Here is a 72,089-nt window from a genome sequence, read left to right on the forward strand (position 1 = left end):
TCAATGCGAAAATGAACATGAGCTGGCAGTGTGCACTCGCAGCCCAGAAAGCCAACCGTATCCCGGGCTGCATCAAAAGGAGCGTGACCAGCAGGTCAAAGGAGGTGACCCTGCCCCTCTGCTCTTGTGAGACCTCACCTGGAGTACTGTGTGTAGTTCTGGTGTCCTCAACATAAAAAGGACATGGAACTGTTGGAACAAGTCCAGAGGAGGGCCACGAGGATGATCAGGGGACTGGAGCACCTCCTGTATGAAGACAGGCTGAGAAAGTTGGGGCTGTTCAGCCTGGAGAAGAGAAGGCTGCGTGGAGACCTCATAGCAGCCTTCCAGCATCTGAAAGGGGGCTATAGGGATGCTGGGGAGGGACTCTTTGTCAGGGACTGTAGTGACAGGACAAGGGGTAACAGGTTCAATCTTAAACAGGGGAAGTTTAGATTGGATATAAGGAGTAAGTTCTTTCCTGTTAGGGTGGTGAGATACTGGAATGGGTTGCTCAGGGAGGTTGTGAGTGCTCCATCCCTGGCGGTGCTCAAGTCCAGGCTGGACAGTGCCTTGGGTGGAATGGTTGAGTGTGAGGTGTCCCTGCCCATGGCCGGGGGGTTGGAACTAGATGATCTTGAGGTCCTTTCCAACCCGAACTATTCTATGATTCTATGATTCTATAGTGTATATCTGAGACTCTACTTTGTCTGTGTGAGCAGTATTCAGGTAGATGAAGAATCCATAAAGTCAAAGAATAAAATTCAGTCTGAGATAGAATACATTGGCAATCCTCTGTGCATGAGAAGCAGATAGAGTCATGACAGTTACACACATACTAGAAATGCAATGGATTTAGGTAAACCTAAAGACATGAGAATAGCAGAGTTTTGTTCATTAAGCTCAATATCCTGATATTGCCCATATAGGAATTTACACTGTTTCATTTGAAGCAATTTAATATCATGTTATAAATCATTAACTACTTCATACAGGAATAATATCTGTTAAGATTTACAGACTGAACTCTATCGAGCTGTCAGAATAAAGCATTCATTCTTAGAAGGATGTTTTGCTATTAATCTATCGATCTTGAGCACCATGCTTTGAGGTACACAGAAATGACTTTTTAACAGTAAACAGAAAAACCACGTAACAGCTTTGATACAAAGTAAAGAAGGAGCAATACTGAAACCAGATGAAACCCTGTGGTTGCATTTAGAAATGTGAATATAATCTCCCAGAATACTAAAACTGTCAAGGCAAACAACATTTCGTAGTTGAATCGCACTGCTGGATCTTTAACTACTAAATAGCTGGACCTCATTTCAGTGAAATGCCGTTCAATTTTCACCAGGCATTGGAATTCTATTTCAGCAAGAAGATGTTTTTTCTTTTTTTATTTTTGTACACTAACATTTTGGTCCATTGAAAGAAGGCAAACACCAAAAGGGATTTGATTTCGGAAGAAAACAATCCTGTGTTTGAGAGTGGAAAGTCACCTTTTTATAGTTCTGACTAAATGTGGTATCTGATTATTCAAAGAGAGTGCAGGATCACTTACTGGATGATGAAGCCAATTCTTACCTCAGAGATATGGAATAAATCTACTCTTGTCTGCCTGGGTAATCTAGGCACCTGTGATTTCTCACCACTGTGACACTGGCAGTAGTGTTTGTTGTCTTTTTTTTCCCTAGAATTCATCAACTACAAAATAATTCTTATTTTGTCCTCAAATCACGCATTCCTAGTCTGTCTTCAAATCACTAGATTTTTTTTGGCATCAGTGAAAGTGAGCATTCATGGAAATTTAATTTTAAAATATGAATCTGAATAGAAATATATAAGGAATAAAACCAGATGAGATTATTCCAATCAATTATAGCTTAGCAATGCAAGACAATGTAAATTTATATATCAAAGCTTCATAACAAATAATTTAAGGACAGAAAAACATGTTTACTGACATTCTTAGGAAAAAATAGAAAAATTGAAAAAGTTCATTATAAATTGTTTATTTAGCTTCAAATGAAAACCTAAAAAAATCTGCTGCTATCTCTGACACTTGTTCTTTCACACATAACAGAAAGATCCTTATTAGTTACCATGCACAATTCTATATATACTTTGTGTGCGAGAGAGAGAAGATTTTTGGCTCATTTGGTGCAAAAAGGCGTTCGGCTACAGTTAACTTCCCTCGCTGATATTTTGTAACTTTTGATTATGCCACAACAGTACTATTTCTTGCTCACATGAACATGAACTTTTGGGGTACGGTACAGAGATTCCCAAAGAATCCCTGATGGACCTATGATTCTACGGCTGGAAGCAGAGCTCATTTGCTCAGGCAAAGCACAGTGCCACCTGAACAGCATTACCTGCGACCTGCTGCCCTGCGCTGGCTAGTACAGAACTAAGGTGTGTGACCTGCCATTGTCACCCTTCCATGGGATATGGATATCCCCTCCACTGGCTTGACAACACTTTGGTGCAAAGGAGTTTTTTTAAAAGGGCATGACTACGTAATTTAAATTTTAAATAATTTAACAAAGCCATCGTTACATAAAGTGTCTTTATTTTTAGCAAATTCAAACTATCATCACAGAAATGTTAAATTCATTTAAAAAAATAAACTAATGCCATAATTCTGATATTTTGGTTCCCTAATAGTTAAATTCCATTGGAGCTGCTTCTGATTTTCAAGGGTATATTAACAAAAGGAATCAGTCTATAGCCATACTTCACAATCTCTCTCACACATCTTTTTACCTTTAAAAATATTTGTATTTTTTTTTACAAATGAATTCCACTTGATGTTGAAGGGAATAAAAGTTTCCAATACATCTTATTCCCCCAGATTTATTTTGTTTCTGGCAAATGTAGACCAATGCTCAGAACTGACCTGGAATTGCAAGCATTTCTAACTTGAAAAGAATGCCTACATTTCTATATGAGTCTGTGTAATAGGAAAACATGAATTTTGTATCCTAGTTCAGTAAAGCACTCCAGCATCTGCCTAAAATTAAACTTAAACATATGAATCCTAGCATAAGTAAAGATATCACCTGAGTAGAACTGACAAATCAATGGGTCTAAGCTGGTCTATAACACTTTTGCCTGACAAGAATTTGGTTAGTGATCTTTGATACTTATAATGACCCTACAAAGTTATAGACTTTTATTCATTGCATCAATTTCCTCAGTTTTCCTATCATTAATTTCTTTTGTGAGCTCAAGACAGTCATTAAGCATCAACTAGTAAAGGTATCTAATAAGATCTATAAAACTGCCTTAGCAAGCTGGACATCCTTAAAGATGCTTTTAGTTTTATTCTTTTTTACACTTTGAAAATCTGACCCAACAAGTCTGACACCTCTTAAGCTAAAAGTTATTATTATACTCATATCTAAGTAATGCTCACCCATTGATCATTAACAACATTAACCTCTACAAAATTTTCATGAGGTTGACCACAGAATATTTAAAAAAAGGCAGCAATAGATGTGGCAGGACTATTTTAAACAAATTGTCTTTCTGTTAGCACTGCTACAGTTAGAGTTTAGAATCATTGCATACTTTAGTTTGGAAGGGATTTGAGGAGTTCAGTGTCACCTCAGAGAGCAACTAGCTTCAGCATAAGAATAATTTTCAAGATATTTTGGGACTTGTTTGTTCTTGATTCACTGAGGATTATGTATAGCTATAGTAGATAACTATTCCACAATATCTAGTAGATATAGGGGTGACTGTATCATTGCTTCTTGTATATGCACATAGCTCTTATTTTGTAAACTAACCCTTGGGTCCCTTGTTACTCTTCCTAGTAGTATTCTACAATGTCTAGCCTTAGAGAAAATGCACCTCCCTTTTGCAGCATATAATCCTCAAATTGTATTCATATTATTTCCCTTTCTCTAATGTATTGCAAACTCACTTCAAATGCTGCTCTCTGTGGTTTTGTCTCTCTTTGATTATTAGGTCAAGGGTATTTTTTCACCTGATGCCTTTGTATATTTTCCAAGACAAATCTCATTTTGCCATTCTTCGTGCCCATTATTCTAATATCTCCACTGGTCTGTTCCAAAACTTACTGAAGTCAATGGGAACCTTGGATCTGTATCTAGGTTCCTTCGTACTATCTGTCTTTCATCACCTTTTGCAACTCCACCCTCTTATTCATTTTAGAGGACTTTCATTAGTTGGTGGCTTACTTCTTTTAGACCATTAATAAAAATATTATATAAAACCATACTGAATAAAGATTCCTGAAGCACCTCACTAAGAAAAGACCTTCCCACAAATCTATATTTTAATGTTTTGTCTTCTCCTTTTGTTTATAGTCCTTCAACCACTTTTCATACTACAAGATAGGGCTCATACCACAAGCAATTTAAATTAATTCAGCATTTTCTATCAAATTGTTTCCATATCCTGGGCCAAGCTCTTCCCTAGTTCTTCATGCACACACCTACTGATGTCAGAGGGATTATATACATGCAATGGATGAAAGAATCTGGTCCTTCTCCTCTCCCCTCTTCTCCACCCCTCCCCCCCCCCCCCCATGTTTTCCTTTCAATTATAGATTTTGAGTTTTATGATAATCTGGAATTTGAATATCGGTATATTTGTTCTGCTTATTGTCTGTGAGCATATAGCAAACTGTTATCCAAGCAGATAGAATAATCTGATTAAGACAACAGAAAATATTTTCTTCTTCTCTAAAATGTGGGCTTAATTTATGATAAAAAACATGATAGATGTTGTAGTCCCCTTTTTATATGCAAACACAATTATATACATATATATATATGTATAAGTTTCTTAAAAATTCACTGTTCTAGAATCTAATTAATTTTATGGCAATAATCTTTCTTGAAGCTGAATTGATCTTTTAGGAAACTTATGCTGATATTCAATTTAATTGAAATTTGGAACTTTCTGAAGTACTGGAATGCTGTTGGATTTTTTCCCTTAACTTCTTGTATGAGTTGGAACAACTTCATTGTCAGTACATGGATCTGACATACTGCAGAAGATGCATCTTGAAATATTTTAAGTGACAATCTGAGGAATGGAATCTGAGTCAGAAATCATAAAAATTACCATAAAATCAGCCAACAAAATGCCTTTTAAATTAACATCCTATCTGGATACTTAAATAGTATCCCCAATTGCTATTAACAAAACCTCTCTAAAACCAGATCTAGCTGGAATAGCTGAGGAGCCTGTTGGTAAAGTTCCTAGGTCACTGATTAAATCCAGTACAGATCAGTAAAGACTGAAATTTATGTCTGGAAACAAACATGGAACATTTTGTTTGGTTCAGACTAGTATCTAGTACAAAGGTGACAATATGATTAAAAAAGACAGACATATTTTGAACTGTTGTTACTCTTGGGATGATCTCAACAGAACACATAACAGACAGGGGACTTTCTTATGATCACAACAAAGAAGTCACAAGTTACAGAATGAAAAATATTAGCAAATAATCTTGCCCAGCTGTAGTCTGCTGTTTCCATGCTATGCTCATCAACGCATATCAGTTGAATTAGGTAAATAAAATCGCCATCTGTGGGTCTTCAAAGGTACCTGACTCTCTTCCTGAACTATATCAGGAAATGATTTTATGCAAAATGCTTCATTATGAACCTTAAATTTGAGTGCAAATCACATGCTTAAATTGAGCCAACTAAGTCCAATCTGTAAAAGAAGTTTTGGATATGTATACTCAGATGAGCAACCTTAACCCCTTTGTTTAAATGCTTAGTTGCTGTGCTGAAGTTTCTGTCATGTTCCCCAGATGAGGCTAGCTCAGAGGAGCAGATAGGTGCAATGCCATTTAGGCTGCAGAGAATGATTCTCTGTCTTAGTCCCATGAAGATGCTGGTTTGCTTAGTTTGGCAGAGGCTACTTGACACAATCACTGGTTCCCGCCATAGAAAGGTGTAGCCAGGTCCAGACAAGTCCAAGCAAAGGAGAGCATCCAGGATCTACACCTATGTCAGACAAAAGTGATAGGAGTCTGCCAGTCCCATGCTGTAGCAGAGGTCATTTACTAGCACCTGCAAAGTATTCTGAGTAAGAAACTGCTTCATGCCCCAGTCCACTTTTCACCCATATGTGGCTAGGGAAGGAGAAGGCAAGCAAACTCCTGTGCCTTCGTGAGTTTAGTATTCACTAATTTGGCATGGAAAAAACTGTGATTCTTGTCACCACAGCCTGAATAGTTGTATTTTATGATACCAAACCATCCAACAAGTGTCAGAACAAAAAGAGACAGAAGAAAAGCATTCTTCTTTCCTAGATATCCTACCCATAAGGATCCTTATGTTCAGAAGGTAGGTAAGCAACATCTCTGCCACCATCTCAAACTCCTTCAGTTTTAAGGTGCTCACTCATCTGACGGGATGGCATCTAAATTTTGCTAAAACTTAAATACAAGCTTGTTTTACATCTTTCCAGACTGTACCACTCGTAGAATGACCAGGAAGTCATGATGTGCCAAGTTAATCCCCCCAACCAGAAGTGGAAAGCAAGGGTTAGACAGAGGGAAAAATGTGCTTAGACCTTTACTCTTTCAGGGCTTTGCAATGAGCACCATGCCCCTTGGAACAACAAAATAAATCATGATTTGTTTAGAATGACTAATCTGCTACTGCCATGGGATCTCAGAGGAAAAGAATTCAGGATTAAATGCATTTGTCACCCGAAAGATGCATTCTGGAGGGTACAAAATAAAGAACAGTATAGGAAAATGTATCTGTTGTGCTTTTGATCTTCAAGATTTCAGACTGTATACAAAGCAGAGTAGTAGGGGCAAAATACATATATTACAATTGGAGTATATCTAACCCCTATGAAGTCACTGAAGGCCATGCTGTCTTTTATTTTACTAATGGACTTACTTTTTGTGCATGTATCCATTAGTGTTAAAGTCAGGGATCTAAATGGTGAAAGGTTTAAGATCTGGTGGATGAAGATGGCCTAGAAGGATTGCAGAGGCCAGCACATGATTGCTATTCTAGACTCTTCTCCAGTATCAACTAAGATTTCTTTTCTTGGAGCTATTGGGGATTGCCTGTCCACGTCTCCCATGTACAGGTCCAATCTCAATGTTACATTGAAATATGTCTGGAAAAGCAATAGCTATTTGGAAAGAGGTAGAGTATGCAGCATGGTGTCACCAGTCACCAGCTGCAAGAAAAACATACATGCAAGAATGTGTTCCTTCTGGTTTATTAGAACTCAATTAATTCTTGGAGCAAGCTAATACCATGAACCAGCATGGGGTTGCTTGGTTACATCCTGGGCATGATGTGCTGTGGTATGGAATACTTCTTTGGCTAGTTTGGGTCAGGTGTCCTGTCTCTGCTTCCTCCCAGCCTCCCCTCCTCCCTGGCAGAGCATGAGGCTCAGAAAGTCCTTGGCCAGACCAAATATTTGAGCAGCAACTGAAAACATCGGTGTTATCAGCACTGTTCCCAGGTCAAAAATCAAAAACACAACGTTGTACCAGCTACTAAGAAGGAGAAAAACAACTGCTACTGCTGAAACCAGGACAGTGTTTGGAGAAAGGGGAGAGAGAGGGAGAGAGAGAGAGAAAGGAGAGAAATTAAAAAAAGAGAAAGAAATACAGAGAGAAACAGCTTCTGAAGCAGGTATGAGATAAATATACCAAAAACTTAGACATGAAACAGACACTGATCAGGTACATAGCAGGGTGCCTGTTTAATATTCTCTTTGTGCCTATTGCTTGTACAAATAGAAAGCATCGGCTTCACACACAGCCTTCACTTTACCTGCTCTGATATTGAACAGACCTACTTTCCTACAGGAGACAAGAAGCAGTGGAAGTACAGGTGCTGAGTAATAATAGCCACAGGAAAAATCTGGACACACAAAATAAAACCTGTGAAACTTGCCTCTGTTCAACTCACAACTAGGAAAAAAATAAAGAAAATCCTTTATGTTTTACATCACATGCAAGAATCCATTTATGTGCACATGTATTTACACAAGACTATATATACGTATATATGTATGGATGTATGAAAAAAAAAAAAAAGAGAGAAAAAGGAGTAATGCAGGTTGCAGCTTATGTCATTTCACTAATTTGTCTGGATTTCAGTACCAGCTTGATTCTTTTCTCCATTGACATCTTCTTGATACCAACACTCTAGCAATATGTTACCTTTATAACTGATAGTTTGAAATGAAGTTTCTAAAACCACCTACATTATATCAGTTAGTTGACCTGTGACTGTGGAGAAAAGAAACCAGAACTATGTATTTCAAGTAATGCCCAACACATGGCAAACATCAAGTGAGGAATGCAAGGCCTATGCTAGTGAAGAATGCAATAAATATAGGCCAGATCGTAAACACTGCTATAATAAGACAATTGAGGAAGAAGATTTGGAAAGATAAAATTGTTTTTTGTACCTTTGCTTGAGCAGCTTCTCCAGGAAACCATTGGACAAATAAGTTGAAACCCATCACCTCCACGTTCAGTTCAACATAAGCTTTTGAGCTCTGCATTCTTGACTTTGAAAAAGGGAGAACTATTCTCTCCACAGCATGCATTAATCTGCAGAACTCTGGCTTGTGTTATGCAGGAAATAAGAGTTAGATGATTACAGTGCTACCTTTGGTTTTGAAAATCTCTTAACTTTGAAATGACTTGAGCCAGCAGCTATATGGCGCTTAGTTATCAACTGGGGTTAAACCACAACAGCTTCATATCATTTAAACATTAGTCCACTTCTTATTTTGCTTCAGCCATCAACCCTGCTTAGTAAGTCTACTGGTGTGGGCTAAATGGGGATACTATCCTGCCTTTTCACGGTTTTATTTTTTTCTGTCCAAGGCTAATAATTCAAAGGTTATAGCCAAAGTAATTATCATTGTGCTGGAATGAGAATTATATCATTTGGCCCTTGGATGGTAAGATCTTCATGGTAATGTTGTCTTATCCTTTATTTTGTTTTATTGCCAGTTTTCTTGTATACTAATACAAAAATGTTAATAAAACTGATTCAAATCCTCTTTCACTGGCCATAGGGAATGTTGCACCAACTCAAGTGTTCACCCTTTTTGCAGTTTTGCTGATGGATAAATGAATTTGAAGGCATCCCAGATCAGTTTTAAGATAGTTGAACACGTATTGCATGACTACATATGAAATTACATTTACTTAGAAGGGTTTGTGATTGTTTTAAGACATGTTAGAAGAAGGCTTTATATCAAAAAGGGCGCTGCATTTATCAAAATGCTAACAAGAGTTTTCTTGCCAATCTGGCAATATGAGCATTGAGAATTTCATCTCCAATGCTCCCACACATTTTTAGAGAATCAATAATATTATTAGTGGTCTCCATTAACAATTCCACAGTATAGTAGCTGCTGACAAGCACTGAGGTTTTCAGTGAAGGTCCTGATATATTTAACCCTATACACAAGAATTTCTTCTATATTAATTAGAGGTTTCTAGTGACAAGATTAAGAGATTGGATAACCAGACTCTGTTTCAGCTTTCCACCTCGTAACTGATTCTCTGTATATGTTAAATGACAGCACTGTAAACTGCCTGTAATAAAACTTACATAGCATGTGCACATAGAGTGAGGGTTAATTTTAATCTTTATAAAATGCTTTGAGATTCTCAGATGAAGAGCAGTCACAATGCCTGGAAAATATCAAACCTTTAAAACCTATTTAAAAATAATCAAAGAAATAGACAAGATATGCTGCACACAGAAAACACTTCCATATTTATTTCTGGTTTTACATATGCAACCTTTTGCTTCCAAGGACAAAACATTCACTATAGGTAACATCACGGAAGCCCCAGTGACCTGGTAGATTAGAGGTCCACTCTGTTATGTGTACCCAGCACCCAGAAAAAGCGTGAAATAACTGTGCAGTCAGGTAGCAATGGCTTTCAAATTATATCTAATTAAATATATAGAACAAGTGAAAATACACATTCAATGTGACATTTCTTGGCTTCTTTCAGATCACGTGTGTGTTATTTTGCAAATATATCCCATTCTATTGATTGAGGGAGTTTTCTAGGACTTGCAGTATTTCAAAATCTGCAGAGTCCTAAGCCTCTTCAATATTTAGGCAAAGCTCATGATTTCTGAGCTGCAGGTTCAGCCTCTCCCCTGCCTGTGGGAAGCATGGATGGACAGCAGAAACCTATATTCCCAATCCTTAGGGTTTTCACCAAAGCTCCAGGATGAAAAAGTTTGGGTGAGGACTCACGACACCTCATATCAGTGGAAAATGAGAACTTATGTCACCTCACTAGGAACTTCTGTCACTAGCACTTCAAGAAGGGACATGAATCATCTCTTGGTTTTAAGCTGGGGTGAAGAGACAGGTGGAAGTATCTGTCTCTTCTCTTTGAGACTAAATGATTAAACAGAGTTAGGGGAGAATTCAGCAAGAAATTTAGACACCCTATTTCAATTCTCTACACATAGGCATACATAACAGGAGCCAAGTGCCTAAGCTCCTTAAGTGGTCAATGAAGATACAGTTAATACAGTTGAAGGAGCACAGAGAGTGATTCAGCTTACTATGGGCTAGAGACAGACTCAGTTGCTTAAACGCAAGTTCTGGTGCCTTTTCAAATGCTGTAGGGCACCTGACATACCTGTTCCCATATCATGTGAGAACTCAACCATCTGGACTGGCAGCTGGGTGGCAGCAAGTAGGGTACCCACAAAAGCATGCATGCTTTGATATGTGTATAGCAGGTACATGGATGAAGCAGATAGAATCACCGCCACCTTTTAATTCACAAAGTTGAGGGAAACTGCTTAAAAGCTACTCTTAAGAATTTTTAATCATATAAAATGGATATGAAGTTTTACGTAACACTCAGTGAAAATTGCACCCATTCAGCTCTTGCGCCTGCTGTGCCTGCTGGTACAGATGTTTTAGAGTTCCACTATGCCCAATAAATCCTAACTGCTATGCCATTCAATATTTAAGGAGTGAGATTCAACAGCAGTCCATTTCTCTTACAATGACTGACTCAGCAAGGGGAAGTTTGAGCTGGATTTGCACAACAAATAACGAAATGGCAATGGACTGTCAGAAAGCAGAGTTTTTAGAAAGCCATTCCAGTTGTCTTACAGCTTTGACACATGGACTGTGGAAATATGCTTCCTGTTCCAGTTATATAAAACTGTCATTTGCACATAATCTCTCCACAGTTTGGCATTTAAAAAGCATAAAAAATTGGGCAGACAACAATACTATCCTACTCAGACAGAGGTACCTTGCTGAGTGCAGAATGGCTTAATAATTTCTGGCCATACATACATAATATGTAAGTAAAATTGATTTTCAGGAGAACAATCTGTATTGAAAAGAAATTGAGCACATGATGTTTTGTTTCTCTGAAATGCTATATTCTTCCAATTTTTTTCCACCATTCACTGACACATATGGAATATGTGAGTTTATAGTCTCCCTATCAGAAAGTTGCCTTGTGGTCCTTTTAGCCATAAGCATGTTTAATCTTGTTTTTGTAACCTACTGAGATCCTGACCTTCATTATATTGACTTTTACCCAGATTCTGAATAGCATGGGCATCAAAATACAGGGTAAATATACTCTGACTCAAATACACTCATGCACTGTCTGACCATTGTGGAACAGGATTGAAATCTGGGCAGAAAATAATAAATGGTCACTCAATAGCTGCAATTATAGCAAGTGCAGAAGAACACGTAACATCAGCAAAGTTTATTTTTGGAAATACAGGAAAGCTTCATACTCAGCTGCTTGCTGTTTAGTAGGGACCCAAAGTACAGCTGCTCAGTTAAATTTTCACAGTCCTGTGGGTTGTCCTTATTCCATGGACACCTCATAATTTCTAGCTATCAGAATACACTGCACCTCACTAAAGCCATAAATTATTAATATTTTCAGAGCCTTTGCATTTACAATATTTTATCTCAAGTCATAAGTGACAAAATCATATGGTTGTTGGACAAATTTTGATAATACACGAGCTAAATTTGACTAAAGGAACTGAGAAATAAGTTATTCTAAAACGTAGAATCAGATGTCCTGTAAGGATGGGATTTCAGTAGAATAGAATAGTTAGGGTTGGAAAGGACCTCAAGATCATCTAGTTCCAACCACCCTGCCATGGGCAGGGACACCTCACACTAAACCATGCCACCCAAGGCTTCGTCCAACCTGGCCTTGAACATTGCCAGGGATGGAGCATTCACAACCTCCCTCGGCAACCTATTCCAGTGCCTCACCACCCTAACAGGAAAGAACTTCCTCCTTATATCCAATCTAAACTTCCCCTGTTTAAGTTTTAACCCGTTACCCCTTGTCCTGTCACTACAGTCCCTGACGAAGAGTCCCTCCCAAGCATCCCTATAGGGCCCCTAAAATGTGCCTGTTTGCAGGCTTCCACCGCAAAATAGTTGTTGGTTGCCCAAAAGATGAAGACTACAAGCAAAGAACACAAACGAAGGCAGAGGTGGAGGGAAAAGATCTTCCAGAGCATGCAGTTCTCAGAATGAAAGGGAACTTCACACTGCCAGAGGTAGCAGAATGTTTTGGTGAAATAATATATGTAGAGTTACAAAAAGAAGCAGCTCAGAAGCTTTTGGAACAATACAAAGAAGAGAGTAAGAAGTCTCTTCCACCAGAAAAGAAACAGAACACTGGCTCAAAGAAGAACAAGAAAAGCAATAAAAATCAGTTTAATAGGGGTCAGAGAGGACATGGAAGATCCAACATGCAAGGCAACTTCAGAGGAGGAGTCCCTGGCAATCATGGTGGATACAATCGGAGGGGAGTCAACATGCCTTAGTGAGGTGGTGGAGGTGGCGGTGGTGGTGGTGGCAGCAGCAGTGCAATTGGCTACCCGTATCCTCATGGCCCTGTCTTTCCAAGAAGAGGTGGCTACTCAAAGAGGGGAAACAGAGGTGGAATGCCCAACAGGGGAAACTACAGCCAGAACTTCAGAGGAAGGGGAAATAATTGTGGCTACAAAAACCAATCTCAGGGCTACAACCAGTGGCAGCAGGGTCAATTCTGGGGTCAGAAGACATCGAGTCAGCATTATCACCAAGGATATTATTGAATACCCAAATAAATGAACTGATACATATTTCTCCAAAACCTTCACAAAAAGTCGACTGTTTTCTTTAGTAAGCTAACTTTTTTAACATTCCACAAGAGGAAGTGCCCGCAGGTTCCTTTTTTAGAAGCTTTGTGGGTTGATTTTTTTCTTTTCTTTTTTGCACATTTTTAATTGCAGTTTTAACGTGATTCGTAAGACAACCTTGGCATTGTGCACAATAAGAGAACGTGTCAGTATTTCAGGGTTCTACATTTTATCTGTAAAATGTGACTTTTTTTTACCACAACAGAAGTAGAACGTTGCTTTGTACCTGGTGTCTTTTTATTAAAGAATTTTCTTCTTTTTCCCCATCCCCCAATTTCTAAGAAACAGTCATGAGTCATGTCACAATACAATAGAAATGGCACAGAGGCTCCTCACTAGCTCTCCGCACACCGTGAGATTATGTAAAGCTCCGAATTACACTCCACCATCTCTACAAAGCTGCTGGGTGGGGAGGGGTGGAGCAGGAGGTCAAAGTTTCCGGCAACAACTAGGACTTTTTTGTCAGTAACTTTGCAGGCTGAACTCTGCTGAGGGAGAAAACATCCATTTAAGACAAATTCAACTCTCATAGGTTTCTCCAGGACAAGGCTACTTTTTCACTTGCTTTAGTTCTGAAGACATCGCTTTCAGACCAGGAGGTTTTAATGCATGTTGTAACTATAGGAACTTGCAAGAAGCACAAAAAAATATGTTTCATCTCCAGATGAGGGAATATATCCTAATTAGTTATGTCTGCTCTGGTGTCTGGCTACCAGCTGACAGACTCGACAGCTGATCTCTCTGAACCAATCCAAATTAGAAAAAGATTTGGGTTAGGGTCACTTTTTGAGTGGGCAAAGGTTGGGGATGGTTGTTATTTAGATTGAACTAGTTCATTCATCTCTAATTACCCATATGTCAATACAATAGAATCTCTTAACATAATATGCCGTGAGCTAAAAACTGTCTGGTTTCCTTCTACCTGCACATTTTCATGGACTGCTGCCAGAAGAGGAAGGCAATATGTCTTGGGACAAAGAGGAAGTTCTGGACACTTCTGGAAGAGCTCCAGAATGCACTATGAGAACCAACACTTTGGATGTAAAACCTTCAAGCTTTGTGCACTTCAGGTCAGGCTCAGACAGTTAACCAGAAGCTTATTTGTATGCCTGTGAGCAATAGAGTCTACATGAGGATTTAGGATTTTTATACTTCAGACCTGCTGTCACTATCCCTGTGCTGATTTAACTTCCAGTATGTATTTGAAAAACTCAGAGACTGCTATAAAATGCAATAAAATCAGTTTAAAACCTCCTATCAGATCCAAAAGAAACTGGTTTAACTGTTTATCACACAAATTCAGGACAAAAAAGACTCAGGTGACTGCACAATTAGTAATCACTATTTAATGAGAACATCCAGTTTTGCTTATCTCATCTTTATCTTCAAAATTCAACATTGTAACTTCATTATTAATTTTGCGTAGAGTCTTCTGAACAAATCTGTGTGATTCATAAATTAAAAGAAACACATCTGAGAGTCAATCTAATGGAATCATTGGAGAAAATTCTGCACTGGGTATAGAGCTCCTGAGCCCCCACATCTTCACCTAAATGCGCAGAATCTTGAAAGTGAGAACTGATCATCTTCCTTAAGTTAGAATTCTGTTGCCAAGATAAAGCACAACTTGTTTTTCAGAATAACTATTTTACCATCATCCTAATTTCACTAGCATTAACAAGAAAAATTAGTTTCTTTACATGATAGATGTTTTCTCACTACTTTTCTTTCCTGCTTGGAGAACTGAGTGTGTGTGAATATTTGTGGGACCAGTATGGATGATGCTTACAGCAAAGCAGGGTACATGTATTGAGCGGGTAAATTAAACAGTGTGTGCCATCAGCCCTTTTGTAAACAGCTCCTGGGCACTGCTGGGAAGTGCGCATGAGTAAAGGATGATTCCCCAGAGGCAGGGTGGTTGCAGTTCTCTGAAGCCTCCAAATGCTGAAGGTCTTTAACAGTTTTTTTGTGCTGCTTACCTCAGAGCCAGAAAACAGTCTGTGGTTTTAACTTGTATGGATATGGTGAGAGAGTCCTGAGAAGGGCCTCTAAAATCTATACATGCTTTGCAGCTCTATTAGGAATAAAAGGCAGAATAAATTAGTATTTATGGACTCATATCACATGAAAAGAGCAAAGCATTTTCCAGCAAAGCATTTCCACTTTTACATTGACTGACTCAATCCCCTGAGCTCATAGAGAAAACACAACCAGGAAGTACAAATCAGTATATTATACATGACATATATAAAAGCCTAGAAATGATCCTTCATATAAGATTTTTCCCTTTTCACAGGTGGATGACTGGGCAGTATTGTTTCGCTACCTTCCCTTAGCTCCTCACATCTGTCCTCTGACATGCTTTCCAACACTTCTCTTCCCTCCTCTGACCCACTCCCCTTTCTGTGTCCCACAACATATGTGTAGGATGTGCATAAAGTTAGCTGTTAATTATAAAAATCTTGTCCACACATTTTAAGAGAAGTATGCCCCATTACACTGCTGACTACTTACTGTCCAAAACATAATCTTATTATCTTCCTTCTTGTGTTGCTGAAGGTAACAGGCGTCGCCAATCTAAATTCCAAGCATGTAGATGTTCTGGATTATCATCTGGCAAACATTACAAACTTCTCCCTTCATGATTATTTTCTATCTGTTTTATGGCCTTAGACTGCAAACTAGTTCCACTGATTATAAATTACAGGATGGTGAGAGATCTGATGAAAAAATTCACCTTTAAATGGCCCAGAATTTTATGTCTGTGAGAAAACACATATTTTTCATTGCTAACAGATGCAGCTCAGACCGCAGCCGAACAACCACACATAGCACACAGATACACACCTATGTCACACACATTGCATGTGCACATGAACACATACCCTGTACTATTACAAATTCAGCTTTCAATTTATCACCATAAAAAATAAAATCCAAATAAATAGTGAACAGTCCAGAAACTGCAATGCTTTGCTGTGCGGCTGTCTGGCATTTTGAAGTGGCAAAAATCAAGTGCCATGACAGCAAAATGGGTCACAATAATGAATGACATTTGCAGATTTTGTTTTGCCAGAACTCCTAAATACACTGCTACTAGCACTATGGTACTCCTTAAGACCCACTTCAGCTGCTGGAAATGTTACTGAAAAGAATATCAACTTCTGTTTTTGACTGGAAACTAATACTCAGGTTCTATATTTAGATGCCATTTCACAGTTAAATTTTTCAATGTCTACATATGAAAAATGGGGAATAATGATGTTGACCTTTGTAGAGCACTTTGAAGTCCAAGGGAAAAAAAGCTACAAGAAAAGCTGGCATTATTATTACTTTTCTCTTACTATATGTGGAGGAAAAAAGAATGAAAGTTGATATAACAGAAACAAAGAAGTAGATGTGTTTTGACAACTTTGTATAGGCTCACATTATCTCAGTGGAGGGTGGTATTTACATGGAATGCTTTGCCAATTTGCAAGAACAGATACCACAAAATCTTAAAAACAAGAGTTTATTCTTCACACCACTGGCATGTTTAAAGTCTGAATTCAAAGGGGGATTGTAGACCAGTTAACATCCTATTTTTATTTAGTAGTTTTATCCAGCTGTTGCAGACATGTAGATAGAGTTTGGCTTCTGGAGTCCGCCTATATGCATGTCAAGATTTGAGACCTGATTTTCCTGTTTTAAATTGGGCGGCCATCCTGGAAACCATAATAAGATGCAGCACAGTTGACAAACTTTCTCATGGAAAGTCAAATAAAATGCTGTAGAAATTGCTATAAGCAGAGAAGTGGTAAAAGCTTTCAGTGTCTCCCAAAAGCCCTTGAAGGTTGTTCATTTTCTACCTTTCTGTGTTTTTTTTTTTTATTATTATTTATTTATTTATTTATTTAATGTTATTTCATAAGCTTGGTTTCATCTCACTAACCGTTCCAAATGAAAACCTGGCTCTTTGTCCAAGTTAGTTGCCCGTATTCCCTTTATCACAAGCAGTCAGTGACAGGCACATCTAGAGTACTACTTAGACCTACCTGTCAGATATATATTTCTTTGGATGGATTAAACTGCCCTCTGAAAAACCTCTTTTCTTTCCATTGGCTAATAAGGATGACAAAAAGGCAAGCTCAAGCTAGGTGCCTATGTACTTGATGCTATAGTTTGGGGAGAAAAATTCCACTCCCAGTTGCACATAATAATATCAAGATCTTCACAGAAAGCATAGATAAGCAATGTCTTGGCCCCCCAGCCAGGAAACTCAAATCAAAGTGATGGACATACCAGAGAAGTGAGGATATACCAGGAATGGCAATAGTTATGGAAATAACAGAACACAATTACTCATTTTAGGAATCCATCTGGTTAGGTGTGTTGTTTCATTTAAATGATGTGTAAACGCACTCACTTAATGGCCCTCATTTATACATTTATAAATGTCATGTGAGCACTACAACACACACGGTTTTAATTTTAAAACCTAAAGCACAAGTAGCAGACCTCACCTTTGCTGGATGCTGTCGGGTGTCAAAATCGAAAAGTTCAGCTTGTGCCCCTTCCAAGGAAATATAATACATACGCATCTGTGCACCCCGAGGTCTGCACACAGCTGCACAATGTTTTATGAGATGTTGCAGTGGCTTCTGCTAGACTTCCTGACGTAAAACTACAAACAATCAAACCCTCCTTCCCCCACATCTCATTCTCCCAAGCAAATGCCTGAGAAAAGAGATTTTTTTAAGCCAAATATGTCCTTCAAACACTTTTGCTCTCAAGAGCATAAGTTATCTATCTCAGTATTTACAGAAGTGCATTATCTTGGGTATTTTAGCTTTGAGTAGAAGTCAAACTTCTTAGCTTTGGTTCAAAATAAAAGTTTCTCTCAATAAAGTCTAAATCAACCTTAGGAGGCAGAAATAAGTATGCTCCACTAAGCAGAAAAGCATGAGCTGACATTTAAAATCTGCACACCGCTTTCTCAGCCACCCAAGAGAGAAAAGATTCTACATTAATAGAAGAAAAATGAAACCCTGAAAACTAATATCTGTGGATTTACACCAGGACAACTGCAACACAACACAACACGCTGGTACTCTCCTTATACTCTAGCTTTTTCACTCAGCTTGCCTAATTTTCTAGCTAGATCCAGGTCAATATAATGCAACAGAATAGAATGCCACCTTTTTTTTGTTTTGCCAAAAAAATGTGAATGTGATAAAAAAAATATTTTTTTAATTGGTATTGATTCTGGAAAATGGTTTGTTTTGGTTTTGAGCTCTAAAGACTTTAACTTGACATTTTCAGAACAAAAGAGTTTGATTCAAAGTGATGTTTCATTTTCATAAGTGGGTTTAATTTCACTAGGAAAGAACAAAGGCATGAGTAAAACACTAAATTAAATTAAATATTTGTAACTTTGCATACAGCTCACAAAAAAGTGGCAAAGAATTCTTTCTAATGAAGTCAACACAAAGTGACTTGAAATTATTTTTTAAAAACTACCAAAAATATGAAAAAAGGTGAGGCAATCTCTCAACTACCTCATACCTGATTCCGAATAAAAACAAGTATATACCTTGTGTGCAAAAGCTACTTTAGCATTTATTTTCCTGTTTCCAGAAAATTAACATGAAGCTGTCAGTACAATATGTTCAACATCCTAGAGCAGGGTGCATCATGTTTGAAACTAGTCACCATCAGGACTGCTTTGAGCCCTCTGTCAGATTGACATGGCCACATTCTTCAAAACAAATGCAGTAATACATTTCTTGTACTTGTTATATAGGGAATCGATAAGGAACTCCTTTTATCATGGTCACAGCTTCAGCATTCAGAAGCACCAAATGATCAGTCTTTCAGCTGTTTCACAGTGCCAGGGTCTGTGTTAGTCTGAGATTTCAAAAAAAAAACCTTGGATGGAAAGTCTGAAAATTCTAAGACAGCTGCATGGGAACAAAGTAGCTAATTCCATCAGCCATCCCTGAACATTCAAGCCTGAGTGCTCTTACACAGTCATTTGCACTTTAAATCAGTGGTATCTAGAGCAATAAACTTCTAGATGGAAATCCTTTGCTGGTGGCCTTTCTCTTGGAAAATGGTGGGGGTGTGGAGGGTGGCAGTACTGTGAATGACATTCCCTTAGTAAAACTTCACTTAGCACGCTTTCGGCATAAAACCCAATGCATGCACAAAGTCATGGTGGCGTCCTGCTATATGAATATATTCAACAGTCTGAGTTTAAGGGATATATGATCACTCTTTTCAAGTGTTACCCTGGAAACAATTTGTCTCTTGGCAGACGTTGCATACTTACACAGGAAACTAAATTTAAATCCTTAGGCATAACATCTTGGTCATGCCTGCCCTTTTGTTTGAACTCCTTTAATAAAACTCTTGCCCTCACACTTGGCTGTACTAAATCCAAATATGATCTTTGCTTCCTCCTCGTTATTAGTTCAGAGGGAACGCTCTAGTAGTTGTGTGCAGGGTTATCCATTACTTAAAAGGAAAACGTGCCAACTTGGAGCTCTGTTCATTGACTTACATGATGTTTACCCAAAGATTTTCATGCGACTGACTTATAATGGCCATGTAATTTGCCTCTTCTGAAGAGCTTTACAGAACTGGTATTCATCATCAACTCAGGCTTTTCAGCATACAACAGGTGAGTCAGTTCATAGGTGGATTGGGAATAAACAACAGAACAAGGTGGAGTATTTAAAAAAAGAGTGAGTTAAGAAAACAGAACTGGTGCAATCAATCAAAAAAATGATCTTAAATGAGTAGTTTCAGAAGGGTTTGATGACAAATGAATGGAAATCTTATGTACACAACATAGCCTCATACCTGGCTTAAGGAATATAGTGCAACTGGAAATTTTGGAAAGAAGTACCTGCCCACCTGCCTGCTTTCTTGGCCAGCAAGAGCAGCACTTTCCACATGGATGAGAGACCAAGGCAGCTCTCCATCTTCACACACAAACACAGGTGTACTCAAACAGGACAGGGGAGAGGAAATCGTCCTGTTATTCCACAGTGCACCTAAGCTTGGATTCACACTGCCAACTCTAACAACCATCATTTCTCAGACTCCTACACAGTGACAGGGCTGGTGCACAGCTCAGGAGCCTACACTGTCCTTTAGTGATGGCAGACTGCCAAAATTTGTGTCCCAGTGGGCATGCTCAACATCTCGCAGGTCTTCTGGGGGAGCTAAGACCTCCTGCATTAATAAGGGGGTTTGAGGATATTTTTTTCCTTGACTTTTGCCTTTCTTTTCTTTTTTTTTTTAATTGATACTGAAATGATCTCAGCGGGCCTGAAAGCATGTGTAAAGGGAGACAAAGTCGGATACAAGTCTCAGAAGGATGGCATAAGGATTTAACAATACCTCTCAGACTTAAATCCACTGATGAGGTAGATGCTGGCAGAGGACTGTGAGGAATTATGCAGCTTTCCCTCCCTCTTCTTTTTCTTCATAAAACAGCCTGTAAGTCAGGGAGTGCCTGAGACATGAGCAATGTTTTTGTTGGGAATGGATGAGTTTTAGAAGTGGGGGGAAAAACAATTTTCAAAATTTGCTTTTCATCACTGTGCAACACCTTGAAAATATTTTGGCAAAAAAAGCCAGGTGTGCAGTTCCAGGATTCTATCAGAGATTCAGTTTCTTTGGCGGGTAGAATAGAAAATGCTACCAGCATATTGGAGGAAATATGAATAGCTCTAGTCAAACACTGTAACCAGGAAAAAGAGAGTGCATGTGAAAATTTTTGTGTATCATCTAAGCAATCATTAGGCATGAATTAAGGAAAGTTAACCTTTCTTTTACAAATTCATCACAAATTAGGGCTCTGTTGCGCTGGGAACTTTTGAAAGATGTCAGGAAGCAGTTGCTGTATTTCAGTACTTAATGCAAGTAAACGGGAAGTACAAAGGATGAAAGAAAAGAATTGCACACTCATTTTGTATGTCATGAGCTGGAAAATGATGTCTTGCAGAAGGTCTCACAAAAAGATTGTGATAATGAGGAATTGTATGCAAAGCTCTCAAATCCCATTCTAATGCTACTAAGACAAGCATTTTCTTCTGAGAAGTATGCTTTAGCTTCCTCATTCACACAAGTACTACTCCACTAATGTCAAAGGAATTATTTTTGTTGAATTATGCAAATAAGAATAAAAGTCAAACTTAGCCAAAAGCATAGTCACTTAACCAGGATCACAAATATGCTCCAGTGGCTCTATGTTACTTCAGTGATACAAGGCAGCCACAAAACTAGTTTAACTAATGTGAGGCTTCTGTGTGTTACCAGAGAAGTACAGAGCAGCTGGTACATCTATAGGAAATTTATATTGCAATGTTTTAGCATTTCGACCCTCTCGCCTTTCTGACTTTCTCATCAAAGATTAGTGCCGATTCCAGATGCAGTGAAAATACATGGAAAATAAATTACTGGAAAAAAAAGAAAAACTAAGCATTTCATAGCAGTAACCCAAACAGGTTGTAACTTCTGTTTCTTAACTTAGTATGCAAGAACATCTCTACTGCTGTGGTTTTAAACTCACTACAATCATATTTCTCTGTAAGTAAGAGATAGCAATGTTGAGTTCTTATTAACATCACACCATGTTCCACAACTCTGAAACCAGGAGTTTCTAAGCAGAAATACATGATGTCTAGAGCAGGCTAAGAACTCCTTAACTGACCATAGATATTGAAACAACATCCAAAGATTTCAAATCCCCTGTCTCTCATGTGTACCAGACTCAGGTAGCTTCATTGTACACAATTATCACTGCTTAAAAATCATATGTATCTATAAAACATGCTTGGATAATAGCTTCACACTGTCCTGTTATGGTCCAAATGATCTGCAGTGAAATGGGTTGAAAATCCTTTTGAAAAGTTAAAATATCAGAAATTACAAATAAAGTAAGAAAACATGCATTTTCTTCACATATACTTTTCACATACTCAGATCAATAAAAAATTCTTTATATCCATTTCAAAAATAAGGGAAAAGTCTTAAAATTCTGTGTCTGAGATTGTTTTCCCATATCAGTCTATGTAATACTGTAGTAAAGCTTTAGACTGAAATCTGAAACAGTTGGAAAAGGGCAGAAAGAATTTCCTTAAACAAACTTAAACAAGATAGAATTTCCTAGCAGTGAGAATGATTAAATATTGGAATGACTTACTCACACTGGCCTATCTGTAAGAAAAGGCAGTAGATGGCTCACAGCCGGTGTTCAAAGAGGGAAGATCTGGCTGAACATTGTGGTATGTATTTTTCTGGCATGGGAATCTCTGAATCTGAAGTCTTCTCTTCATCTCTTACCTTTTATGCCATGAACATAGCTGCAATGTTTGCTGTTCTATGATAAGATAATGAGGCAGAACACACCGTCAGAGAGTTCAAGGATTATAATAAATTAGGGGAAGTCAGTGACAAACTGAGTAGCAGACATTCAGAGGTAATTTGATAAATACGAGGGCAGGGTCAACAGAAAACTTCTGAAGTACAGTGCAGAGAAGTGCAAAGTCCTGCACCTGAGACAGAAAAAGTCCACGCACTAACAGGCTAGGAGCTTGTGGGATGTAGCCCTAGTGGAAAAGTTGGGAACTAGACTAAATATGAACCTACAGAGTACTCTTGTCATGAATAATGTGAGCTTAGCTATATTTAGGAGTCAAGTGGTTAAGAGATCTAGGGAGGTCACTGTCCCCTTCCATTTGGCATCAGCGAGGCCCCACTTGTGTCCCATTTTGAGCTCCCCAGTACCTGTTTGAGGCCGGAGGATGGAGCTCGGATTTAAATATTACATGGAACAATTCTTAGGGGAATAGATGCTTGGATTGAAGATAGAGATATTTAATGTTTTGGAATAAACATGAGGTCCAGATGAAACAGTTCTCATTTGTCTCTTCTGTCCTTAATTTCAATGTAATCTAAAATAATCAGCTCTATGAAGTCAGTTCATTTCACTGATGGTTTTGGCAGAGTTCCTCTCCCACCGTGTTGCCAGAAAACATGGCAGAGTAAAATGACTATTGGGCTGTCACAGCTTTAGGCCTTATGACTCTAAGGGATGAATGCCAAGGCAATCATGCCGGGGAAGTTGCACACTTTGCAAGCTCTGCAGCATTTCGTGCCCTCGTTAAAGGGAAAACTCATGAGGTCAGAGAAGAAGAAAGACACGGAAGGAAAGAGCTAGAAAGCAATTAATCCCACCATTTAATCTGTACTGGCCTACTACTGCCTGTATTTCATTTGAGCAGATGCTATCTGAGCAGATAATCTAAAGACAGCAGTACAAACTGAGAAATTAAACAATTGCAGCACGATAAATCCTCCTTAGCAGAAATGTGATGAGGGATTCTGCAGACTAGCCCACTCCACCTAGCTCTACACCTTGACTTGTCTTGCCTTATCTTTTTTAATATTATCTTATTTTGTCTTTCTTTTTTTTATCTTATCAAGAAGCTCCTGTCTGAACCAGCTGAGAATAACTCAATCCTAATTTTTCCACCAGGTTTTCCAGCCTGTATTAAATTTACCACTCATGGATAAATACTCTGTTATCCTTCTGCAACAAATTAATTGCAGGCTGTTACAGAAGGAGTGATGTGGGTACAAATTCTGCGAGTCTCTGATATATAAAATTCAATATAGCTTTGCTGTTGCAATAATACTGTGCCGATATACTTGGCAAAAAATATAGAATATGTGTACACCATGCAGGAAACTTTCAGGTCAGTATTGACAGTTGCATATTATGTATTTTTCAAAAAACTTGCAAAAAGACATAGAAAGGATTGTTCTGAAGTATTTCTGCTACCCTGTGTACTTTATAAACTGCTTCGGGTTCAACATATGGTGCATTTTTCTAAAGTAATTGTAAATAACTGCTTCTGATTGCTTTCAGAACTGCACCCAGCTCATCACTGTAATCCTACCATAAAATGTATGTCAGTCATTAAAACATGAACCAAAAATCTACAGACATGTGAGTGTCATGTTCTGTTAACCTGGTTTGGCTTTCTACACATATGGTGGATGAAGGAGTGGAACAGTTATGGTATAATTAAGATTCAGTCCTGCAAATAGCTGCATAAGCTTAACGATCACTCTTTTGGGGGATGACTATACTGAGGTCTGCACTATGACTGCAATTCATACCAGTTGTTGAAGCTGATTTATCTTTAAATTAGCTCGTTAGGTACTGCTAAGAGAGCAATTATCCCAGTACAGAACACAGTATGGGTAAGTTCCATGAATCTTTACCCAGCCCACTGTGGGTTTTGTATCTTGCACTGAATCCCACAATTCTATCTACATTTCTAGTAGTGTCCAAGCTAGTTTACTTAGAAATGCCTTGTGGCTATACGTATAAATTGCAGGCACAGTACAGAAAAATCCTCAGGAGGTGAGATCTATTTAACACAATTAGTCTTCTGCAATAGTACCATAAAAATGTTTTTACACATGGATATGGACCTCTCTTGGGACAAACAGATCCCAGCAACTGGTATAGTTGAGACGCAGAAGTACATGACTTCTTGTACTGGAGGGAGCTCTGTGCTATTTCAGAAACTGTGGTTAGTCTCCGCTTAGCTTAAAGCTGTATGTTGTGAATCTGGAGCCTTGGTTGAAGTCAGCAGGAACTGCATGTGTGTAAAGGAAGAATTTGGCCCATTAGGACCTAATATGGCACATCAAAGGAAGATAGAGCTGGCATCTTTTGGAGAACATTCTGATATTCACATGCAAATGCACACTGTGGGTGGCATTGAGCTGGGTATGAATTGATTGGAGCATAGACAAGAACCAGAGCAACTGCAGCTAAGAGGAGGTCTACAGACCACCCCCAGGATGCTGTAAGACCAGCGGTTTCCTTCAGAAGAAGGAAGGAGGCTAGGGTAAATGGAGACTACAGAGCATTACAGGCTCTTGTAACAGAAAGTAATTTACTGTTACCAATGGGAACTGTGGCTAGGGAGAGGGGCTGGGTGCAATTTTTTGTTCATACTTGGAACTAGCTCCTGAGAACTTACTGAGAAAAAAATTAGTTGAGCAAACTTGGTAAAGTGGTGAAAACGTGCAGCTCAGGGATGATAGCGACTCAGATTCTAGTCTATCCAATTTAGCAGAGTTTTTTTTTTTCCTGTCATTTGAAGATCATATCTTGTCGTTATGAAGAAATGCTCACAGTGTTGTCTGATGTTATAGCTTATTCTCTTTTTATAATGCACTGGTGTATGTGCACATGCATGCTAGGCTATCTGATGGTGTGTATTTGTTCTAGGACTGGTTGTTCTTATGGTCACAGCTAGCACGTTAAAGATACATATCTGAATCTAATATGCTATATTTAAAACCTTTTGATACACTCCTTTCTACACTCTAAGGCTGTGTTCTGGTTTCTTCTTTCCTAATGTGTGTGGGCTATTTCATGCCCCTCATTACTCCTCAGATTCATCATGCCAGACCACTCTCACACTGGCAGCAGCAGCAGCATGTGCACTTTGGTGATTCATAACACAGGGCTCCTTGGGGAAGAGTGTGTTTCACTGGCAGTAAAAGGAGTTGTTGTGCAGGTGGAAACTTGTTTAAACAAATCTGAACTGAAGTTATGTTATAATGGAAGTTGGTAGGTTAGCATAAACTCTGAGTGTCCAGAAAACCTATATTATTTTATGCATCAGAAACTTACCTGGGCTCTTCATTTCAGAGATTTCCATTGACTGAAAGGAAAAAGAAAGTACTGTTGGGGTAAATCTGAAATGAAAATCAAATAGTATTGTATATTTTATTGCAGGTGATGTGCATAGGGGAAAAGACAGAGTCGTTGTCAGCATGGTTAATAAATAAATTTATTGTGTTTTCACAGCTCACTAGTCTTTCTTTTTATTTCCAGCTTCCTGAAAACAAATTTCAAATATAAAAATGTCTCACAAAACCTGTAATTTTTCAAAATACCGAGGGTGTAAGGGGGAGAAAAATTAATGTACTGGCAGATAAATATCAGAAGCTGCTGACTAAATATTCTTCTTTGAGTAATCTACTCCCCAGATAATGCTATTATCTATAAACTATAAATGTGATTTTCTATTCAGACAGTTGAATGGAAAGGTTCAGAGTGTAAGTTTGGTTCAGACAATTATCCAGAATTCTGACTGTTTATTGAAATTATCTGAACCTATCAAATCTCCAGTTTGAACTGGCAGTCTCCTGAAAACCAGCAATTCATGTGGGATTTCTGGCACTTACCTTTCAGGTGCTGGCCAGAAACATCATTTTGTAGTGTTACAGTTTCAGACTTTGATGGCAATTACAACTGTCGAAATAAAAACTTTCTGTCTACTTGTTAGAGGATTTCAGAAATATTTGGTTGCAGTTTGGTTCCGAAAGCGTGAAAAGGTTGAGGAGAAGGTTTTTAATTTCCTTTTTTCTTTTCTTTGCCCTGATTCCTCTTTTGAATCAATTCTTTATCATCTTAGATGAAATGTCACAGTAGTGAAACAATTAAAATTTTGTTAGATCTGGTAGTTCTTGTGCTTCTTCAGAACATCAAACCTATAAAGCAACTGTTACAGTAGTTTATTTCTTTGTCGTCAGCTCAGTCTGTTGAAAATTAAAACATTTTCCACATCTCAATGTGTGGCATATCTAACTATGAAAGGCCTCACCATCTGTTTTAAGGCCTATAGAACTTAGCAGGGAATGTGAACACCATTGTAAGAAACTTCCAGTGTTTGTTTTTTTTTCATTTCATATACAAACTAACTTCATATAATCTCAATACAGAGCATTTTCTATATTTTTTAGAAACATAAACTGCTTTAGATTGAAAAGCAGATTTCACACCCTATCTTCATAGGCTCCAGGAAAAATCTGACTAGGGTATCTTTTTTTTTTTTTACAGTACACAGGCAAAAGTCTGTGCTGTAAAGCAAGGTTGAGGTTTCTCTCATACAATTTCAACTGTTTAAGATAGATATTCAGCTGAAGTTAAGCATCTGTGTTCCCTCTGCTGACTACCGACAGATCCCACTCAGCCCTACCTATGTTGAAAGAGAATTGCAGTCTGAACCCTCAGGTTTGGTCCGTTTGAGTGGAGGAAAATTGTAGTTGCATTGTGCTGCTACGAGGTTTTCTCTGCTTGCAGTAGTGGATTCTACCGTTTGAAGCTCAAAAGGTTTATCACAGTCTTTAATGTTGAATCTGCACAGTCAGAAAAACTTTAGAAATAAACTCATTTAACTGATACAACTTCTGTTCAGTTGCAGGATTATGCCTATAAGTACAGGAAGATGTTTATTACAGTAGACCTACTTTCTCACTCAAATGAGTGCCAAGATAACTTGTGGATTTATCAATGGCTAATTACATCTTAATGTTGCTATCCGAGAAAGGAGATCCTTCTGGGTCTCTCTAAATAAACAAAGTCATACTTCTTTCAAAAACGCTATTTCAGTGTTATTGAATTAAAGTCTACTGAAAGCTCTTGAGTTCATAGGTGCAGTGTCTTCAAGCATATATGTTTTTATGTAAAACTTTGGGTTTAATTCAAACTTTCTTTATAGTTTTTCTTGATTTATTACAGTTAGCATCTGTTCTAATATTACTGGGAAAATGTCTGTACCACCCGAAATTTGTCTCAATTTAGGTATCTTTCTTATAGAGCCTGGAGTTTCTTCTCCAGTTAAATTGTCAGGTAAAAGTTTGCATCCTGCTTAAAAATATTCACTGTCAGTCCCTTGACTTTAATTTAATATTTTTTAAAGTTCTGACACAATGTTCTGTTAACTTTCACAACTCTGCCGCAAACCTGGCTGATGAATATTCTGGCTTAAGAAACCAATTGTAAAACTTAAATCTTTAAACAATTACTGAAGACTTGGGGTTAGAGTGATTCCACATCAGTTAAACTAATTACTTTTAAGACATAACACCAGACTTGGCTAATTGATAGTAAGAATTTCTACAGTAACATACAATTTTTCCTAGACAGAAGAGAATTCTTTATCTTTTACCTCTGACTGCACGTTTGCTTGTGATCTTCTACAAAGCGACTCACCTATAGTCTAACCACTGAGAGTTATTTGGCACTCTCAAAAACCCCAAAGTTTTCTTTCTGCCTCTGGTGCTCTACTGACTTGAAATTAAACCTCTTTCCTTAAAGCACAACTCAGGTTTGAAAGCACTGACTCCCAAAAGAAGCTGCATAAATATTCCAAAGATTAGGAGTCATTTGTAAAATAAAGATAATATAAGCAGCTCATAAACAATATACCTATAATGCTTTTAGCTTAACAGTTCATCACCTAGTGATTATATACGATAAAAGTATTGTCCCCCAAAAAATCACATTAGGGGCTGTTTTCTAAGAATATTGACAGCAATGGTGAATGTTCCTAATATCAAAAGGATAATAATGAGTGTCTTACCCTCAAGATGTAGGGTATGCAACTGTGCAAATATGAAAAATTTATCACATGTTGCAATATATTAATATGTCTGAGAGCAGGATATAGAATTATAGAATAGTTCAGGTTGGAAAGGACCTCAAGATCATCTAGTTCCAACCCCCTGGCCATGGGCAGGGACACCTCACACTAAACCATCCCACACAAGGCTTCATCCAACCTGGCCTTGAACACCGCCAGGGATGAAGCACTCACAACCTCCCTGGGCAACTCATTGCAGTGTCTCAACACCCTAACAGGAAAGAATTTCCTCCTTATATCCAATCTAAACTTCCCCAGTTTAAGTTAAGTTTTAACCTGTTACCCCTTGTCCTGTCACTACAGTCCCTGATGAAGAGTCCCTCCCCAGCATCCCTATAGCCCCCTTTCAGATACTGGAAGGCTGCTATTAGGTCTCCATGCAGCCTTCTCTTCTCCAGGCTGAAAAGCCCCAACTTCCTCAGCCTATCTTCATACAGGAGGTGCCCCGGTCCCCTGATCATCCTCGTGGCCCTCCTCTGGACTTGCTCCAGCAGTTCCATGTCCTTTTTATGTTGAGGACACCAGAACTGCACACAATACTCCAGGTGAGGTCTCACAAGAGTAGAGTAGAGGGGCAGGATCACCTCCTTCAACCTGCTGGTCATACGCCTTTTGATGCAGCCCAGGATACGGTTGGCTTTCTGGTTGTAGACAGCACCTAGTAAGACATATAGCACAAAAGATATATAGTCCTTAGCATAGCTACACTTTCTAGAGGTCTCGTGGGCCTGCTGAGGTATTCTCTTCCAAAAATAGGAAATTCAACAATCCTGAAATACTGTTTCTTCCTGTAATTCCTTAGCAATAAGCAGTTTTTTCTCTAAAATCATTTTTGAAAACTTGCATTCTGGGCACCAGCCCATTGACCTTTCTTTCCTTTACTGACCTGTTAAACCTACAATTTAAGGAATACACAGTGTAAAACCCTACTATTTTTAGCTCCGTGATATGTGGAAAATAACTTCTCTACATTCTGGTTTTTTGGTTGCTTTTTGTTTGGCTAGGTTTTTTAATGAGTGCTGTCAACATCCTATCAAAATCATAATCCCTTGTCTCAGGCCAAAAATTAAAAATCCATTTGTTTTCTTGTTGCAGACATGAATATGTCTCTGCAAGTGGAATGATACAGTAGCTGGTCAATATTCTGTCAGTCCTTAGTGAGGAGAACATCAATAGAAGCTTTTCAGAACTGGTAGTGGTTAAAAGCGTAAGTGTTTCAAGATCTGGCAATCAGGAGATTTCCTAACTAAAATCTGAGTATAGGATTCAGAATTTGTTTTAAGATTGTTCAATATTGAGGCATTGTTTTAATTTTCCACACATGTAAAATTTGGCAGGAAGTAGTGAACGTGCTTTGTTTGACATCTGTTGACCTCATTTAATAATTGTTATTAATTCTTCTATTGCAAATTCATTAGAATCACATTACTTTCACAAGACCATATGGGTGCCCTCTGGTGGCCTCACTCTTTGCTGATAATCTCTGGTCACAAAAAAAAAAAAAAAAAGTAATTCTTTCTTGTCCTATTCACACAAATAAACTTTGATATTACCTATAGCTCCAACCAGAGATTAGACAATTTCTGAATCAAGGATACTAGAGTCAACCTGATGATGAGGGAAGAGTGTTTGCTATAAGATGGTTCTTAAGGAATAATTATTTAGATGCTTAATCAAACTGAAAGTCAAATTTTAAAGTTTGTGAGATCGTGAAAAATGGAAAACTAGCTTGGCTTCCATTAAGACTAGAAATCTTGAGAACAGCCTTGTCCCTTGATATCCTGCTATTTCTGTTTTGAAGCCAAAACCAGGAATTGCAGGTGAGGAAAGGGGAAAAAAAAAAAAAAAAAATACAAAACTGGAAAAATTAAAAATGCAGAAGGTTTTGAAACTGGAGGAAAAGTCAGGTTTTGTTTTATTCAAATCAAGTTTCATTTTCATCTCATGTGCATTTCTCCATCCATAAAAGCATTCTGTTACTAAGACATGCATTTTTCATGTGACATGATTGCACACAGACTCATCAGACAGTTATTTATATTTCCAAATAACATTTAAACTGATCCAAAATGCAGTATACATCCAAAGTGTAAGCTAAGTTAGGGAACTAAGCTGTTGGATATTCAGGAGTGTGATGTTGGTCAAAACAATCAAGTTTTGTTGGTTTGTTTTGGTGTGTTTTTTTTTAAAGATGAATTAGGATAAACACATTCCTTTCTTCCCTGGGGACAAAAGCAAGTGCTGATTTATCAACTATCCCAGGGATGGAGTTGAATTAATTTTTTTTTTACAGAATTACTATCTGAAAAACAGATGAGACAGGGCAAGAGAAGATGAGATAAGAGACAAGGAGAGGAGACATCACTGGGAAATAAATAGGGAGATAAGTGATCAGCCATCACAGAGCCTGAAGCACCTTCGCAACTTACCTAAGACAACCAGAGCTCTTGAAACTGGGCAAAACACTTCACCTGTGATGAGAGTTTGCATAATCAAGGTGAATAAGTGTGCTTAACTATATGGACTTTAAGGGAAATTAAATGCTAACTCTCCTGGCATCTCATCTTTTCTTCTCATATGTTGTCTCAGGGCAATGAGATGACTGAGCTTTGAAGACCCATCTCTGTATCTGACAAGGAAATACACTTTCTACAGCTGTAAAAAGGACAGAGATTTAGTTTACCTATTCCAGCTTCAGTATCTCATGGTTATAGTGCTGATAATTCCTGTCCAAACCCTAACATGTCAGCTGTCAGGAGCATTGTCATGCTGTTTTTTCTATTTTATATTAGACATTATTGATGTAATGGAAATATTACCCTTTGCTGGTATGAAAACCATCAAAGGCAACTTTAGGAATTACTTTATAATCTTATTTCAGTGTTGCGCTTATTTAGACCTTCTGCATTACTTGATTCTTCTTCCAATGTTTTTGCAATAAAAGTCTGTGGATTTATCTTACATTTTTAATTTGTTACTTATTACTACAGTGTTTGCAAGTCACCCATCCCAAACGGAAAGGTTCTCACTGGAATTCATGAAGCCTGTGAGTCTTCTAGTAGCATTAAACCCCTGATTGAGGTCAGACATTGGGAATCAGGGATAATGTGGGCTTTAGGAATAAAGAAAGGCGCCCACATGGTTCCAGCCTTCTTGGTGGAAAAACTGTCTTTAAGAAGAAGACATTGGGACTTTCTCTAAATCTGTCATCCAGGCCTGTGACAGCTTCATTCCAGACCCCTGATGTTAATTAATGGGTGTTCATGGACTTCAGTTTAATCTTTATGTAGCTGGAAAACAGTTAAAAATTACAATCAAAGACTAATCCAACTCTGGATCTGACTGACTTTGTAAAATTAAACTGAGGCACTCACGCTATCTCTGACCTCAGGAAGGTGGCAGCTTTAAGCTGTGCCAGCTGGGAATTTTGCCTTATTCAGTTTCAGATGAAGGCTTTAATGAGGTTTCAAACATACAGATCACTGACACCTTTCCTCCTTATCCCCTCAGAGGAAAGGATGCAATTTCCTCAGAGGCTAGAGAAGAGCGAACCTTATTTTTCAATTTATCACTCTGACTACTCTGTTTTACAGAGAGATGATTCAGAACCTCCAAGCAACAACAATATTAGTTACATTTAGTGTAAATAAAGCTAACGTTATTAGTATTTTCAACTGTGCTGCTTCATTTTGGTACAATGTATGTTGGTGGTAGCACCAGTGGGAATGACATTTAAGGCTGCATGTCAACATACTACTAATCAGCCTAACCAGTTTTGTTTATTCACTAAAAGGAGAAGAATCAGAATGGATTCCATTAGTTTTCTGCCTTTGAGTTCTGAAAAAGCTGGAGAAAATGATTTGCACTCAGACGAGAAAGAGAGAACCACTTGGAGCCATTTCTCCTTCTGGGTCATGGGTGAATCTCAACTCTGTGTCAAAACAGGAGATGTCCAGATGACCAAGCATCAGGAGCTTTCTTGTGGCCATAGCTATAGGAAGACACCTTTTAGAGTCACTAATGCCATCTCCATATTCTGCTTTGTGTGAACTCTGGCAATGTAGAAGGCATTTGTTCATACCACATTTTGGAGCTGGGTTGTTAGCACTTTCTCAATTACTTTTACTACTTTGAGTTATTATTCACCTTCAGTTTTTAAGACTTTTCTTCTTTTATTCTGCATTCTCACCCTTTTTCTTCATATGCTTCTTTTCACCACAGTTTCTTGACAGTAAAAAAAAATAAAAGTGTAAATGAGAGAAAATTATTTTTCTTGTGTTAAGAAGGAGAAAACAGCTGGAAACATTTTAACAAAAGACAAAAACCGTGTAAGGCATTTAGAAGCAAATACATTTTGTTTCTTGCAAATTTGCTCAGTATTTTTGTGCAAATCTACCTAGTGCTTATTTTAATTGTTTACATATAAATATGCATTCTAATCATAGAATCATAGAATCATAGAATGGTTAGGGTTGGAAAGGTCCTCAAGATCATCTAGTTCCAACCCACCTGCCATGGACAGGGACACCTCTCACTAAACCATCCAACACAAGGATTCATCCAACCTGGCCTTGAACACTGCCAGGGATAGAGCACTCACAACCTCCCTGGGCAACCCATTCCAGTGTCTCACCACCCTAACAGGAAAGAATTTCCTCCTTATATCCAATCTAAACTTCCCCTGTTTAAGTTTTAACCCGTTACCCCTTGTCCTGTCACTACAGTCCCTGACAAAGAGTCCCTCCCCAGCATCCCTATAGGCCCCCTTCAGGTACTAGAAGGCTGCTATGAGGTCTCCACGCAGCCTTCTCTTCTCCAGGCTGAAAAGCCCCAACTTCCTCAGCCTGTCTTCATACGGGAGGTGCTCCAGTCCCCTGATCATCCTCATGGCCCTCCTCTGGACTTGTTCCAGCAGTTCCATGTCCTTTTTATGTTGAGGACACCAGAACTGCACACAGTACTCCAGGTGAGGTCTCACAAGAGCAGAGTAGAGGGTCAGGGTCACCTCCTTTGACCTGCTGGTCGCGCTCCTTTTGATGCAGCCCAGGATGTGGTTGGCTTTCTGGGCTGCGAGCGCACACTGCCGACTCATGTTCATTTTCTCATCGACCAGCACCCCCAAGTCCTTCTCTGCAGGGCCGCTCTGAATCTCTTCTTTGCCCAACCTGTAGCTGTGCCTGGGATTGCTCCGGCCCAGCTGTAGGACCTTGCACTTGTCGTGGTTGAACTTCATAAGGCTGGCATCAGCCCACCTCACAGGCATGTCAAGGTCCCTCTGGATGGCATCCCTTCCCTCCAGCGTATCAATGGAACCACACAGCTTGGTGTCATCGGCAAACTTGCTGAGGGCACACTCAATCCCACTGCCCAAGTCAGCAACGAAGATGTTAAACAAGACCGGTCCCAACACTGATCCCTGAGGGACACCACTCGTTAATGGTCTCCAGCCAGACATCGAGCCATTGACCACAACTCTTTGTGTGCGGCCGTCCAGCCAGTTCTTTATCCACCGAGTGGTCCATCCATCAAATTGATATCTCTCCAATTTAGAGAGAAGGATGTCGTGTGGGACAGTGTCAAATGCTTTGCACAAATCCAGGTAGATGACATCAACTGCTTTACCCTTATCCATCAGTTCTGTAGCCCCATCATAGAAGGCCACCAAATTGGTCAGGCAGGATTTCCTCTTAGTGAAGCCATGCTGGCTGTCACCAAGCACCTTGTTGTTTTTCATGTGCCTTAGCATGCTGTCCAGGAGAATGTGCTCCAAGATTTTACCAGGCACAGAGGTGGATGAAGGAGTTGATGAGGCTTTCTACAGGCAACTGGAAGTAGCCTCGCGACTACATGCCTTGGTCGTCGTGGGGGACTTTAACTACCCCGATATTTGCTGGAAGACTCACACAGCCAGTCATTCACAGTCTAGGAGGTTCCTCGAGTGCATTGATGATAATTTCTTAATGCAAATGGTGGACGTACCAACTAGGAGAGCAGCGCTGCTAGATTTAGTACTCGCCAACAAGGAGGGTTTGGTCGAAGTGGTGACGGTCAATGGCAGCCTTGGCTGCAGTGACCATGAGATGGTGGAGTTTAGGATCCTGTGTGGGAGGAATAGAATACCTAGCAAAGCCACAGTTCTGGATTTCCGAAGGGCCAACTTTGGCCTCTTCAGTCAACTGCTAAGGGAAGTCTCATGGGAAAGTGTACTAGGCGGTAAAGGGGCTCAAGATAGTTGGTTAGCATTCAAGGACCGCTTCTTCCAAGCTCAGGATCGGAGCGTCCCAATGAGTAGGAAGTCAAGTAAGGGATCTAGGAGACCGGCGTGGTTAAACAAGGAGCTGCTGGGCAAACTCAAGTGGAAAAGGAGAATCTATGGATTATGGAAGGAGGGGCTGGCCGCTTGGGAGGAATATAGGACAGTTGTTAGAGGATGTAGGGAGGCAATTAGGACAGCTAAGGTCTCCTTGGAACTCAATCTTGCTAGTCGGGTTAAAGACAATAGAAATGGCTTCTTCAAATACATAGCAAATAAAACTAACACAAGAGGCAATATAGGCCCACTGCTGAACGAAGTGGGTACCCTGGAGACAGAGGATATAAAGAAGGCAGAGGTGCTGAATGCCTTCTTTGCCTCTGTCTTTACTCCTGCAGACTCTCCCCAAGGGCCCCGGATTTCTATAGCCCCAGAAGGAGTCAGGACAAAGGAGGAGTTTGCTTTGGTAGATGAGGATTGGGTTAGGGATCAGCTATGCAAACTGGACATCTGTAAATCGATGGGTCCGGATGGAATGCACCCACGGGTGCTGAGGGAGCTGGCGGAGATCATTGCTAGGCCACTTTCCATCATCTTTGGTAAGTCATGGGAAACGGGCGAGGTGCCTGAGGATTGGCGGATGGCAAAGGTCACACCAATCTATAAGAAGGGCAAGAAGGAGGACCCGGGTAATTATAGACCGGTCAGCCTTACCTCCATCCCTGGAAAGATGATGGAACAACTTATTCTTGACTCCATCACTAGGCATATCAAGGATGAGGGGGTCATTAAGAACAGCCAACATGGTTTTATGAGGGGGAAGTCATGTATGACCAACCTTATAGCCTTCTATGAGGAAGTGACTAGGTGGAGGGATGATGGTAGAGCGGTAGATGTAGTTTTTCTTGATTTTAGTAAGGCATTTGATACTGTCTCCCACAGCATCCTCATAGATAAGCTAAAGAAGTGTGGGCTTGACGATCAAGTAGTGAGGTGGATCGAGAACTGGTTGAAAGGAAGAAGGCAGAGAGTTGTGGTCAATGGCGCAGAATCTAGCTGGAGGTCTGTGACTAGTGGAGTTCCTCAGGGGTCGGTGCTGGGACCGGTGCTGTTTAATATTTTCATCAATGACCTGGATGAGGGAACTGAGTGCACCCTCAGCAAGTTTGCTGATGACACAAAACTGGGAGGAGTGGCTGACACACCAGAGGACTGTGCTGCCATTCAGCAAGACCTGGACAGGCTGGAGAGTTGGGCGGGGAGAAACTTGATGAAATTTAACAAGGGCAAGTGTAGAGTCTTGCATCTGGGGAAGAACAACCCCATGTACCAGTACAGGTTGGGGATTGACCTGCTGGAAAGTAGTGAAGGGGAAAGGGACCTGGGGGTCCTGGTGGATAGGAGGATGACCATGAGCCAGCAATGTGCTCTTGTGGCCAAGAAGGCAAATGGCATCTTAGGGTGCATTAGAAAGGGAGTGGTTAGTAGGTCAAGAGAGGTTCTCCTCCCCCTCTACTCAGCCTTGGTGAGGCCGCATCTGGAATATTGCGTCCAGTTCTGGGCCCCTCTGTTCAAGAAGGACAGGGAATTGCTTGAAGGAGTCCAGCGCAGAGCCACAAAGATGATTAAGGGGGTGGAACATCTCCCTTATGAGGAGAGGCTGAGGGAGCTGGGTCTCTTTAGCTTGGAGGAGACTGAGGGGTGACCTCATCAATGTTTACAAATATGTAAAGGGTGGGTGTCAGGATGATGGAGCTAGGCTTTTTTCAGTGATATATCCCATGGAACCTTACTAAGCAGGCTCCTGAACAGGCCAAAGTCAGCTCATTTGAAGTCCATAGATCCTCATAGAAATTATGCTAAGGCACATGGACAATGAGGAGGAGATTGGTGACAGCCAACATGGCTTCGCTAAGGAGAAATTGTGTCCGACAAACCTGGTGGACTTCTGTGATAGGGTTACAGCTTTGGTGATTAAAGGAAGAGAGACTGACAGCATATACCTGGACTCATGCAAAGCATTTGACACTGTCCCACATTTCCTGAGCTGGAAAAACATGGATTTGACAAACCACTTACTCAGTGAATATGGAACTGGCTGGATGGTCAGACTCAAAGGGTTGCTGTCAGTGGCTCAATGTCTAAGTGAAGACCAGTGACCATTAGTGTTCCTCAGAGGTTACTGTTGGAACTAGTGCTGTTCAACCTCTGTTGGCGACATGGACAGTGGGATTGGATGCATCCTCAGCAAGTTTGTTGATGACATCAAGCTGTGTGGTGTGGTTGACATACTGGAGGGAAGGGATGCCATCCAGAGGGACCTTGAACGTCTGAGATGGACCAGTGCCAACCTCATGAAGCTCAACAAGGCCAAGTGCAAGATCCTGCATGTGGGTTGGGGCAATCCCAAGCACAAGTACAGGCCTGGCAGAGAATGGATGGAGAGCAGCCCTGAGAAGAAGGTCTTGGTTGACAAGAAACTCAACATGAGCCAGCAAAAAAAGCTAGCTGTATGCTGTACTGCCTCAAAAGGAGCATAGGCAGCAGGTCAAGGAAGGGGATTCTTCCCCTCTACTCTGCCCTATTGACAAGCCACTCGCAGTACTGTGTTCAGCACTGGGGCCCCCAGCATGAGAAGAAAGTGGACCTGTTATAGAAAGTCCAGAGGATGGCCACAAAAGTGCTCACAGTGCTGGAGAAACTCTCCTGTGGAGACAGGCTGAGAGACCTGGGGTTGTTCAGCCTGGACAAAAGAAGGGTCCAGGGACACCTTATAGCAACATTCAAGTACCTAAAGGGGACTATAAGAAATCTGGAGGGTGACTTTTTACAAGGCTATGTAGGGATAGGACAAGGGCTAATGGCTTTAAACTAAAATATGGCAGATTTAGATTAAGCTATGAGGAAGAAATTCTTCATCATTAGGGTAGTGAGGTACCGGAACAGATTGACCCCAGGAGTTGTGGATGCCCCATCCCTGAAAGCATAGGGGAGCCACAGATCAGAAATTCAGAACCAGCAAGGAAAAACCATCATGGAGCACACTAATATCCATTTCCACCCATGTGCTCTGCTTCCTGGGTACAATCATGATGCTTGTGTTACTGAGCAGCAGTAAAATCAGAGTTTCTGAACTGGAAATAGTAGTACATCTTTGCTTGTAAATTGCTGTCTCAGATACTCTTCTTTTAGCTTAAGGTCAACTGACAGAGTCTGACAATGCGTACAATATTAAAATCCTTTAATATCCAAAATATGTGAAGTGCGTCTAAACTCCTTGTTCACTGTGGTCCTTGGCCTGAGTTAGTGCTGCAGTGCGCTGAGAGTTGTTTGACAGAGGTAGTGTTGGTTGGTCCAAGGTAAAAGGTCACCAATAAGCAGTCTAACATTTTCAGCAGTACTGAGAGTTGAGTTCCAGGTCTCAGCAATGTTCTCTGGGTTTGTTTAACTTCCCTGTATAAATAAGTCCAGAGCATCCTGGGTTAATAAGGACTGGCAATTAAGACTGCAACTCTATATCTTGGAAAGCATCTGTACAAATTTAGAGCACAATGTTCTGGATGCTGGAAGAAAAGGAATTTGCTTATTTTTCCATTACTTGTTTTCCTGAAAAGTAGAACCCTACATTGTAAATTACAGGGCTAGGCTAGCTGCAATTAACAGGGTACATATTTATCTCAAGCTTTAATTTTGATGTACTTTTTGTTCTTCTATGAATGGGGACAAGAATATTCCAACTTACGTTTGTTCTTAAGGTAAATATGCAGCAGCCTATCACAGGTGCTATTATCAAGTTTTCCATTAGAACTAAGGCACAGAGACTGTGAGATGCCAGCACTTTAAATAAACATGGATTCATAAAAATTTCTCTTGTTTCAACACCCGCTATTAATATAGAGAGAACTCTCATGTCTCGGAATAATTAGAGGATTTAATCCTTCTTGTTTGTTTGTTTCTTTTAAGCAATATCATTTAACTTCTCAGCCTGTCTTTTTTTGGTTGAAATTAGGATATTATCATGTTCTCTATAAAAGATGCATTACGTGATTTCTTCTTATTTTATGCGTATTTTGAGGTCAATCTCAATTCCAAAGCAGCAAGGAGTTCTGATCTAAATACAGCAAATAAAATACTGTTTGGTTTCTGCTCTTGTTCAACCACCCCCACCCCCCCCCCAAAAAAAAGACTCTAAGAGTCAGGAGACACGACACTGGAAAATATTGATGATACTGATCCTCTGGTTATTCTAAAAAGTTTTCCTGTGTTTAGCTTTCCCATCTCTTTGCACAGAAAATCAAAACATATCTCTGAGCTTGTAAAACTCCTGGAACTCAGGAGACAGCTAGTGCCATTGATTTGATGATGTGTGAGACTCAAAACTTGACATTCTTCTAGGATAGCAAGATGGATAATTTAGGTTTTTTGTTCTCAATTTCCACATTCTTATAAACACAAAAATGATTTGTTTGAACAGTATAGTTACAAAATACACTGTGAGCTCTTTCAAAGTGTATATTTTGGAGAGTCATGTGGGGCAGTAGCTTTTGTCAGAAATGCCTCTTAACCCTGGAGGGCAGGGGGGCCCAATACTGTTGGTTGATATTCAAGGATCACCTGCTACAAGCTCAGGAGTGCTGCATCCCAACTAGAAAGAAGTGCAGCAGGAGGGCCAGGAGACCTCCTTGGGTGGATAAGAGGCTGCTGAATAAAATTCAAAGGAAAAAAGAGGCTTATACAAAATGGAAGCAAGGACAGGCGGCCTGGGTAGAGTACAGGGATGTTGTCCAGGAAGCTAGGGACCAGGTTAGGAAGGCTAAGGCCCAGTTAGAATTAAACCTAGCCAGGGATGTTAAGGATAACAGGAAGGGATTCTACAGGTACGTAGCAAACAAAAACAGACTAGGGACAACACAGGCCCCCTGAGGAAGCTCTCGGGAGAACTGGCTACACAGGATTTGGAGAAGGCTGAGGTTCTGAATGACTTCTTTGCCTCCGTCTTCACTGGCAAATGCTCTGACTGCACCACCCAGTTCTTAGAAGGTAAATGCAGGGACTGTGAGAATGAAGACCTTGGGCCCACTGTAGGAGAGGATCTGGTTCGAGACCATCTTAAAAATCTGAACGCTCACAAGTCCATGGGACCTGATGGAATCCATCCGCGGGTCCTGAAGGAGCTGGCAAATGAAGTTGCTAAGCCACTGGCCATCGTATTTGAAAAATCATGGCAGTCAGGTGAAGTTCCCGACGACTGGAAAAAGGGAAATATAACCCCCATTTTCAAGAAGGGGAAAATGGAAGACCCAGGGAATTACAGACCAGTCAATCTCACCTCTGTGCCTGGTAAAATCTTGGAGCACATTCTCCTGGACAGCATGCTAAGGCACATGAAAAACAGCAAGGTGCTTGGTGACAGCCAGCATGGCTTCACTAAGAGGAAATCCTGCCTGACCAATTTGGTGGCCTTCTATGATGGGGCTACAGAACTGATGGATAAGGGTAAAGCAGTTGATGTCATCTACCTGGATTTGTGCAAAGCGTTTGACACTGTCCCACACGACATCCTTCTCTCTAAATTGGAGAGATATCAATTTGATGGATGGACCACTCGGTGAATAAAGAACTGGCTGGATGGCCGCACACAAAGAGTTGTGGTCAATGGCTCGATGTCTGGCTGGAGACCAGTAATGAGTGGTGTCCCTCAGGGATCGGTGTTGGGACTGGTCTTGTTTAACATCTTCATCGCTGACATGGACAGTGGGATTGAGTGCGCCCTCAGCAAGTTTGCCGATGACACCAAGCTGTGTGGTTCCGTTGATACGCTGGAGGGAAGGGATGTCATCCAGAGGGACCTTGACATGCCTGTGAGGTGGGCTGATGCCAGCCTTATGAAGTTCAACCACGACAAGTGCAAGGTCCTACGGCTGGGTCGGAGCAATCCCAGGCACAGCTACAGACTGGGCAAAGAAGAGATTCAGAGCGGCCCTGCAGAGAAGGACTTGGGGGTGCTGGTCGATGAGAAAATGAACATGAGTCGGCAGTGTGCGCTCGCAGCTCAGAAAGCCAACCATATCCTGGGCTGCATCAAAAGGAGTATGACCAGCAGTTCGAAGGAGGTGATCCTGCCCCTCTACTCTGCTTTTGTGAGACCTCACCTGGAGTATTGTGTGCAGTTCTGGTGTCCTCAACATAAAAAGGACATGGAACTGTTGGAACAAGTCCAGAGGAGGGCCACGAGGATGATCAGGGGACTGGAGCACCTCCCGTATGAAGACAGGCTGAGGAGGTTGGGGCTTTTCAGCCTGGAGAAGAGAAGGCTGCATTGCGACCTAATAGCAGCCTTCCAGTATCTGAAGGGGGCCTATAGGGATGCTGGGGAGGGACTCTTTGTCAGGGACTGTAGTGATAGGACAAGGGGTAACAGGTTAAAACTTAACCAGGGGAAGTTTAGATTGGGTATAAGGAGGAAATTCTTTCCTGTTAGGGTGGTGAGACACTGGAATGGGTTGCCCAGGGAGGTTGTGAGTGCTTCATCCCTGGCGGTGTTCAAGGCCAGGTTGGATGAAGCCTTGTGTGGGATGGTTTAGTGTGAGGTGTCCCTGCCCATGGCCAGGGGGTTGAAACTAGATGATCTTGAGGTCCTTTCCAACCCTAACTATTCTATGATTCTCTGATCTGCTCCATGATCAGCTTGCAGTTTCCCAGGTCTTCCTTTTTTCTGCTTTTTCAATAATGGGAGTTATCTTTCCCGCTTTCCCCTCTTCCAGTCAGTGGGAACTTAACTAGACTGCCACAACTAGTCAAATATGATGGATAGTAGCTTAGCCACTTCATCCACCAGTTCCCTCAGGAACCACAGATCTATCTCATCATCTGCCATAGACTTGTGTGTCTTCAGGTTCCTCAGATGATCTTGAACCTGATCTCCTACAGCAGGTGATTCTTCATTATCCCAGGCCCATCCACAACTTGGGCATTATGGATGGAGGTCTTGCTGGTGAAGACCAAAGCAAAGAAATCATTGAGAAGCTCAGCCTTCTCCATGTCCTGGGTGACTAGGTCTCCCATTTCCTTCTGGAGAGGACCCACATTCTACCTAGTCTTTTTTTTATCACTGATGTACTTACAGGAGCTTTTCTTATCTTATTGCCCTTGACATCCCTGGCCTTAATTCCATCAGGGCTTTAGCTTTCCTTACCTTATCCATGGCTGCTCAAACAACTTCTCTGTATTCCTTCTAGGCTATCTGTCCTTGCTTCCATCCTTTGTAGGCTTCCTGTTTGTACTTGAGTTTGATGAGGAGAAAATTGTTCATCCATGCAAGCCTCCTGGTGCTTTTGCCTGGTTTCGTCATTTTTGGTGTGCATTGCCCCTGAACTTGGACGAGGTGATCCTTGAATACATCCTGGGGTTCTCCATTGAGGAAAAGCAGACATCAAGAGATGAAATGGTAGGTTGGGGGTTTTTTTCAGTTCCTCTTTCTTTGGAGCAGATTCTCCTGGAAGGCATGCTAAGGCACATGAAAAGCAACAAGGTTCTTGGTGACAGACAGCACGTCTTCACAAAGGGGAAATCCTGCCTGATCAATTTGGTAGCCTTCTATGATGGGGCTGTGGAACTGATGGATGGGGTAGAGCAGCTGACATCATCTACCTGGACTTGTACAGAGCATTTGACACTGTCCCGCATGACTCCCTTGTCTCTAAATTGGAGAGACATCAACTTGATAGATAGACCACTCAGTGGACAAAGAACTGGCTGGATGGCAGCACGCAAAGAGTTGTGGTCAATGGCTCGATGTCTGGCTGGAGACCGGTAACGAGTGGTGTCCCTCAGGGATCGGTGCTGGGACTGGTCTTGTTCAACATCTTCATCGCTGACATGGACAGCGGGATTGAGTGCGCCCTCAGCAAGTGCACTTTGGTGCCAATGACACCAAGCTGTGTGGTTCGGTTGATATGCTGGAGGGAAGGGATGCCATCCAGAGGGACCTTGGCACACTTGTGAGGTGGGTTGATGCCAACTTTATGAAGTTTAACCATGACAAGTACAAGGTCCTAAACCTGGGTCGGAGCAACCGCAGGCACAGCTACAGATTAGGCAGAGAAGTGATTCAGAGCAGCCCTGCAGAGAAGGACTTGGGGGTGCTGGTCGATGAGAAAATGAACATGAGTCGGCAGTGTGCGCTCGCAGCCCAGAAAGCCAACCGTATCCTGGGCTGCATCAAAAAGAGTGTGACCAGCAGTTCAAAGGAGGTGATCCTGCCCCTCTACTCCGCTCTTGTGAGACCTCACTTGGAACATTGTGGGCAGTTCTGGTGTCCTCAACATAAAAAGGAAATGGAACTGCTGGAACAAGTCCAGAGGAGGGTCACAAGGATGATCAGGGAGCTGGAGCACCTCCCGAATGAAGACAGGCTGAGAAAGTTGGGGCTGTTCAGCCTGGAGAAGAGAAGGCTGCATGGAGACCTCATAGCAGCCTTCCAGTACCTGAAGGGGGCCTAGAGGGATGCTGTGGAGGGACTTTTCACTGGGGACTGTAGTGATAGGACAAGGAGTAACGGGTTAAAACTTAAACAGGGGAAGAATAGATTGGATATAAGGAAGAAGTTCTTTACTGTAAATGTGGTGAGGCACTGGAATGGGTTGCCCAAGCAAGTTGTGAATGCTCCATCCCAGGCAGTGCTCAAGGCAAGGCTGGACAGAACCTTGGGTTGCATGGTTTAGAGGGAGGTGTCACTACCCATGGCAGGGGGTTTGTAACTAGATGATTTTCAGGTCCTTTCCAACCCTAATTATTCTATGATTCTATGATTCTATGAATATTAGCCGGCTTTTATGGTTACTATTCAAATATCCCTTTAGGACCTCTTCTCTCCAGGGCTTTATTCCATGCTGCTTTACCAAGCAGATCCCTAAAAAAGCCCAAATCTGCTATCCTAATGTCCAGGGCATTGAGCTTGCTGCATGCCTTCCTTGGTACTCTAAATATTTTGAAATCCACAATTTCATGTTCTCTTAATTGGTTTTGCTCACCTTTGGACTCTTCCCAATATGCCTACATGTTTCTTTAAATATGATGCTGAAACTAGGCAAAGTACCCCATCTATGTATTTCCTGGTGCTGAGTACAACAGAATAATTATCTCTTCTGTCTCAGAGGCAACACTCTGGTTGTCACGCTCCCAAATGAGAGTTGCCTTTATTGCAGTAGCGTCAAAGAACAATGGATAGATTTTGTGGTCCCCTATAGCTTCTAGAGCCTTTTTGACACCAATGCTTTCTGCTAGTTTGTACAGTTGATTTTTCTTTCTTATGTCATCCAGAGTTTGCAGAGTAAGACTGTGCATGTCCTGCACCTTGGTGATAAGTGGAAAGGCTTATTGATACAGTGAAACTTTTCATCCTGGTGTTTTTTCAAGACCATTTACATGCTGGAATGAATACAGAAAATTGTTTGATGAATTTATGTAAATTCTGCAATTGTCCTTCAGAATGGGTAACATTGACTTTGGAATAAGTGAGATGAGGCTTTAAGAAATAAAGCTAGCACAGATGTACATCCGTGTTACAAAAGTAAAGATTTGTTGTGTATGCTGTGTATGCACTATACCTGTCCATTTATGTATGCAGTTTCTAATGTTTGAGTGTTCTGCTATTCTGTGGTGAGTTAACCTTGGCTAACAGCCAAACACCCACCCAGTGGCTCACTCACTTGTCTCTCTCACCACCACTCCTCACTGGGACAGAGCAGGTAGGAAATTGGATGAGAAAGGTTGTGGGTTGAGAAAAAGACAGGAAGATTTCTTAACAATCACCATCACAGGCAAAACAGACTGAACACAGAGGGGACAGGAGAAAGTAATTTACAGGGTACTTAGGATAAAAAAGAGAAGACAAACACTAAAACCTAGACCTTTGCCCCTCCTCTACCAGGTTCAACTTCATTCCATCAATCCAGGCTCCTTTACATACCCCCCAGCAGTACAGGGAGGATGGTGGTTGTGGTCATAGAATCATGGAACACTTAGGGTTGGAAAGGACCTTAAGATCATCTACTTCCAACCCCCTGCCATGGGTAGGGACACCTCACACTAAACCATCTCACCCAAGATTCCACCCAACTTGGTGTCGTGGTTTAAACCCAGCCACGCAGCTTGTTCACTCACTCCCCCATTTCCTCCCCCCACTCCCGGAGGGATGGGGAGGAGAATCAAAAGAATGCAACTCCCACGGGTTGAGATGAGAACAGTTTAGTAACTAAGGCGTAGCACAAATCACTACTGCTACCACCAATAATAATAATGATAAAGGAAATAATAAGGGAAGAGAATACAACACCTCACCACCCACCGACTGAGCACTGACCGAAACCTAGTCCAACCCTGCAGTGCCCTAGCCCTCCTGTGTAACTCTCCATTACATCCTGGGCATGACGTGCTGTGGTATGGAATACCTCTTTGGTCAGTTTGGGTCAGGTGTCCTGTCTCTGCCTCCTCCCAGCTTTCCCTCCTCCTGGCAGCACATGAGACTCAGAAAGTCCTTGGTCAGACTAAAACATTTGTGTTATCACCTCTGTTCCCAGGCCGAAAGTCAAAACACAGTGTTGCACCAGCTACTAAGAAGGAGAAAAATGACTGCTACTGCTGAATCCAGGACACCTGGCCTTGGACACTGCCAGGGATGGAGCATTCACAGCTTTGTTGGGCAACCTGTTCCAGCACCTCACCACCCTCACAGTAAAAACTTCCTCCTTATATCTAACCTAAACATCGCATTTAAGTTTGAACCCATTACCCCTTGTCCTATCACTACAGTTCCTGAAGAGTCCCCCTCCAGCATCCTTGTAGGCCCCTTTAAGATACTGGAAGGCTGCTGAGGTCTCCATGCAGCCTTCTCTTCTCCAGGCTGAACAGCCCCAGCTTTCTCAGCCTATCTTCATACAGGAGGTGATAGAGCCTCCTTGTTATCCTTGTGGCCTCCTCTGGACTTGCTCCAACAGCTAAATGTCCTTTTTATGTTGAGGACACCAGAACTGCACACAGTACTCCAAGTAGGGTCACATGAGAGCAGAGGGGCAGGATCGCCTCCTCTGACATGCTGGTAAAGCTTCTTTTGGTGCAGCCTAATGTGTAACAGTTTCCCTCCGCCACTCTTTTCTCCTCATTCTTTTTTCTGCTGCAGCAGGGGTCCTTCTCACTGGATACATTTCTTCAGGAGAAACCTGCTCTGGCACATATTCTCCTTGGGCTGCAGCTCTTTAGGATAAACCTGCTCTGCAGACCATGGTCTCCATGGGCTACGGAGAGCAGCTGCCCTGATGCTTGGAGCCTCCTACTTCTCCTTCTCTGACCTTGGTATCTCTCTCTTTTTTCTCACTCTTTTTTGTTCTCTCCTCCTATCTTATTCTAGTGTTATTTGCCCTTTCTTGAATGTGTTTTAAGAGCAGCATCACCAGCTCCCAAGGCTGCCAGAGCCTTGGTGCAGTGTGTCTGCAGCAACTGTGGCTGGAACTGGCTGTGACTGGCACAGGGAAGTCTCTGGCCTCTCCTGCAGGGGCCTCTTCTGCAGCCCCACCAACCACCAAAACCTTGCCTTGTCCATTCCCTAACTAAACTAAACACTGACTCACTCAGTAGGCTGTCTGGGGATGTGAAATTTTGGCATTTTCCAATCCTTTCTACAGCAGCATCGCAATAGCCGTGCACAGACCCTGTCATTTCTCATAAACCTCTGCCAAAATCACAGGAAAAGGAAAGGAAAGGAATTAAAAGGAGAAAGGAAAGGAATGGAAAGGAGAAAGGAAAGGAAAAGGGAAAGGGAAAGGGAAAGGGAAAGGGAAAGGGAAAGGGAAAGGGAAAGGGAAAGGGAAAGGGAAAGGGAAAGGAAAAGGAAAAGGAAAAAGAAGGAAAAGGAAAGCTTGTGGAAAGTCAGAGAGAATAAAGTCTTTGTTTTCAGAAAAGGGACAAGCATCAATAGGTAAAAGCCTGTTTCAGCTTTGGATGTGCAAACAATCAGCTATAAGCAGCATAAGAGTACTGTAGGGTAACAGCCATTGCAATCCGAAGCAGAGCTAGATTTACTGCAATAGCAACTTTATGGCCAGAATATCATCCATGTTATCTGTCTGAGCAACATGTTACACAAATAATTCTAAAATGGCTATATTGTGAGAGTGTTGCAATAAAGAAAACTATCAATCAGAATCTAGTCCACATACATTTTCTTAGTAAGCTTTTCATTGAGATTTTTATTTATTCCTATTCTAAAAACAAAATATGATTACAGATGTTATTTTCCTGATTTATTGTATCTGTACAGAAAGAACCTTTTCGGACTACAAAAATTATGTATCTTTTATTTACATTAAAATATAGCTTTTTTATTGTCATTAAGCAAATTATATTACTTGAGGTAAAGCGTATTCAAGGATCTACATATAAATAAAAACAGGTACATTACAAGCACTATTGTGATATTTATCACTGATGGAGCTTATGATTGCAGAACTATATAAAAATCTTTAGGGGTTACCTTAGCTTAATGGTGTTCTTCCCTTTCATTCACAATCCATTTCTTATTGCAAACATCTGCTTGGAAATAAAAAAGGGTTTATATTTCCCTGGGACATACTTGGCTCTCCGAGAACATTGCTCATTTTATTTAAGAAATACTTAAGTTTAATCAAGTTTTTAATTCCAGAAATATTACAGCTGCTCATCTTGAATGACTTGTGACTCTATATATTTTAAAATGTCATAAATGAAAAAGGATAACGTAATAGCTATTGTTGGATTATGTAGCCGAAAATGAACTTCTTTGCTTTCTCTCTTGATTAGTGCTCTGGCATTTATTCAACGGCTTGGCCTTGTTCATTTTAGGATTGGTGCAATAATAATAATAAATGAACCCTATTATTCTTACTGTTTACTTACTTCTGTTCTAATGGTAGGTACTCTCTAGTTCATCTTGTAAATTACAGCTAATATAAGGGAGAAATATCTCTGTATGAATAAAAGAAAACAAGCTTCTTATAAACTTTACAAGAAACATTCTTCATTAAATGAATCTAAGGGGTTTGGGGAGAAGAAAATTGTGTGTTTTGCACTCACACTGATGAATGCAAAAATTATGCACCATATTTTACTTACTAATATGAACTAGTAAAATTCATGGCATGCTGTTTTACAGGCAGTAAAATACTTTTTCCAGATGTGGCTTCATAATTCTCCAAAGACTATCATAGTTATCATAAGATTTATGGGGGATAATTTATTAATCACATTTTTTTTTAACTTTGGAAATCTGTTTAGTAAGATGAAAGGGAGCTTTAAAATAAGTCATTTTAACCAAATGTGGATGGCATTATGATATCAAGTTACTCCTTTTGTTCAAATTATTTTTAATGACTTTATTTGTTTTATAGCCTCCACAAGTCAGTACCAACTTGGTGGTAATGATATATCCGGCAAAGCTAACATTTTTAAAACCAGCAAGAAAACTTTTTCTAACATACTAAATTAGCTGAACTGCACCATACTCTATTGTTATAGCTTATTTAGGGATAAGTAAGCTACTTAAATTTATTTTTATAAGATTTGAAGGAAGCAAAGCTTATAAAAACTGTGCCTCATGACTTTAATGCAGCTTCTTTAATGAAAGTTCGTAAGTGGATCATATGCATAAAACACTGCAAGGACCAAATGCTGATTTAAAATCTATATTTTACAGCTAAGTTTATATTGCTGAAGAAGTTTCATTAAATCTTCAGTGAATATTAAAGTCATGATACCTCTGATCCTGGAAGCTATTTCATGCACAGATGGCCTGATCCAAAGTACAACATAGTTAGGAAAAATAATTTTCTTAACCTTTGTAACCTTTGGGCCATACCCAGAGCTCCTGGTTAATTGATTTCAGCACCTGTGCTATAGTTCTGTGCCAGATCAATTCCTTCATCGCTACCTCCAGCTGAACCACATGAATAGTGGTGGATACAGATAGCCTGTAGGTTAGGTTTGTGAATGTTATTCCAGACCACAAGGGCTCAAGATCACTTGCCTACAATCATAGAATCATAGAATAGCCAGGGTTGGAAAGGACCTCAAGATCATCTAGTTCCAACCCCCCGACCATGGGCAGGGACACCTCACACTAAACCATCCAACACAAGGCTTCATCCAACCTGGCCTTGAACACCACCAGGCATGGAGCATTCACAACTTGCTTGGGCAACCCATTTCAGTGCCTCAACGCCCTTGCAGTAAAGAACTTCTTCCTTATATGCAATATAATCTTCCCCTGTTTAAGTTTTAACCCGTTACCCCTTGTCCTGTCACTACAGTCCCTGACAAAGAGTCCCTCCCCAGCATCCCTATAGGCCCCCTTCAGATACTGGAAAGCTGCTATGAGGTCCCCATGCAGCCTTCTCTTCTCCAGGCTGAACAGCCCCAACTTTCTCAGCCTGTCTTCATACGGGAGGTGCTCCAGTCCCCTGATCATCCTCGTGGCCCTCCTCTGGACTTGTTCCAACAGTTCCATGTCCTTTTTATGTTGAGGACACCAGAACTGCACACAATATTCCAGGTGAGGTCTCACAAAAGCAGAGTAGAGGGGCAGGATCACCTCTTTCAACCTGCTGGTCACGCTCCTTTTGATGCAGCCCAGGATGTGGTTGGCTTTCTGGGCTGCGAGCGCACACTGCCGACTCATGTTCATTTTCTCATCGACCAACACCCCCAAATCCTTCTCCTCAGGATCACTCTGAATCTCTTCTTTGCCCAGTCTGTAGCTGTGCCTGGATTGCTCCGACCCAGGTGTAGGACCTTGCATTTGTTGTGGTTGAACTTCATAAGGTTGGCTTTAGCCCATCTCACAAGCGTGTCAAGGTCCCTCTGGATGGCATCCCTTGCCTCCAGCGTATCAACCGGACCACACAGCTTGGTGTCATCGGCAAACTTGTTAAGGGCACACTCAATCCCACTGTCAATGTCAGCGATGAAGATGTTAAACAAGACCGGTCCCAACACCAATCCCTGAGGGACACCACTCATTACTGGTCTCCAGCTGGACATCGAGACATTGACCACAACTCTTTGTGTGTGGCTATCCAGCCAGTTCTTTATTCACCGAGTGGTCTATCCATCAAATTGATATCTCTCCAATTTAGAGAGAAGGATGTCGTGTGGGACAGTGTCAAACGCTTTGCACAAGTCCAGGTAGATGACATCAACTGCTTTACCGTTATCCATCAGTTCTGTAGCCCCATCATAGAAGGCCACCAAATTGGTCAGGCAGGATTTCCTCTTAGTGAAGCCATGCTGGCTGTCACCAAGCACCTTGTTGTTTTTCATGTGCCTTAGCATGCTGTCCAGGAGAATGTGCTCCAAGATTTTACCAGGCACAGAGGTGAAACTGACTGGTCTGTAATTCCCCAGGTCTTCCATTTTCCCCTTCTTGAAAATGGGGGTTATATTTGCCTTTTTCCAGTCGTCGGGAACTTCACCTGACTGCCATGATTTTTCAAATATGATGGCCAGTGGCTTAGCAACTTCATTCGCCAGCTCCTTCAGGACCCGCGGATGGATTCCATCAGGTCCCACGGACTTGTGCACATTCAGATTTTTAAGATGGTCTCGAACCAGATCCTCTCCTACAGTGGGCCCAAGGTCTTCATTCTCACAGTCTCATCTACCTTCTAAGGTATTCTACATCTCTCATCTACCTTCTAAGACCTGGGTGGTGCAGTCAGAGCCTTTGCCAGTGAAGATGGAGGCAAAGAAGTCATTCAGAACCTCAGCCTTCTCCAAATCCTGTGTAGCCAGTTCTCCCGAGAGCTTCCTCAGGGGGCCTATTTTGTCCCTAGTCTGTTTTTTGTTTGCTACGTACCTGTAGAATCCCTTCCTGTTATCCTTAACATCCCCTGGCTAGGTTTAATTCTAACTGGGCCTTAGCCTTCCTAACCTGGTCCCTAGCTTCCTGGACAACATCCCTGTACTCTACCCAGGCCGCCTGTCCTTGCTTCCATTTTTTATAAGCCTTAATAAGGTTGAGGAAGTTGGGGCTGTTCAGCCAGAAGAGAAGGCTGCGTGGAGACCTCATAGCAGCCTTCCAGTATCTGAAGGGGGCCTGTAGGGATGTTGGGGAGGGACTCTTCGTCAGGGACTGTAGTGACAGGGCAAGGGGTAACGGGTTCAAACTTAAACAGGGGAAGTTTAGATTGGATATAAGGAGGAAATTCTTTCCTGTTAGGGTGGTGAGACACTGGAATGGGTTGCTCAGGGAGTTTGTGAGTGCTTCATCCCTGGCGGTGTTCAAGGCCAGGTTGGATGAAGCCTTGTGTGGCATGGTTTAGTGTGAGGTGTCCCTGCCCATGGCCGTGGGGGGTTGGAGCTAGATGATCTTGAGGTCCATTCCAACCCTAACTATTCTATGATTCTATGATTATATGCTTGAAGACACCTACTTCCTGACATCTAAATACACCTTAAATTGTATCATGCCCTGTGTGTGATGAGGGAGACATGAAGGCAATTTGATACCCAGTTGACATTTGTCTGATTGAGTGCAACAGAAAGAAAGAAAAAAAAAGTTTTAAGCAAATTAGAGTTATTGTCTGAAGCCTGAGAGAATACTGTCACGAAAGACTGTCATGTTGGAAGAAGCAACTGGAGGAGATGGTAAGGATTACATTGGCTTCTGCTATGGGAACTGATTCAGAGCTTGATACACAGGTTTGTAAATAAATGCTCTGAGTTACAAATGACTGTCAGAACTCTTTTCCATCTATACCACGTGACATACCCCAAGCTTTATCTTTGTGGTGCAAGCAATACGACATTTAACGATACCTTCACCACTTCACCAGAGACTATGCAAAATGCAAATTAAGTGTTTAACTGCTTGTTAAAGATTTTCATACAGATTTTAAAATTTCAAATATTTTACCTTTTGTCAAGCACCACCTAGTAGTAAGCAACACCTTAACTCCATTTTTCATATAATGGTTCTTATTATTTTATGACTTGTGGCTTAAAGTGATTAAATATTTCTACAGCTTACCTTGTATATTATGTATTGTGGCTTTCATTTGGAGCTGAAGCTTACAAAATAAGTGAAGGAACTTTCCACCCCCAGTGCTCTCAGTTTTCTTGCTCAGTTCCATAGCATTAATATGAAAATCCTGTCTGAGTAACATGAGTGGTTTTTGTATGTAACATTGCAGAAGGAAGTTATCAAGATGAGTATTTCTGATATGTCTTGTTAGAGACTATATATCCTGCATATCAACACAAGTAGATACATGTATATGTGCATATGCATGCACATATTTTGAGGTAACCAAGCTAAACCTAAGGAAATTCAACCATGTATCTGATTTCTGTACCCAAATTTGAAGAAGACAGAGTACATGTTATTACAGTCCTGAAAATAATGAAGGTGTCTTGCCTAACTGTAGACTACATTACAGATGTTTACATTCAAGGTAGTCAATCATGTCTGTCTTTGCATTCAACAGAGAAAAATAAACATTTTCTGGGAGCAATTCATCTGGACCATTTCAGATGTGTTTTACAATGGGAATGAATTGTTCTTCACAAGAGCTTGTTTTTCTTTATTGATTACGTAGGGCCTGGAAAACTAGTTCAGACTTAGATGTCTACTTTCTAGATGTCTAAATCTGAGCAAATTAATCCCATACTCTGTGTTAAAATAATTTCCTACTGATTTTGATGATTCCAGATGTTTACAATTTCACCATATCAAGTTTTTAGTCAGGATTACAAAAGCAAATAGTCCTTATTAGGGGAACCCACCTTTTAAAATGAAGTGTTTTGTGTTCATGCTGTTATTTCTTCCTTTTTCCTTATTCCTGCCAAACTAATTTCCTTTAAAGCAGTGAATAAGTATAACCCATTTTGCAATTTTTAAAATTGTTTTATAGCATTTTAAAATATTTTTAGGATTTGAGGAAGTTTTGAAAATTTCTGTTTCTCACATCACTAGAAAGACTGGTGTGATATCTGAAATAATAAGACATGAACATGCTGGTTTAATCTTTCATATGGTTTTATTTTTCATTACGAACTGATACTGAAAGAACTGGAAGGCAGTTCACAGTCTCTGACAGCAAGTTCACACAAAGCTTTATATTCCCTCACTGTTGGCATAAAGAATATTGGAAAGACAATTTCTTGGAGTCCTCTACAAAAAACAGGCTATTTTTCTGACATTTAGCTAAACTTTTCCTTGATAAATAGTTCAGTAATTAAGATTCACTGGTAGAACATAGATTGTTTTATGAAAATATCTATCTTAAGAATGGGAGCATTTCTCAGACGATTCAAATTGTGATCAGGCTATAATAATTCAGGCTCCACAACTCTTCAGAAAAATTAAATATCACAACTTCACTACTTATATGTGGTTCTTATTTTATAGCTTCTTTTATGTTACCCTGAGGACTAGAAAACCTTTTTTCAAATTAATTCTAGCATATTCACATATTATATTCATGACAATAACTCACACTGAAGAAAGAAAGAAACTACTGAAAATTATCATAACACCATTAAAAAAAGAAAAAAAGGTGAGACCTTGCAACCCTGTGCCACTGTCCAAGAAACTATAAAAGGCTTGCAGGACACTGGGCCTTATCAAGCAAAGATGCTAAATATAACCCTAGCTTCAACACTGGTGTTCAAAAGTTTGGCCTTCATAGCCCCCAGTTATTTCATTTAGAGTTCATAACCAGAGAAGGCCTTCAAGACTAATCCCACAAAATTTTAACACCTAAAAGCAAAAGTCTATGCTCCATGAGGGAACTTTGCCCCTTCATGAAATAATGGGGAAAAAAGGGCATTTCCAAAATATGACTCACTTACTGGTGAGTAACTCTCTGAAAGAGCCTTTTTCTCCTTATGAACCACCCAGAAAACCAACGAAATATTTGTGAATCTCAGTGTCACTGACTTTCATGCAAAATGGATAAGACTCATTAGATGCATAAGGATTTTCCGTTGGAATGTTTCACCTATATTTTTTAGTTACTCATTTCCTGGCAATCATGTTGATAATTTATTGCAAATGAATTGCTAAGACTTCATTTTTTATTCAGAATTACTACTAACCTTCTGTTAAGAAGATACTAATATTATCTTGCTTTACGTACGGGGGCAAGACCGTATTACATCTATTACAAAAATTCTATGCATAACAGTAATCAGGTATTTAAGTTATTTACCAAATTCCTGTCAAAAAGTAAATTACCAAGAAGAATAGAGCTCCATGCAAAAAAGTTACACTATTAACAACGAGGGACAATCATAAAGTCGAGCTCTACCAGATGTGTACTGTAACATATATAAAACCTAGACTGAACTTTAAACTACTTTTTCCATCTTGTTAACTGAAATGTGTAAATTATGAACTGGTTGGCTATTAAACAAAACATTCATGGTTGAAGATGTCTTCTCTAACAAAAGAATGATTGTAGCCCAGTTTAAATTACTTTGGAACCATCCCAGATTGAACAGAGAAGTTCACAACTCTCAGGATAGCATGACCGAGAAAAGGCAGGCATTCTTTTAACAACTGTGTTGGAACATGATCAAGTAAATTCTGCACTATCTCAAAAATGCCTGACAAGAATACCTGAGAAAATCCTTCTAGAGTATTCAATTATAAAAAATGAAAGATCCATTCCCTTAACTAATCAACAACTGTATTTTCACAATGCAACTGTATCAAAAACATACAGAATTATTACAAGATGTCATTAAACAGAATAAAAATGTCCTTGACCAGTCTCTCACTTAAGAAATTTATCAGTAGAACAGAAGAGAATATCATGATAATTCCTTGCCTCAGAGATAATCTTCTTCCTCTAATGTAGGACCCTGCCAGGGTCTTACAACCTTTTAGCATTCCTAATATCTGTTCCAGGCAAGATCTGAAGTTTGGTTTTCTTTTCATTCAAGGGCATAACATCAACTGCCATTTAAAAAGTGTCATATCAAACACAATAAAAAGAACCATAGTCTGAAGGGCCTTGTTCTATCTAGTCCAGGATGTTCCTTATAAAAATATGACATGTATGAACCCCAAGATGGGTACAGCAAGTTTGTTACAAGAAAATTTGAAAAGTGAAGAGTTCATTTGGTTTCTACCCTTGTTTATTGCTACAGCACACAATAAGTGAATGTTCCTACCCTATTACGAACAGTTTGCTACTTTGCATTTGAATGTGCCTGTCTCTCAGCACTGACTGAAAAGATGACTAATTCAAACTAGATTCATATTCTGTGGATGGCTAACTTCAGGTGCAGTAAATAATTTCCATTTAATTCAGCAAATAAATGAATTAACAGTCACCCAGAGATCCAATGAGACTTACAAAAGCTTTTTGCTTCCACTCCCTTCTGCAGACCTCACTGCTCTTTTCTGCTTACAAAAGGATCCTGTTCACCTCCTCCTCCTCCTTGACCTTTTCCTCATGTCAGGATCTGCTTTAATCACAAGAAAGTGACGGCTTTCAGCACAGTCTCATCTACCTCCAGCTAAAAGAGCTGCTAGTGAAACCAAAGCTCTGAGCTATGATTCTGCCATTCTCCCATCTTTCAGGTCACCTCCATGACATTCTCCTTTAAAGGGAGAGGCAGGGATTTTGGAGGAGATGAGCCCATACCATCCCACAGCAAGAAGGAGATGTGATGCCCACAGAGGCATTTATCTACTATTCCTACTGTCTGTCATAGCACAGACAGAACAAACACTGGGGCCTCCATCTTCTGTGTTCCATGGGGATACTAAACCTCATTTGCTCCCTGACACTTGCTGCCTTGAAGCACCTGTGCAGATTCCAGTGCAGAAATGCAGCTGTCATCTGCAGGGGAAGCTGGGAAGCCTGTGCTGGGCAGCCTGTGCTGGCTCTGGAAGCCTGAAGGGTAAGACCAGTCCCAGGTCCCTTCCTCAGGAACCTGGAGGGCCATCACAGCTCTCTCCACAGAAGCTGCCAACAGCGCTTCTGCTTGATGTGCCCATACAAAGAAGGATGAGAAGTGAGCAGGAGCCATTGCTCCTCCCCAGGTGTGGTGATATCAAGTGCCCACCAAGCCATTCTCTTGCCCCTCCACCTCAACAGGATTGGGGAGAAATGAAATTAATTAAAAAGAGCCTGGTTGGAAATAAGGACACAGAGATCACTCAGCAATTACTGTCAGAAGCAAAACAGATTTGACTTGGGAAAGTTATTTAATTTTTTGCCAATCTATTATGAGAGTAAGATAGTGAAAAATAAAGCCAAAACCATCTTCTCTGCACACCCACTGCCCATAGTAGATGCTAGGGCTCTCAGACACCTGATCTGATTGCCCATGGGGTTCCCTCTCTCTGTGGCAATGCCCACTCTCGCTGACCAGAAAGAGAAGGACCATGCATATCCCTTTGTGTCCTCTTGCTGCTTCACAGTGGTGCCTGGCAGGGTCCCTTGCTGGCCATGCTACTGCATTGCTTTCCTCCTACATTTTCTTTTGTATCGGGGTGTCTCCTTACCCTACTGAGGCAATTCCTGTGCTTCTCTCAGGAATGCTGCTGGCCCAAGAGTGGACTCAGTTCTGGAAATATTTGTGATACAGGGACAATGACAGTGGGGGAATATGGCCCTCCTCGAGCTGAGCTGAACAGAGGGGGGTGACAGTCACTCGAGCACTGGACAACTGCAGCACAGCTGGACCAAGCTCAGCACAGCTCAACTGTGGCCGTCCTACCCTGTCCTGAGACCTGTCCCTGTGAAGGGCCATACAAAGCCTCTGGCCTCTCTCCGGGCAGGGCCAAATCCCAGCTTCTGGCCTGGGCTGCCCTTCTGAGAGCCCATGAACTGCCCACCCAGCATCAGCCTGTACCCATTCCCAAGGCATTCTTCACTGTCTGTTTGGGGCTGCCCTACCAGTACCATGCTTTCCCTGATCTCTGGCTGTGGTTTTGTGGCTGTGGATCTCTGGCCTACCCCTCCTACCTCCCTGGCTCTGCCGGCCACAACTGCTGTTGTCTTCCCACTTGGAGATCCTGCCCACCTCCTTTTCCTCTTCTGCAGACCTACACTGTTCCCAGCCCAGAAATACATCTGTGGTGTGCAAGAGACCTCCAGTAAAGATGGGCAGCCCATGCTGCCTCTGGAATCCTCAGACGGAAGGCCAGCAGCAGGTTGAAATAAAATTTGCAAGATAGATACATTTCAACTCTGTTTTCTTAACTTACAGTATATCTTTTTAAATTTTCTTGTGCCATGAAATGAATATTCAGAATTTTGCACTTTTCTTCAGTTTGACAATTACTTTACTCACATGGCATTTCTTTCTTTCTGAATGGAGAACAAAGTAGCAACACTGAAAATTCTAGCATCTCAACTGCCTTTTCTATATGCTCTCAGGAGGAGGAAGAATTCTAGCATTCATTAGAAAAAAAACCAAGCAGTTCTAAACAAACCCTTTGTTAATACAAATGTCTGCCTCATGGCTTCAGACAGACAAATCAGACTATGCACTGAGAGTTGTTTACAGTCTGAAAAGTCACAGACAGGTACATGAAGCGATACCACATTTCTTTTTTAATGTTCAGATGGGAATTCAAAGGATTACTCTACAAATTATATACTCTGATTTCTCGAAATTGACAGATGAGTAGAAGTAATGTTGTACTTATTGCTGAGCTTTTATGATTTTACTGCTTGTAAACTGATATGAAAGACTCAAACAGTAGGAGAGGACCATCTTTAATTAATTTATACATTTTATTCAACCAAAGGGAACATTTTCTCCCTTTTCTGGGAGTAGAACGCACAGTGACTTTTGCAATAACTTTGCACACATGTTCATAGTGGCTCATAATGGCGGGTGGTTTCTCATCTTTATATCGTCTTTCAATCATAAATTTTCTATGAATCACGGAATGTTTTCACTTGAAAGTTTCACAGGATCGACATCTGTTGTGTAGAGTGATGCAGCTGAAGAAGACCTAATGCAGACAGTTTAATGTTACTTAAAGATTGGAGATTGCAGAGAAAGCCTTTATACACACTCTCAAGCATTAATGTATCTTCCACAGCTTATTCCAAATCTTTCTATCCTATCTATCCCAGTTCACAATACCCATGCAACCTTTCCTTTTGCTTTTTGTGTTTTTTGTAAAAGTAAAGTAAAAATGTCTGATAAAAGAAAGGAATGACTGATAGCTTTATATAACCAAGACCAAAACCACTTCGCAGAAAAATGCTTCATTGCTGCATATATACTATCTAAATGCATTAACTTAGTTTTATTTATGAGACAATAGACCCTTGTTAGGTGTAAGGTTCATTGTGGGAGAAAAAAGCTGTTAGGTTTCTTTTATTTTTCAGAATAAGGAAACCAAGGAGCAGAAATCATAAATTATTTATTTAAGGTAACACTGGAGTCCTGTAACAGATGCAGGAATTGAATTTGCTATCTAGGAATCTTACCACAAGTACGTGTCTTGTGTCTTGTCTTTAAAATCAGCCCATCACCACATTGTAGGTTTTATGTTGAATTTTAACTGATAGTTTTGCCCATTGTTAGACTGTGATTTGGAAGATTTTCAGGTTCTGATGTACTGCGCACGTTTGTTACTCTGTGCTCTGTGTTTGTTTTTTTCTTTGGTTTGGTTAGTTTGTTATTTTTCAATAAGAGATTCAAGAAAAAATAAAGGAAAAGTGACAGTGAAAGAAGTAATCTTTCACATCACATCTTCCAATTATGTGCAGTCCCTTTTACATGTTGTGTTGTTTGCATGGCAGATAGATAGTCAGAATTGTTCTCAGTATGTATGCATTCAGAAATCTTCTGTTTGGAACTTGCAACCTGTACTTTTTGCAGCCTGCCATTAAAAATGGTAGAACGTTTGGGAAAATCACCAAAAGTTTACTATGTCAGGCACATAACTATAGTCTGCACATGTAGTATACAAAAGAGTTAATGATTTATATCATTCTACACATTTTTCAACTGGAAATTTCTAAATGTTTTTTTTTTTTTTTCCCCGCAGGGTGATGCCAGGCCCTACTGAATTTGCAGGGTGTGTATGAAGTTGGTGGAGAGACAACATTCACATTAGACTCGCTATGGAATATAGAGTTCAGATGTTGCTAAAACTTGCAGGATAGGCTATCACCAAAAGCAAGAGGGCAGCTTTTCCCTGGATCTAGCTGCTTCTCATTACCTGTCACCCAGGAATTTGACTCATATGCTGGCCAGCCTCCCTATATAGGCTAGTGATTTTTGCTGAGGGCAAATCCCACTGGAACTTGGAGAAGTCTGTATCCATGGAAAGAAAATTTAATGCATCTGGAAGTTACTAGTAGGAATCAGAGAAAACACTGAAAGAAAAATGTATGATTGAAAGAGCATGACTGAAAGATGGGGAATGGATGAAGAAGACTGGCAGAATGAGAAGAAAAGGGAAGAGTTGTGCACAGAAACTAATAGGGAAAAGAAAACAAAAATCTTTCCTTGTATTAAAAGTTTGGGGCTCAACAGAAGAAAAAGAAGGGGATCTCTTGACTGTGTTTTAGTATGGTGGGTATAAAGCCTACCTGAGTCAAAAGGACTGAAATCAGCTGGATTAAAATTCTTGCTTTTTGTTTGTCAAATAAGCTACCTTTCCTCACAATTTCTATGTCTGTCAGGGATGTCTTGGCGCAGCTGAAGCGATCCAGTGACACTCCCAGTGAATCCGTCTGCCTTTGGATCCAGTCCCACAGGGGAACCATTTCACCAGCCTCTGAAACCTAACCCTTTGTGCATGACATACAGCTATTGTTTAACAGTTCAGAGAAGAAAGCTGAGGGCAGGAAATGACGAATAATGTCTCCACTTGAAACAGCTAATTATACTTGTGTTGATCTAGTGTTAAACTTTCCTGTTATCATTGGCTATACAGTCTTGTGTGTCTTGCCTGTGCTAAGGTTTTCCAGTGGCTTCATCTTGGGCTGCAGCCTGTGTTATGCAGAAATGTGGGAAAGCCTTATTCAATACCAGCTGCACCCTGCATTATTTTAAGTACTGCTTGGCAGTGTAGCTATACTTTTAACGTCAGGTTGCCTCTGGTTAGAATAGCAGACCACACATCTGAGAATATAAGGAAGTTTTAATGTCACTTTTGATAAGTATTATCAGCTAGTAATAAGATCCTGGTGACCAGAAGAGGACTGGAGTGAATAATTTCAGTAGCAAATCCTCTATTTTTCTAACGTAACTTCAGAAACCCACCACCTAATTTATTATTTTTTCCTTCAGAAGCCCAGCACTCAGAATTTTTTTCATTGCAATCACTTCCTGAAATTAAATCTGAAGAGGATGTCTTTGTTGTAGAATTAGTTCAGGTAATCAGCACCAATATCTCTGGGGCTAGATCAGCTTACCCAGCAATTAAAAAAAAACTGTAGCCAAGTTACTGAGTCCTTCTCTTGGCTGCATTCATTTGCAGGCAAAATCCAGAGGGACTTTGTCCTCAAGCCACCTAAGGCACACACGATTTCACAACAAATTGAGGCACTTGACTCTTCTTGTGTGTCTTCCCACCACTATCGGCTCGTGCCCAGGTTTGCCCTCACTGTAAAATGAGGATGGGATCCAAAGGTTTCCTGATCAGGTGAAATAAGAACCTGAATTTTAGTTCCTTCACCATAAAAGCAGCTGGACCAGAACACACCACCAGAATTCAGTACAGTGATTATGTGTTAAAACCGGAAGCGAGATGTAATACGCAAGTGTCCCCTATAATGAAGGCATACAAGACACATATATGTAGCTTCACTGTTTCAGCTATGAACAGCCACATATTTCAGTGTACCTTCAGGTGCAGACTGCTATGGAAACTCAGAAAAGCTCCCATAAAGAGCAGCGTTCAGGTATCAGGTTTCCAGGAGTTCTCCAAAAATTATATTTGGGTGGGAAACAGAACTATTCCTTCAGGTTGAAATTTGAAACCTTCATAATCTGGGGAGACAAGAATGCTTCATATTGTTTTGGTTTTGTGAAGAGGGATTTTCATGACAAACTCGTAGCATATTGTTCATATACTACCTTCGTTTGCGAAAAGGAACATTTTTGAATGACAAAGTAAATTCCTCCTCCCAGACTTTCAAGAGTAACAGTAAAAGCATACATCTGTTCCCAAGTTTTAGAATAAACTTAGTGCCTTCTTATTCCATTCTGCAACACAGAAAGAAAATTATTTGCATCTTTGCAGAATCCAGGTTTATGTATAACTGTCTTCTCAATATTGCTACTTATATCAAGGTCTGACTGGCATTTTGGTGGTTTCTGGTTCTGCACAGCACCTGGCATTTTTTACTGCTCCTACATTAGAATACTAAAAAGGGCCAAGTCATGACGTTAAATTACTAGCACACTTCTTGGCACTGATTTGATCAGAAGTAATACTCTTCCAGACAATGCCTGGCCACAGTGTTCAGGTCTTACTTAACACAAGAAATAACAGCCTGTTTGGAGGCAATCACACAGTTTTGAAAAGCAAAAGATTTCAGCTGTCTGCTCATGAGCATCCTCATGTCATAGGTCACAGAGCCAGAGGAGAGACCTGATCCATTTTATTTGCTGGTAAATATGTAGTCCCAGAGCTCTATGTTCTGGCTACATGGGCATGGTGTTAATAATAACAGAATGGTTTCTCAATTCAGTTGCTATGTGAGTAACAGCTATTCCACTTTTCAGTTTTTACAGCAGCCCTAGCAATCACTGTCCTTTGCATGTGGATATAATTTTTAAAACTTTGATTTGTCTTCTGTAGATAGGCACATAGACAATTTGGATAGCTCCAATCTTTGCTGAAGATGTAAGTAGCTGGTAAATGAAACAAAAACAAAGAGAATTTTATTCAGTGTGACTGCATGACAGATGAGTAGCACAATAGGAAAAAACAGAGACTGACCAAAGGTTATGGCTTACAGGCATAAATTTATCCTCTTTGATGAAATGTAACCAGATCCTACCAGTTTCAACTCCGAAGTTTTCTTGAACCTGTAATGTTACAGGTCTGAACACATCTCTGCCTCTAGTTGGCATGTCTCTTGATTTTCTGCATTTTTTTAAATACAATAATAACAGAAAGGAACTAAAGCAAACTATGACATGGTAGGAATTTCAAAATTCTTTTAGAAAACCACAAACTTGTGCTCCTTAGCACAGTTAACAACCCTTTAAAAATATAAGGCACAATACTTAATACTTGAAGAAGAAAATCCATTTTGCCCGTATTTCCTCCTAAAAAGCCTGTATGCAGTTAAACAATAATCATGACATCTATCCTTTGGGTGAGGTCTACATTTCTTCCACTTGTGGAAAAAATTGCTGTTTAAAACATCCTAATTTACAATCATCATTTCTGAGTACAATGTGAAAAAACAATCATACATGGAATTGGACAATAGTTAAAACTGTCTGCTGTGTTACTAAGATCTTCTACTGTGTTCTTTCTATTTTAATACTAATACTAAAGAGAAAGAACTAACAAGCTTCTCTGGTAAGGGTAGGAAATGCTGGTTTTCTTGAGTAAAAATGTCCGTAATTCCCTTCAGTAATTGCACAGAATAAGTTAATAAGCCTTGCTACACAGAAGCACAGTCTTCTCCCAGAAGATGCTTCCTTAAAGCAGTGAGACTACAAGATGGACAACGCTTCTGTTCACAGAAAGTATCAAGATCTGATCACGAGCCTGCAGAATTTTCTTGCATAGCTACATGAAGAGATGTGAACCTTGCCTTAATATAACTATCCCAATAGTATTTCAGTAGTAGAAAATTCTTATGTGGTAGTTTCATCTCATTCACAGGAAAAAGTATTGTTTCATTGTAACAATGCATAACGAACCTTTCCTGATATTGCAGGCTGGAATGGGATTCAGACAAATTAATTCAATAGCCTGCAAGTATGGTCCTAGTCTCAGGCAGACTTCTAGTCCTTGGAGAGGTACAAGTACATCTAGAAAGCAACTCCTGAGCCAGGTGTTCTAGAAAAGTGGCATAAATCATTCTGACTGTCTCTACTGACAATAAAGGAGTTGAAGCAACTGGTTTTGTCTGAACTCTATAACTTTCATACTTACATAAGAAGGTAGCAGTATGTATTTAGCCCAACCAAAGGTCCAGATAACTTATTTTCCTGTTTTCAACAGTAGACATGAGTGAATTCATACTGAGTATACAAAGGTGAGCGAGTTCATAGTGAGTATAAAAACAGGTCAAACATCTGCAAACTTATGCCTTTATTTCCTTTTATTTTCCACTGTTGGGATGCTTTGTTAGCACACAGCCATTCCTTCACCTGCAGGGAACACTGGGCTTCAGAGACTTTTTTTAGAAATTGTTCAAAGTTTTTTTCAGGGACCAATCCAACTTTGAGGAGTAAAGCTGGAGAAGGTTAGATGGAAACAGCACCACCTTTCTGGGGGAAGGGATGGTTAGATGCAGAACTGGTTGCTTTTATTATTTCCTGAGTCATTAAAGCAATATTAATTTGCCTGTTAGAACAGCCTGCTTCATAGTCAGCATCGTTCAGCACAGCAGTTCTGTGCCACAGGAATGCTTGTAGATTCACTACAGACTTTTTTTAATTTTAAAGCTCTGGAAAAAAAAAAATTAAATTCATAAAAGCTGATGATAAAGGAGTGTTAAAGTTCCAAATTAAAACATCTGAAATGAAGCATTTCCCCCCCACCCTCCCCACCCCCCATGAAATGGAGCCTCCACTCTAGGGCCTGACTCATGGAAAGGATATAAACTGAGACAGAGCTACCTCTGTGAAGGGAATGGTAATATGACGCTCCTCAACCTTCAGAGAAGTTGAACTTTTCATCCTTAAGAACTTTTCAAACAGTAGATTGTGCTTATGTATGTATCTGTGCAATATGAGCTTTCTTATACATACTGTCAATCTGTTGTCCATGTCCTCAACAATAAGCCTTCTGATAGAGATCAAACCTGGAGAAATTTGAATGCATGTAAAAGACAAAGCTATAACAAAAATTGTTTGACAGCTTTAACTGCAGTGGGACTGACTTGCAACTGCTGCATCTGGAAGGCAGTGCAAGTTCTCAATGATCTCCATGAGGCTGCCATTTACTTCATGGTCATCAAACTCCTGATCCCCAGTGAAAAGACATTCACTGCGAAGGACAAAGCTTTTAAGATTCTGGTAAAATATTCAACTGATATTCCTAAAAGGCAGGGGTATTTTGATTAAATTCCCAAAGGAAAACTTATCTTTTCCATAGGCGATGTGGTGTAACGTACTTCATCTTGAAAGAAAACGTTTACTTCATCTTGAAATTAATGCACTGTGGAAACCGCAACAAGTGTAAGTCATGAACATTGTCCAAACATGGTGGCTTTTCTAACTAGCCAACAGTCTGGTTACATGACACTGGTATCTCCTGCCTGTGTCTGGTTAGTGCTGCTTCCAGAGGAAGTAGACAGATGACTGAGTGCTCAGTCACCGCAATACCCTTTTTTTCCTCACAGCATAGATCTGGAGAATAATACCCTGCAGATAAAAAAATACTTTCTGAAGTGCCCTCAATGGACCCACATCGCTTACATCCTCACAGACACCCTAGCAGCAGAGAACTGTTTCTCGGGGTCCTGTTTTCCCAGCACAAGATAACACAAATTGTTTTTATCCCTAAATCCCTATGCTGTTATAGTTAATCTATAAGCCGTATGTGCAAAAGATGCTTTCTAAAACAGTACCCACACTCAAGTGAATTTTCAAGGACAACCTGTCAGCCGTACATTGAAATTTAGTGAACCCAAAGATTAGATGCAAGTGTTTTCCTGAACACTGACAGGGTCTACGCTGAGGCCCTTTTAGAAATTTGTTTCAAGTATTTACTAGTTCAAACGGACTTCTTTAATATTTTCATCAGTATAGAAAGATTTATGTCTTTGGTCCCTGGCCATTACAAAAGCCTTTCCAATTCATGATCGAGATATTTAAAAGAACATCAATTTACCCTGAAAGCCCATGATCCGAGATTATATTATATTCTCTATACATTTACAGAATTTTGAGGGTCTATATGTTTATCAAGGACATTTTTATTAGACACTTAGGATTTTAGGGATCCGTGATATGCATGATATAAGGACTTTTGCTAAGGTTATGCAAGTTGCTTTTGGAATAGGATCAAAACATAGCCCAAAGCTCCCTACCTCCTTACTTACAGAGCTCCTGTTATTGTATTTGGGTTTGGATAAACTTTTCTCTGGAAGGTGATTGCTCACAGCAGTTAATTTTAAACTTGCAGGCTTAGATCTGGCTTTATGTGTGTGAACAGCCTGTCATCATGCATTCCAGGTTACTCTCAGAAATGAATGTGTCTTTCCTCAGCAGTTCCCTGTGCTGGGGTGTCAGACATTCTTTCTGCTCTGCATTAATCCAATTACTAAACACCTGCAGACATGCAATAACAGTTTTTGTGCCAAGTCCCTTAGAAATGGTTTTATAGGAGAATGTAATCTGCTGTCCTGCTATCAGGAGTTGCATTACACACCTGCCAAGTCCTGAGCTGAAAAATAACAATCAACATTCTAATTCATTGCAAGAATGTTTGGGGGCACATTAAAGAGACAAAATGACATTCTTCTTAATTTTACTGCCATGGAGTCCATTAAGCATTTTGAACTTGTAATTAGTTTTATTAAAAGTCAATTTCAGTACTAAAATATTTACAGTACAGCATGATAAAAACGGGCTTCTCATGGCAACTTAGGCAAGTTCCAAAAGACCCATTAAAGAGAGAACTGCTTCAAGCACATATATAGTGACATTCCAATTCTGTTCTTAGGGATTTATCTGATAATCACCAAAATGCACTTCAAAGTGTAATTTTAAACTATGAAAGAATTTGTTTTTCTTGTACCTTTTTTATACTTTCCCACAAACACATGTTCTTTTCTCCTCTGCTTTTAAAGTGGCTGTGCTTCCTAGAGCTGTGCAAAACTTGTTTCCAGAAAGGAAGATTTTTCAGGATGCAGCTATTAGTTAGGTGCCAAAAAATAATACAATAGAATGAAACAGAAATTTAGGAGTAAGAGTTGGCTGCTGACTGCACCACAAGTTTTTGTACAGCCTTGGGTAAGTCATTTCATCTTTTCGTGGCACAGCTTTATTTGTAAAATACACACTGATGAATCATAGTCATGTCAGTGTGACTAGGAAAAAAATTAAGATGTTTCTAGAAAGCCTCTTTGTGAGTCCTAAGTTTGCTACATGAAAGATAAAGTGTGGTCCTTCACTAAGCTAAACAGATCATCTTTTTATTTGTAAGACTGTTTACACACCCAAATGTCATCTTATTCCATCATATTGTGTGCATTTCTGGTGTCCTCAACATAAAAAGGACATGGAACTGTTGAAACAAGTCCAGGGGGCGTCACGAGGATGATCAGGGGACTGGAGCACCTCCCGTATGAAGACAGGTTGAGAAAGTTGGGGCTGCTCAGCCTGGAGAAGAGAAGGCTGCATGGGGACCTCATAGCAGCCTTCCAGTATCTGAAGGGGGCCTATAGGGATGCTGGGGAGGGACTTTTCATTAGGGACTGTAGTGATAGGACAAGGGGTAACGGGTTAAAACCTAAACAGGGGAATATTAGATTGCATATAAGGAAGAAGTTCTTTACTGTAAGGGCGTTGAGGCACTGAAATGGGCTGCCCAAGCAAGTTGTGAATGCTCCATGCCTGGTGGTGTTCAAGGCCAGGCTGGACAGAGCCTTGGGTGACATGGTTCAGTGGGAGGTGTCCCTGCCCATGGCAGGGGGTTTGTAATAGATGATCTTAAGGTCCTTTCCAACCCTAACTATTCTGTGATTCTCCATTAGCTTCAATTACAAGTGCAAGAATGCAAGTAGGGAAAAATTATTTGAAGAAATGCAAAAAATACCAAGCAGAAATTTGAAAGAAATTACCAACAATAATCCATACATTTGTTTCCCTGTTTGCCTTGGCAAGGAATATGCAGCAGTGATAGCACGTGCTCTGCTCAGGAAGAGAAATTGGATTTGACCAGAGTCACCTGCAGTTTATAGCACTGCAGTCACTACTGAAGGATATACATGATGTCCTAAGGGGTCTTTTGCACAGCTGTAGACAAGACAGCAAGAAACCACTAGCCAACAAAAAGCATTCCAAGGCTATGGCCCTGTGTACTAACCCTTTCCAACTAACTTTACATTCCCCCGTCCCATATGTAACCTTCAGCCCCCCACTTGAAGCAGGCAGTCTGACAGTAATAATAGTAGTCACAAGAAAAGGTAATCTCTGTCATACTAATAATTTTTGAAAACTTAAATGCCCAGGATGTGATTTTAATTAAAATGCACACTGCCTGGCTTTTCTGTTTCCAGGAGAAGGTTCTCTAACTCTCTAACAGAAAGACAGTGATCTGTTGTACCTATTTGCACTCCCACACTTAGAGGTCAGTCCCATCATTACACAGCCTGACGTGTAGAATCCCGTAGAACAATATATAAACATGGGAACATGTATGTATATTTATTTATATATATATATATTTATATATATATTTATATAAACATGTTTTGCCTTAAGTTTGGTTCTGCTCAATAACCTTTGCATGAACACTATTTTGGAACAATAAAAACAAAGGGTCTTTTGCTTTAGCAGCTCCTGTCAGTGTTAAATAGGTTTGCACAGTCTCCCGTAGAGCTTTTAGGGGAAAAAAAGATATTTGGACTGATTACCTGACAAATCTATTATTACAAAGAACATTTGACTAGTATATAGGGATGATGAAGTATTGACTTACAAGTGGATTTGCTTCAGGTTCTATGTGGCATTTTGCACATTTTTTGTTTGGGTTGCTTGTTTGTTTGTTGTTTTTTTTACAAAAGAGGACCCAGATTATCATGTTCTTTTGGGAGAAGTGGGATGGGGAAGGTCACCAAGATCTATGCTTCTCCACAAGCGAATCTGAGAGAACTGAAGTCTTTGAAATCAATCTTCAGTGAATTATGCTTGAAGCAGTACTGCAGAAATTAGAAAACACACCTTTCCTACACATTCAAAACGTTTTCATTTTGCCTTCCACAGAAATGCACAGTAAACTGTCTCCCAAGACAGTGCAGCTAAAATACTCATAAACGATCATGTTCATGATCTGGTGGAAATTCTGAGATGCCGAGAGTGAAAGCTTAACATCACAGTCTACTATATCAGGATCCTTTGCAAAATAAAGGACTTGTTGTGAAATGCTTTGACTTAGCCCTTCTGTACCCTCTACTTTTCTCCCACTACAGGGATTGCTATTCACTGCCCTGTGTGACTGTAACATCACCAGCTACTTTGCACATACAGAAGCTCTATTTGCATAGAAACTGAAATATTGCCATACATGTTCCAACTAATATGCATTTAAGATAGTCTAAACATTGTATTTGTTTGAGTAATGCCTGTATTATGGACTCTCAGGGATCCATATAACTTGCCTTTTTTATTTTCTGTTTTCCGAGAGGCAAACTCAATGCCCACTCCCCTTTCCACAGAATTCAAAAAGAGTCTTGATACTAATTTCAAGAGGAGGAAGGTCAGTGACTGGGGGTCCTATACTGCCTAAAAATGATGCAACTTTCTGGATAGAGGAAGGCCCAAAAGGGTCCATGTTGCTCTCATGCTGGGCTGACTTACTTGAGGTGAAGGTCAGCACATTTGCAAAGGGCCAGGGAGCGAATAACACATTTGCTGCATGCCTGGGAGGGGAAGCCTGAAGTTGGGAAGCAGGTCTGGCTTTTAATTCCCACTAGGCCTAGCATCCTTCAGGAGTTATTCCAGCTCAGAGTCTACACAGCCTCAGCATGTTTTTAGCTTTGCCTCTTTTTACAAAGAAACAATAATTCTCTACCTTTTGGAGGCTTAATATGCAGGCCTTGATTATGAATTAAAACTGTAGTATCCTACTCGACACTGATGCTTTACTTGAGAAGACAATGACATACATAAGCTGGAGAATGGACCTCATCCTTTTGCACCTATCTTCAACACCACAATGTGAACTGATCAGTCATAAAAGTTGTTTCAAGGATATTCTTTCTCAGATTTTTTTTGCATGTGTGGATCAGCAGATGTATTGGAGGGCATGAACTTCATACCAATGGACTGATTTCCCCTAGGAAACAGTTCCCTTTCTGCAATGGTCAGTCAAAACATTTCCTCTGGGTAAAGAGCAGATTTCACATCTGTGCATTCCAAATGGCACAGATGCTTCTCTAGGATCCATCTTTTCAGACAGAAAATTAGACGTTATTACCATGCATACGAGAGAAAATATATAGAAAAAATCAGTTTGTTGTCATAGCTATGTTGGTTTTTTCTTGTGTGTCATATGACTTTTTTCTAATTGCATTTTGGTTGTAAGATCAAAACTAAAATAAGTTTTGATGTTTCAACAGTCAAAATGTAGTAGTTTAATAGTTCATACAGGAAGAAAAAAAAATCAGCATTTTAATTACCTGCATTTTTTTTTTTTTTTCACTTTGCTTAGAATTGGGCTCAGGCAGGAGGAAGCACGTTTAAAGCTGCAGTCTGAACTTTCTAACATGAGACTGAATCAGATAGGACAAAGACCACCAGATAATCGTACTGGAAGGGACAAGGATTCCCAAATACAATTGCTATTTATTTGCAACAATGCCCAGAGTTATCTGATGGGAGGAATACACATTGTATGTTGAAGGAACAGAGCAGGTAAAGCACTGGAAAACTGTCTTGAAAAGAACAAGCCACAATGACAACAACTGATCAAAATCCATGCACAGAAATAAGAGGAGCTTACAATCACCCTAACTTATCCCTTTGCTTTGAAATCCTTCATTTACAACAACACATTCATGTATCACATATGAACTACTAGGGAACCAGTTGCTACAAATCAACTTTGGCCCTATCGACTGTCATGTTGTCTTCTATTCTGCTCTTCATGCTATAGGTTTATGAGTGCCAGTGCCTGAGAGGATTAACCTCCAGTTTAATTCTGCACAGTACAGTTAAGCACACTTTGCATTCTTGATTTTAAGGCTACTTTCTTCAAGGAAAACCTAAAAGGACATGCTCTGACTCACTCTTAGAATCATAGAATCATAGGATAGTTAGGGTTGGAAAGGACCTCAAGATCATCTAGTTCCAACCCCCCGGCCATGGGCAGGGACACCTCACAATAAACCATCCCACACAAGGCTTCATCCAACCTAGCCTTGAACACCGCCAGGGATGGAGCACTCACAACCTCCCTGGGCAACCCATTCCAGTGTCTCACCACCCTAACAGGAAAGAATTTCCTCCTTATATCAAATCTAAACTTCCCCTGTTTAAGTTTGAACCCGTTATCCCTTGTCCTGTCACTACAGTCCCTGACGAAGAGTAGCTCCCCAGCATCCCTATAGGCCCCCTTCAGGTAATGGAAGGCTGCTATGAGGTCTCCACGCAGCCTTCTCTTCTCCAGGCTGAACAGCCCCAACTTCCTCAGCCTGTCTCCATACGGGAGGTGCTCCAGTCCCCTGATCATCCTTGTGGCCCTCCTCTGGACTTGTTCCAGCAGTTCCATGTCCTTTTTATGTTGAGGACACCAGAACTGCACACAGTACTCCAGGTGAGGTCTCACAAGAGCAGAGTAGAGGGGCAGGATCACCTCCTTCGACCTGCTGGTCATACTCCTTTTGATGCAGCCCAGGATATGGTTGGCTTTCTGGGCTGTGAGCGCACACTGCCGACTCATGTTCATTTTCTCATGAACCAGCACCCCCAAGTCCTTCTCTGCAGGGCTGCTCTGAATCTCTTCTTTGCCCAACCTGTAGCTGTGCCTGGGATTGCTCCGACCCAGGTGAAGGAACTTGCACTGGCATGGTTAAACTTCATAAGGTTGGCATCAGCCCATCTTACAAGTGTGTCAAGGTCCCTCTGGATGGCATCCCTTCCCTCCAGCTCATCAACCAGACCACACAGCTTGGTGTCATCGACAAACTTGCTGAGGGCGCACTCAATCCCACTGTCCATGTCAGCGACGAAGATGTTAAACAAGACCGGTCCCAACACCGATCCCTGAGGGACACCACTCATTACCGGTCTCTAGCTGGACATTGAGCCATTGACCACAACTCTTTGTGTGCGGCCATCCAGCCAGTTCTTTATCCACCGAGTGGTCCATCCATCAAATTGATATCTCTCCAATTTAGAGAGAAGGATGTTGTGTGGGACAGTGTCAAACAATTTGCACAAGTCCAGGTAGATGACATCAGCTGCTTTACCCTTGTCCATCAGTTCTGTAGCCCCATCATAGAAGGCCACCAAATTGGTCAGGCAGGATTTCCCCTTAGTGAAGCCATGCTGGCTGTCACCAAGCACCTTGTTTTTCATGTGCCTCAGCATGCCTTCCAGGAGAATGTGCTCCAGGATTTTGCCAGGCACAGAGGTGAGACTGACTGGTCTGTAATTCCCCGGGTCTTCCATTTTCCCCTTCTTGAAAATGGGGGTTATATTTCCCTTTTCCAGTCATCGGGAACTTCACCTGACTGCCATGATTTTTCAAATACAGTGGCCAGTGGCTTAGCAACTTCATTCGCCAGCTCTTGCATGGATTTATATTACAAAATATCTTAGGGTCATGTATCATCATTTTAACCTGTTTTATTATCCTGATTACATATTTGCTGTACATTCACTGTCCATGTTATTATCTTAGTCTTCATTTGTTTGACACAAACATTTTCACTGGTTTTGGCTGAGGTAAAAGCTGCTGAGAGTCAAAAAGCTACTTGGAAAACTGTCACTTTTGCTGGAGCTATCACTTGAAAGAATTAACATCATATACACAGACATGTCAGAGACATACCTCAGTCAGTAAACTGAAGTAACAATTGAAAACCTGCAAAGATAAAGCTATGTTTAACACCTGCATTAAAAGCAAGTTTCAGCTCTAAACACAGCTCCAGAAACTACAGCATCCCCCTGAGGATTAAGCAAAGAGGTAACACTTTCCAAAACGTTGGAACGCTTTAGAACATTTCATAAACATTACCCACAGCCCAAGAACTGCAAGAGGTC

Source organism: Lathamus discolor, chromosome 5 (assembly GCF_037157495.1).
Source record: "Lathamus discolor isolate bLatDis1 chromosome 5, bLatDis1.hap1, whole genome shotgun sequence".
NCBI lineage: Eukaryota > Metazoa > Chordata > Aves > Psittaciformes > Psittacidae > Lathamus > Lathamus discolor.